At 34.2% G+C, this 72,089-nt stretch overlaps 4 protein-coding genes, 1 non-coding gene and 1 pseudogene across 5 annotated transcripts; 4 read left to right on the forward strand and 2 right to left on the reverse strand.

The window, feature by feature from the left end:
- Nucleotides 1-6,489: 6,489 nt before the first annotated feature.
- On the forward strand, nucleotides 6,490-7,808 carry LOC113704622 (stemmadenine O-acetyltransferase-like). Its single transcript, XM_027226509.1, has 2 exons — nucleotides 6,490-6,803; nucleotides 7,100-7,808. The coding sequence occupies exons 1-2, from the start codon at nucleotides 6,490-6,492 to the stop codon at nucleotides 7,806-7,808; spliced, it is 1,023 nt and encodes a 340-aa protein (XP_027082310.1).
- Nucleotides 7,809-13,322: 5,514 nt separating this feature from the next.
- Nucleotides 13,323-14,828, forward strand: LOC140009677 (cytosolic sulfotransferase 5-like; annotated as a pseudogene).
- Nucleotides 14,829-17,050: 2,222 nt separating this feature from the next.
- LOC113704624 (pectinesterase inhibitor-like) lies at nucleotides 17,051-17,533 on the forward strand. Its single transcript, XM_027226510.2, has one exon. The coding sequence runs from the start codon at nucleotides 17,051-17,053 to the stop codon at nucleotides 17,531-17,533; it is 483 nt and encodes a 160-aa protein (XP_027082311.2).
- Nucleotides 17,534-25,672: 8,139 nt separating this feature from the next.
- Nucleotides 25,673-47,653, reverse strand: LOC140009678 (major allergen Pru ar 1-like). The gene is made up of 4 exons (XM_072055871.1): nucleotides 47,386-47,653; nucleotides 46,407-46,528; nucleotides 29,233-29,248; nucleotides 25,673-25,842 (listed from the first exon to the last, which is right to left on the reverse strand). Exons 1-4 carry the CDS (start codon nucleotides 47,561-47,563, stop codon nucleotides 25,673-25,675), a joined length of 486 nt encoding a protein of 161 aa, XP_071911972.1. The 5' UTR covers nucleotides 47,564-47,653.
- LOC140009584 (uncharacterized) lies at nucleotides 37,829-43,171 on the reverse strand. Its single transcript, XM_072055627.1, has 5 exons — nucleotides 42,932-43,171; nucleotides 41,624-42,178; nucleotides 39,092-41,509; nucleotides 38,873-38,907; nucleotides 37,829-38,474 (listed from the first exon to the last, which is right to left on the reverse strand). The coding sequence occupies exons 1-5, from the start codon at nucleotides 43,169-43,171 to the stop codon at nucleotides 37,829-37,831; spliced, it is 3,894 nt and encodes a 1,297-aa protein (XP_071911728.1).
- On the forward strand, nucleotides 42,528-42,634 carry LOC140010075 (small nucleolar RNA R71). Its single transcript, XR_011817342.1, has one exon. It is a non-coding gene; the product is annotated as a small nucleolar RNA R71 (small nucleolar RNA).
- Nucleotides 47,654-72,089: the final 24,436 nt, after the last annotated feature.

Here is a 72,089-nt window from a genome sequence, read left to right on the forward strand (position 1 = left end):
ATAATTTATCACACGCACTTTTGGAGTGCATCTCAATCAATTACCTACTCTAAGTGTAAATGCTTTCTATCCATCTTTAACTTTACATAAAATTACAAAGGATTATTTAAATATTTTGAAACTTAAGGGGTCATGTGGTATTATGCAGAAGCATAAGGGGATTAGGAGTAATTTATCTAAAATTTTGTCTAATTGGCTTCCAAGAAAAAATTGAAGCTAAATTTCACTTTAGATCCTTAAATTATAGATGCACTTCCACTTCAGTCCTAAACTTCATTTTTAGACATTTTACACTTTAAAGTAAGAAATCCATCTTATTTAGTCCTCAAACTTCACCTTTGGAAACTTCACTATCTAAATATGAAATCTATCCTACTACAGTCTTTAAAGTTTGAGCATCACATGGTTACCCTTTCATTAGTTTTGACAATTTCATGAGATGAATATTATAATTTAGGGATAAAAAATCCAAAGTTCAAATTTAAGAACTAAAGTGGATGAATTTCACACTTTAGAATATAAATTATATAGAAATGAAGTTTAATGATTAAAATAGGGTTGTGTCTGTTTGGGGTGCTAAAAAAGAACTGAAAAAATGGGTGTTCGAGAAAGTTGAATTGGTTCAAACCGAAAAATAGGGTAACCAACTTATAATTTTTAAAAAAGGGTAATCGAACCTAATTGAAAATTATGTTAGGGTATGTGATACAAACCCCATCGGTGTTATGAAACTCGCGACAAATAAGCCCCAAACCTTGGTGATTGACACAATTTTGATAGCAGAATTCCTATACAGACTCCTCTAACCCCTTAGTTGTAAATGTTGATATGATTTTGACTCACAATTAAACGAACGAGTGAACCCTAGGAAGATAGTTGGTGCTGCAATCAAAAGTGATTTCTTGATTGATAAGCTGTAATGAACGCTAAAGGAAATTTTAAAGTGTTCAAGAGTGCTCGAAAAGCCAAGAGAACGTTTCTCTCAAGTTAATTTGCTGGAAAATTATGTCGTACCTTTCATTCCCAACAAACAAAGCTTTTGTATGTCTTTGACACACAGAAATCCTAACTAAACTTGGACTAACAATAACCAGCGTATTTGGACCTCAAATCCGGCCCATTAAGATACTACAAGTAGCGGATCCAAGCAAGACCAAAGCTGGTCCGTTTCTTATGTACTAATTAACCAAAATAATGACAAATTAACTAAGTTATAAGCTGGAAAATTTCGGACTTCACGCTCCTCCGACATCCGCAACTTGAATGAGATTGACCAAAGGCAAATTCCCATCGAAAGCCTTTTTGATACACGCTACGCACTCCAATTGAGTCTTGAACAGCTTGAATCACTGGTTGGAGTTTCTTGGTACGAGCACACGTTATTGGATCCACTGGGATGTGCACGGGATTGACTTGAGCACCTTGAGTAGGTTAGACAGCTTGCGCGACTCCATCAGTGTGGTTTTCAATTTTTCAAAAGTCGCAGTTATCTGATCCTACTCACATATGCAAGGTTGGTTAAGATAACCAATATCCAAATCTCAATCCATAATTATTTAATTATTTACTAATAATTTAAGTTGTGAGCTCCATGCCATCATACATTTTGTTTTCACAACTTATAAATTTGTATATTTAACCCTATCTTCCATTTACTTTGTCCGTTTCCTGTTATCGTTGCCACTAATTTCATTTATTCTACTACTTTTTCCTCTTTCGTCAAAATTCTTTTTTCTTTCTTATAAATTCTATCCACTTCACCACACTATTTATTTTGTGTTCAATTTTAGAGCTTACATTTTTTTGTTGTAAAGCAATCTGTCATCCATAATAAAAAATGAACTAATAGTTTTCAAGAAGTAGCAAAAACAAAATAAATGTTTGGAATATTTTATACTTTAATTATCTATTGTGTTTTGATTTTCTATCTTGTTGGTGGTATTTTTAGAGTTGTAGGGCTAAATATTTTATTAATTTAGACAACTCTTTTATTGTGATTTTCTTCATTAATCTAATTATGTTTTACTTTTTTTTCTACACGTATAAGAGGATTAGCTTATCCTGTATATTGGACCTTATCTTGTAGGTTAAACAGTAAGCGATTAAGCAATTGAATAGGGTTAGGATATGGAATACGATTTTGCTGAACTGCTACCTGCGATTAGGGTCAGCGAAATTGTAAATGGATTGGTTATCCGATTCATGAACACCCCTAGTATTTGAATTGTTTAAGGGTCTAAAATGTAATTTAGCTAAGGATTGAAGTATGAACTTTAGCTGATTATTATATTAGATAACGTTTAAAAGAGGTCTACCATCCCAAAACGTCAAATGCATAAACAAGTTAAGACAGCTTATTAGCAATGCCTTACTGCCTTTCGAAGGAAAATTTACCAAAGAAAAAAAAAGTTAGCTTGTTACCTCAGACGAATTTGTTGGTGGCTCTCCTAGCAAGTACTCCTTCCGCAGATTCAGGGGAAAAAAATAATATTCGTCTGACAATTTTCACTAATATAAGCATGGTCCTCAAACTCAAAAATCGCGCGACAAAATTTTTGAGGTTTTGCAAATTGAAAGGTTTGTACCATTATCTTTTACAGAACAAAATTTGTGTAACTATTCGGACTTAATGCATAATATGCAGGCATAGGCATTTTGCTTTCCTTGACCATTCCACTGTTAGACATGGAAATGCTTTGCACTCCCTTTGTTTTTTAGTATAAGTGGAAGGTTTCGAATCCAAGATTTCTCATTTATATTTTCTCCCTCCATACCACCCAACCCATTCTTCCCTGCTCCTCTGCCCCTCCCTCCCAAAAAAAATGCTTTGCACTCACTATTGAGCATGGACATTTTCTAACTTTTCAAAGGTTTTCTTGAATTATTGACTACACTTAGTGGAAACATATCTTTATGCAAGCAAATGTGAATACATGATACATATGGTCCATTTAAGATCCTGTTTGGTAAATAAGTTTTTTGAGTGTTTATTTAAAACTTTAATGTAACTTATTGTAGAAATTATAAGAAAATTTTTTGAAGTGTACATGTGTAAATATTTGGATATTTTGAAGTGTATAGTTTAAAATTTTTGAAGTTTTTTGAGGTTATTGTAGTTAAAGTTGATAAAGAACTTATAATAGACAAACTTGGCCAAAAATTTGTTTGCCAAACAAGCCCTAAATTTATAATTCTACTTTTGTGCATACAGTGTGCATCCAAATCCACTCATGTAAAAAAGACTTTGCGCTAATGATGTACGGAAGATTAATTCATAATCCTAACTTAAATATCAAGACTTGGTTGTTGAGAGAAATTATATGTCTGGTCAATATATAATTTAAAGACTTGGTTGTTGTGACAAATGATATTTGTCTTGTAAGACAACCGCGTCTTGCTTGTCAGAGTGAGTTGTATTTTACTACCATATTTTATACTAATCGGTTGATTTAAGTACTTGAAGATATTTGAACTATATCTGTAGTATGATACTAATCTTTATTGGTCTTGTTATTATTTAATTCTGGGGTTGCGCAGCAGTAAACATCAATCTTGGTTCTTAATGAACAGGACAATACTAAGAGAAAAGGTTGGTCCTGAGATGCAACGCTTAAAATACCTCCTTTCTGAACCCTAATATTCTAATTCCCTTGACACTAGTATTAATCCAACAGTATCTATAGCATAAATCAGAGCATCTTGAGTCAGATGAAATTTACTGCAATCTGAAGCCTAAAAGTCCTTTTACATGCCATGAGCCGAGCAGGAAATTGGTTATTATTATTGGTCCTTTTACGGTGTTTGTTGCGAGAGTAAATATATGAGGAAGGGAGGACATGAAAGCAATTGTTAGTAAAAAATTTGGTGAGTTAAAACAAAGAGTTAGTAATGTGTTGGCATTCCTTTCTTTAAATGAAAAAAAAAAAAGAAGGAAAACTGGTTGTGACATGGGGAAATCTTGACTAGTCAATTTGTTATAACCATATAACAAGCGCACAATAAGAAAAGATTTTGACCCAGGTGGCATTTCCTTCTGAGAGAGCAAATTTATTTTGGCAGTATAGGAATCACTCTGCCAATAATTGTAGCTATTTTGTTGAACATTGTCAACAAAAATATGGAAATAATACTGTGGCTATTTTGTAAAATGAATTTATTTTCCATGCTTTAATTCAATGAACAAATATACTTTTTCTAGTTCAATTGGATCTACTAAAATTTAGTACGATCCAAGTATATCAATGCTTAATTATTGATGGATCTAAGAATTGGAAATACATATAAATTCAGACCTGATTAAACTAATTTGGATTAATGAAATAGGTCCAAATGGAACCTTTAATAATCCTACATTTTGGGGCACTGCGCATTAAACTTATTTCAATATGAAATGGGATCTATACCTGGTATCATACATTGTGTGAAGTCAGCAAAAGGGTAACTATATTAGTCAAGCAGGTTACTAGTTGGCATGTGCAAATGTTGCCAAAATCCTGCTTAACCACAATGTTGGTATAATCATATCAACAAAGAAGGTGACATTCCACTTCCCAATTGAGTTCGATCTAATCCTGCTTAACAACATGCAATATTTCTTTAGTTCCCTCACTAATGCATGCATTCCCACTCTATATGTCTTTATCTTCTGAGGAATCTGTACATATCATTTGATTCAAAACCACAAGCAAATCATTCAAAAAGTGAACAAGACACTTATCATGCGTTAGAGATGTGACTAGTACGTACTTAGGGCATCCACAACGCGGGTGTAATGGCTCCCCATTACACCGCTCCATGACACGGTCTCCCATTGGAGCCGTGTCATGGAGATTATGATGCGTGTAATCCATGATGCTGTGGGACCCATAATCATTTTATTGTAATCCCATTGTTATTATTTGTATTTTATTTGATTTAAATTATGTAATATTATGTTATGGAGTTCAACTAATTACATTTCAAATTATTAATTAAGTATGGATTATTATGATATCTTCGCATTTGAGGTATCAAATATTTGTTTAATTTTCTGCATAATTATTTTTGAAAAAAATAACAATATATTATTTTTGAGAGATAGAAAAAGATATATTATTCAAACTTAAAAATTAATAATATCATTTTTAGAAAATAAAAAATTCAAAAGGTAAAAAATTTAATGAAAGTTAGTACTTTATTTTTTAAAAGTAACAAAAGTATTTTTAAAAATTACTTTTTTATTTATGGGATATGAGTTAGGCATTATTAAAATAAATATTTGATTTAATTGTGGACTCATGCTATTACACCTTATGGAGTGTAATCCATTGTGAGTGAAAGTGTAATAAAAGAGGAGAAAGTGTAATGCTGACGTGGCATGTGGATTACACTCCATAAGGTGTAATAGCATTGTGGATGCCCTTAGTAGTTGTACCTTTTTTCTTTGTTCTGTTTTCTTTTCACCCTCCTACACCATCCCAACTGTCATATCCAAGTTTTGAGCCCTAGACACCCCTGATTATGGTTAAATTGTACTAATTGGTCTAACTATGCTTGCACCTTCCACTATTTTCAAAGCCACACTCAGTGCATCCAAACATAAAATAAGATAATCATGATGGTTGTCCTTAATAGTAGAACATAGTTGAATAGAAATGGTTGTACATATCATGATCTTCAAGATGCAAAAATAGAAAATTAGCAATTTTAACACCACTTTTTGGGAGGGTTAGGTTGGCTGATAAGGAGGGAAGAGTTGTAAATAAGAGATCTTGGCTTCAAGTCCTCTCATTTAGAACAAAAAAAAAAAAACAAAGAAATGACTTTTTAAAGCACAAAAACGTAGTTTATATCTCTTATTGCAAATTTCTGTGCTTGATTATGTTTTGATACTTTTCCCCCTTAACTCATTTTTGGATTGGATCAAGGACCACTGCAATTGCTAACAGTAATTGCATTGCATCATCTAATATCAGTACTGGTACAATAGAGATAAATACTAATAGCATAAAAAAAAACATTTTTATGGAGATACTAATACAAGGTTTACATCTGGATGTCTTAATATCTATATTTACCATATTATTTTTCTATTTGTTGTGTTACTCCATGCGTTGTATAATGTAATTGTCACAGATAATTCCAAAAATGCCCAACCTTGTACCGAGTAAGTAGTATCCTGTGTATGATTGATATTTGGCATTTCCGAATTTGACTACCTCGGAGCTCAAGTATTTTGGCAAAATGACAACTGGAAATGACGGTCCCATATTTGAAACAGAAAAGTTCCACAAGCATTGCAGACCAGAAGAATAAATAATTGACAATTTCCAATCGAATTAATGGGACAAAAAGAGATTTAAAGTATGACCTTTTCTATTCGACATATATGAAGTTCCTTCTCCAATTCTGATAGTACATTACAAATCAGGCCTTCAAAGAATCAAAGGTATATATATTGCTGGATTTGGGGGCCTGAAGAAATACCTAAGAATTGCAACAAGCAAGATGATGGGCAACATAGAGGTGACATCAATTGAGTTGATCAAGCCATCATCTCCAACACCCCGTGCCAGTAGAGACCATAAACTGTCTTTCCTGGATCAACTTTCACCTTCTACTCTAATTCCTTCTGTTTTATTCTATCAAAACTCCTCCCCATGCTTCGATCAAGCCGAAATATCGCAGCATCTAAAACATTCTTTATCAGAGATCTTGACAAAACTCTACCCTTTAGCAGGAAAGATCAATGGAAATCTTTCTGTTGATTGTGATGACTTAGGAGCTTTATTTATAGAAGCTCGAGTCGTGCTCATCTCTCACAGGCAATCCAAACAACAGAGGATCCAAACCAATTTCTCCCCTTAGAGCCTTATGAACCTTTGGGCAAAAATGACTTGCCATTAGCTATCAAAATCAGCTTCTTTGAATGCGGAGGAATAGCTATTGGGGTATGCATGTCACATAAGATAGCTGACGTTTTGTCCTGTGCGACATTCATGAATGCTTGGGCTGCCACATGCTGTGGCAAAGGTGATGAAATTGTGCAACTGATTTTGAATTAGGATGCCGTCTTTTTCCTCCAAGAAACTCCCAATATCTAGTATCGATTTTGTATCAGGGGAAAAGAAAGAAACTCTTCTGACCAAAAGGTTTGTGTTCGACAAGAAAAGTTGGCAGCAGGCAAGAAATTTGCCTCCTCAGTCGCCTCCACAGGTTCGGTGAAGGATCCTACTCTGGTTGAAGCCATTACCGCTTTTATATTGAAGCATTTCATCCTCGTTACCCAGGCCAAGGAAAATCGTAAAACAAATTTTCTTGCATTCCAAGCCGTGAAAATGAGACCTAGAATGAACTTGCCCTCTGACCGGCTTGCATTTGGCAACTTCTCAATTGCTACTCCTGCTTTAATGACAGTTTCTGATACAGATGATAATGATAAAGAATACTGTGATGATCTAGTTGGGCACCTGAGGAATGCAACTAGAATAATCAACAATGATTATATAAAGATTCTTCAAAGTGGAGTGCCTTTTTTAGATATCTTAAAAGCTGCAGGGGAACAGCTTGGTAAGGAGCCAATGGCATATTGTTTTTTCACCAATTTGTGCAGTTTTCCGGAATATGGAGTGGACTATGGTTTTGGCAAACCTATTTCAGTGAGGATTAAAGCTCCCCCTATCAAGAATAGTGTAATCTTGATGAGTACAAATTCAGGTGATGGGATCGAAGCATGGATTACCATGGTGGAGGATGAAATGGCTATGCTCCCGGACGAGCTTCTTTCACTAGCAACTATTGATGTTGCTTCATTTCAAGCCAAACTCTAATCAATTTTCTCCATGTCATGAAAAATCTGTTTCAAGCACTGAAAATGTCTAGATCAAGACAAATCTTTTGCTTTCGAGTTTTATCTGAAAAAGTATTTGGCAAATTAACGGTTGAAGACTAACTGTCGAAGGTTTTTAATTGCTTGTTTGTCAGTTTACTGTGCTTGTTGTTATATACTACACATCTATGGAAAATTCAGGGAAAGGACCATTATTATGGGTAATAAGTGACTAATTTGAGCTATTTTTGAATGACATTTTATGTTAGTTTTAGTCACTTTGGCAATATTATAGGAAGAAAATGGATCATTTTGGCTATAATTGGTGTAAAATGCTCTTAAGTGATTAAATGAGATTTTTGTCACTTTTACTTGCATTTTGTCCATAATTTGTATAGGAGTTGGAAATATACTTCATTTGGATGAAAAGCAAGTTGACAGTTTTGACACATCTTTGTATTTCGGTTATGATCGGATTGTGATGATTCTTGAACCATTTTGAAGATAAGAAATAGATCTACAATTCATGTGAGACATCGAAATTCAGTTTGAAGGTTTTCTAGGTCAAAAAGCCAAATTATAATAGCCAATTTCTACGGTCGAAGCTGAAAGAAGGCATTGAGCAATGAAGGGTATTTCAGTAATTTCTCAGCCTACACAAATCCAAATGAAATGATTCTTAATGAATTGGAAAGTTAACTCAAAGGGATACAAGTTTTATGTTTTGGTCAAGAATTAATTCAGCTTCTATCATCAAGAAAAGTTCAGTTGAAGTTGATGCAAAATTAGAATGCCTTGAAGACTGAACAGAAATTCCAAAGAAAGACAGGGGAGCAATCCGGCCGGATTCTGGTCAGAAATGGCTGCTCTCCACTTGCACAACTTGTTTCCTTCTCCAAAAATTCACAGCTATTGATGGGCATGTGACAACCACTTAGCAACTATAAAAGGGATGTTTGAAGCCTCATTTCTTAACTACATTTATCTATAAATAGCCATGGACTTGCAAGGATCAAGAGAGCTTGGAGAATGCAAGAAATACCACAAAAATGTAGTTCTTACATTTTCTTAGTATTAGGTTAGTATAATATAGGATAGTTTAACTAGTAGTTCATCCTTCTTGTTTATTAGTTAGGCAAAGATGAAGAAGAAGATGAAGATGGAGGAGATGAATACATGTGACAAGGGTTACATTTCTTTCCAAACTCTTTATCTTTTGTGCTTGATTCTAAGTTTAGTTAATATACAAGTTATGGATTTATATGTTATTATGTGTTTCTAAAGTTTATGCCTTGGGTTTAGTTGAACTTTCTATGATTGTTAGTGTTTATTATTTAGCTATTTGAAGCTATTATTTTGAACAAGTTATTTAGCACTTTAGCTCTCTAAATCATGATTAATTGGTACCATTAATTGTGATTATTTAAAGGTGTTGTGTCTTCAATGAAAATTGAGATCTAACACTAGTTCAAGAAGTGTTAAACCTAGGGAGTACACTCACGAGAGTAGTGGTGCACTTTTGTGGTTTTAGTGATTCATTTCATGTAATTTCATAGAGGTAATTAACTTGTAGCTTTCATATCCACGAGAGTAGGTATAGATTAGTTATAAGTATAGTTGATTTACTACGAGAGTAGGTTTCACATGCATAAGAAAATTATGCCATAGCTAGCCAAGATAGTAGTAATCAATAATCCAAAAATAGCATTTGCATGAGTAGTTAGGAATACCATAACCTAAGGAGTTTTCATTTGTTATTATCTTGCATAAGTTTAGCATAGTTTTATTTCTTTTAATTCATTGATCGTCTAAATAATAGAGAAACTTTAGTAGTGCAGGTAATTGTTCAATTTTCCTCGTGGGATCGACCTGATATTTGCCCTAAACTATTAATTTGACCTGTATATTTGCAGTCAAAATGGGTATATTTCGAATTAAACTTGTACTTATATAAAAAACCTGTCAATGGGCTTGTTCTTATTTGCTCTAGATTTTGCAAAAGCTAATTATGGAAAATAATTATAGAAAATAATTAGAATCAAGAAAAACTACAGTTTAGTAAATTCTGGATTTTAGCTTTTTTGTGGCCACTAAAAAAATTTATAATCTAAAACCAAAAGCAAACATGAACATAAAAAATTTGATTTTCAAAATTAGGATCTATAATTAATTAAAATAATCAACTGAGGGCAATCTTAGTTGTAGTTCAATTTGCCGTGCATATTATGAATTTTTCCCAGTGAAAATGACATACTTCTAACATAGTTTCATTGGCTTGTCTCTGCTGCAATTAAGTAAAGCAGAAACAATATTCTTTGCTAATTTTAGAGTCTGACAATCTAAAAGTCGATAGTATATATAGACCTAGGGCTGTCAATAAATTGGGTCGGACCACGGATCCAGCTGAAATTCACAAAACTGCTTAGACCCGTTTATCCAATCGGACCCGGATTTGATATATCTACATTCTAAACAAGTCGGACATGGCAATATATGTTCCAACCCAATTCAGACTCGTTGTACCATGAATTTTATGAAAAAAAAAATTTGTGCCAGACGAAATTATCAAGTTATCTAAATTTTATCATTGAATTGCTTTTATGGACCACTGTATCCGGTTCGAATCCATATCCAACCAGACTTGGAATTACATATTGGGTCCTATTGGGTGAACGAATCTGGATCCAAAATTAATCCAATCCAAGGTTCAGAGTTACCAATTCCGATTAGGACCGACTCGTTTACAACCCAATATCAACCACATATTTTTCTAGAGCACACTGTTTTTAAGAATGTATGGCTAATTTATATGTCCAAACACAAGAATTGGATTATGGAGGAGGCCCAAATCTAAAATAAAAACGAGGTTGTGGTGATAAATTAAATCATTAAAACAAAAAAGCGTTGTAGACCATAGGCGAGAGGGAAAAAATCATGAGATTATAGGATTCAACCACTTTGAAAAATGCAAGTCAACAAGAAATGCAAATGAGACATTTTACTTGTTATTAATATTAAATTACAAAATTTTAAGATTTTCTCTAATGCCATAGAAAAACGGGAAATTTGTCAAATTGGTCCCTAACATTTTCACAAAACACTTTTTTAATCCCTAACATTTAAAATCAGTCAGAATAATTCCTAACATATAAATTATGAGCTAGTTTGATCCTAATGCTCGTATTTACTCTTTTTTCCGACTAAAAATAGTACACCGGCATAATTTCAAGAGCAAAATCGAAAAAATTCGTTAATCCATAATGTTGCAGCCCTCAAACTCTTGCACCACTTCTTCAATTGATTCTCTCCCTTTTGCTGAAGCTTTCCAAAGGCTTTGTGGGTTTAAGAAGGTGCAGAGAATTATTTGCCAAATAAGAAGATAAAAATGAGTTCTTTGTTGAAATTGATATCGAATTCAGAGATTTCCAAACTGAAAAGGGTCTTCTTCTCAATAACCATAGCTGCCTGAGAGAACCCATGTTGCTGATTCCTTGGTTAAGAGGAGCAAGGACGGATGATTTTACGAAGTCAGAAGCAGAAGAAGAGATTGGGTCAATGGCTGAATAGAGACGGAGGAATATGGGCTCCGTTCAAGCAAAGATAGCCTGTGGACTTGCCAAAATGATCCAACAGCTTTCTTACCAAATTTGAGCAATCAATATGAGGGAACTGCAGATATTGGTACAGAGTATTGTGGAAGAAGATGATTATGCATTGGAAGCCGCTGATTGTGACAGATGCAGGCTCTGTCTTGTTTGAAAGAATTGAAGCTGAAGCTTTCCAACCCACAAAGCCTTTTGCTTAATTTTCCACCTCCGGAATTTAGATGTCCTCTTTCTGGACAACTCATGATTGACCCTGTTGTCATAGCCTCTAGCCAGGTTAGTAGATTTCCCATTAATCTTCTGTTCGAGATTGAAACTTTTTCTTGATGGTTTTGATATTTCTTGAAACTTCTTTTTGGTGTCTTTGATATTTCTGTCTTTTCATTCAATTTTTCTTGTTAATTCTCCATCCTAGTAGCAGTAGGTTGAGAATCAATTGAAGAGTTTGAGGGCTGCAAAATTATGGATTAACGAATTTTTCCGATTTTGCCCTTGAAATTACGCCGGTGTACTATTTTTAGCCGGAAAAAAGAGCAAATACGAGCATTATGACCAAACTGGCTCATAATTTATATGTTAGGAACTATTCTGACTGATTTTAAATGTTAGGGACTAAAAAAGTGTTTTGTGAAAATGTTAGGGACTAATTTGGTAAATTTCCCTAGAAAAAATTTGAATATTCAATATGATAAAGGTCAAAGTATTTTTTTTCTCTAAGGTGCAAAGTAAAGAATAACAGGAAAATGTAACGGAAGCAATACAAAAGGTAAAGAATCTAAAAAATTCAGGGGCTGCAAGTGTGAGGTAATATAATAATGTTAAGAATTTTTTACTAGCCAAAATGTCTACTTTTCCAAAGTTAATGGAGGGCAATTGCCCAACTACGGAGCACTGGAAAATGTTTTACAAGGTTAGCAAACAAAAAAAATTGAAAAAGAAAATGAAATTCAAAACATTTTTGTTGGAAATGATTTTTGAAGAATTCTAAACAAATAGACACTCTATTAAAAAAAATTAATTTTACTATAGCACTTTAATGCTTTTTGTGATTTGATATATGTAAAATAAAAAGAAAAAGAAAAAATGTTTATCTTGCAAACAAAATAGCATAGTATTTACAGATAATGGACCATCCAAACACGCCAACTATTAGATGTGCACGTCCATTTTCTCAGCCAATCGAAAGACTAATGTTGAAAACATGGCCTCATTCTGGACGTCCACTTTATTAATCGGTGAATCCCTTTCACCTTTCGTGAAAGTCATGGTTTTCTTTCTAATTTGCTAGTTTAAAATCTTGGCTACTCGATTCTTGTGAGTTCAGAGTTTGATTAAAATATTGTGGAATAGTTTACGTGTCTTACAATACGAATTGACAATTTTCAGTTATTAAAGCATGGTGATAGCCGATAGGTCATGGCTACATAATTGGGGATGATGTGTAATTGGATGCCTGAAGTGAGAAAAGGCTCGGAAGAATATGAGAGGTCACCTAATGCTACATTTTTAATATGAGATGTGTCATGGCTCTATATAGTTTATAAGCTTTAGGGCACAACACACTTTACCTGCCTATAGTTTAGTAATTTTTTACATAATCCTCTATAGTTTAAAAAATTATATGTAATTCTTTCATAATTTGAATTAAAGTGTCAAAATGATGGAAATGATAATTTGTAACGAAACCCATAAAAATGCTGAAATTACTCTTATTTAAAAACTAAAATGACTGAAATAACCAAAATATATAAACATAATACACATAACACTCTAAATCTGTATGATTTTATATTTTACTATATAACTCCCTCATGGTTTTTAAAATTTATATATAGCCCCTCTGTGGTTAATAAATAATTTTTAATTTTATATAGGGATACTTTTGACATTTTAGTTGGTTTCGTTATGCAAAATTTCGTCATTTTGACACTTTAATCCAAATTATGAGGTGGTTCTGTATAATTTTTTAAATCATAGAAAAATTGTGTGAAAAAGCACAAAATCACAAGGGGTTAAAGTGTATTTTGCCCTAAGTTTTAATGAAATAATTTTGTTGGATGATATAGATTGAAAGAAGGAAATGCTATGATGATTATATAGTTTAATACACACATTTAAATCTAGTTTAGTTGGTTCACTAGTCCGTGAAGCTATATAATAGTCTACAAAAGCACCGACGGACATGAGACTTGGAGCAAGTAGATTCATTAAAATTCTAAGAGCGCCAATATGTCCACAACTGCATCCTTAGTTCCTTGCTCAACAGATCAAAAACAAGAGGAACTAATGCAAGAATACTGCAAGAACCTGTTGTCAACCCTCCCTAGAGAGAGATGGTTTGGTTCTTCTTATCTGTACAAGTACAATGGCTTTTGGCTCGGTCCTAAAGGGTTGCCGGGGCTCATTGCATGCCAAAACCATTTCCAAGCTCGGGACACTGATGTCTTACTAATTACCACTCCCAAATCAGGCACCACATGGTTGAAGGCCCTGATGTTCACCTTAGCCAACCGAAAGATTTATCCAATCAACCAAAACCATCCTTTGCTCAAGCAAAATCCTCACTCTCTGGTGCCATTCATGGAATTTTTTTTTTCTCGCCAGAAAAAATGAACGCTGACTTTTCTTGTCCATTGGGAAGACTATATTCGACTCACTATCCACTTGCCCTACTGCCCGAGTCGGTGCTGAATTCAGGTTGCAAGATTGTCTACCTATGCAGAAATATTAAGGATACTTTCGTCTCATATTGGCACTTCTCCAAGAAGTTAGGGGCTGAAGCTTCACTAGAAGAGTTTTTCGACATGTTTTGTGAGGGAGTGAGCCTTTCTGGACCAGTTTGGGATCATGTTTTAGGCTACTGGAGAGAAAGCTTGGAGGAGCCTGAAAAGGTCCTGTTTTTGAAGTATGAAGCGCTGCAGGAAAAGCCAAGTTTTCATCTGAAACTTTTAGCTGAGTTCATGGGGTGTCCGATTTCACCCGAGGAAGAGACATGTGGTTTTGTTGATGAGGTTTTGGAGCTTTGTAGCTTTGATAACTTGAGCAATTTGGAGGTGAACAAGAGCGGGACCCGGCCTACTGCTAGGAATGAAATGTTTTTTCGGAAAGGAAAGGTTGGAGATTGGAAAAATTATCTGATAGGTGAGATGGGAGAACGCATTGATCATATCACTGCCCAAAAGTTCTTCGGATCTGGATTGAGCCTATAGGGTTGTGTAAAAGATTCAAAAACCTATTCGTTTGGATCTGGATTGAGTCTCTAGGTGTTGGTATTCCTTAACCCATGCATGTGGTTGTGTTGTTCCAAACTTACATGTGTATGTTGTTGTTATCACGTCTTGTATTGTAAATTACAAATATTATAAAAAATTAATACTTGTTATTGATTTAAAAAAAAAAAATCTAGTTTAGTTCAACCTAGTAAAATTCATTGTGGATCTATTTTCTTTTGTTTTTTTGAATGGTTAAACAGATCTAAGAAATAAAGGGTTAATTCCACTTTGTCCCCCCAAACTTTGGACGATTACCCACTTCAGTCCCTAAACTTCAAAATGGGACACTTAAATCCCTAAACTTATAAATACCTCCCACTTAATTCCCTAAACTTATAAAATGAGACACTTAAATCCCTAAACCCTTATAAAATGGGACACTTCGATCACCAACGGCATTCAGGATTTGTTAACAATTTTCCTTAAATGGGAGGTATTTATAAATTTAGGGACTTAAGTGTCCCATTTTGAAGTTTAGGGACTGAAGTGGGTAATCGTCCAAAGTTTGGGGGGATAATGTGGTATTAACCCATATATAACTGCGTATTTCAAACCAACTAAGTCTAATTCGAATTGAAACAGATTTTGGAACCTTGAGTATGAATTTTACTTTTAATCTTATGATTTGAGTATTAACATAATTAACTCATTGAGAAAATAACACCCATTCTGATTCCAAAACAAACGAGTAAATGTGAATGACGAAAATTCATATGCATAATCGGCATTATAACACCGATTTTGATTTCGATTCTGCCTCTGGAATGTGAATCAACCACCACTGTAAATACTGTCTGTGGATTAATTTGTTGAATAAATATACTTCTTATGCATTAATGCACGAGTTAAAATCTAATTTAATAGAATCTTGTCAAATTCATCACCAATCTATTGATCTCAATGCTTAAATGAATCTAAGAATTGAAGCAAAGTATAAAGTCAGACCCTTCAAAACTAAATCGACTTTACATTGATTCTAAACTAGGCTTTTAACAACCCTACCATCTTGGGATCCTGACTATTGAAAATAGTTTCAATATTACAGACTTGCAGTGTGTGAGTTCACCATAAGGAAGTCAGTGTAACAGCATTTCTTAAGTGGCATAATGTTGCCAAAATGTTGCTTAACCATCGTATGAATAGCAAAGGATCCTTTGTTACAATTTTTCTTGTTACAGTTTTGTTACACTATTTATATGAATGATACATGTTCCATGTAACAATAAATAACAATCCAAATTTTAAAATCTCTCTCTTCATAGGATATTTGTGACTTTTAAAAGTTTATAACAAATTGTAATGTAGAAAAGTGTAATATAAACAGAGAACCTCAAGCTTGAATATGAATCGAGGAGGTAACTAATCTGCGTGCGAATTGAGTTGGCCCTCAATCATGCGTAATAACAATAATAGGTTAAAAATTGTGTTTACCGCGTGAAATATTTCTTTAGCTTCGTCACTGATGCATGCGTTCCTACTCTATGCGTCTTTATTTCATCTTTTGATAAACTGTGTGCCCCATTTTATTCAAAACCTTACGTAAATCATTTAGAAAACAGAGTAAGGTAATCATCATGCATTACGGATGTAATTAATATTTAGTAATTGTACTTTTCATGATCTTCAAACCCTCACGAAAATCATTACAAAATAAAAAAAAAGACAATCATAATGCATGTATACAATAGTTGTACTTTGTTAACACGGAATGGTTGCACCTACCATGATCTTCAAGATGCAAAAGCAAGACATTAGCAGTTTTATCACCCTCAGCTCCCAAAAGCACATTTTTAAGTACAAAAATAGGAGATGAAAATCTAAGCTAATTTGCATAATGCCTACTATATAGGGATTTAAACTTTTCATGTCAAAGATTGAAATCCATGATAACAGTTTTTCATTCACACAATATGCAAGAATCAGTACAATTGTCCAACAACTTGTATATCATTAGGATTATGACTAGGACATCATTTCTAGTTTGACCTACGACTTCACAAGTTACAATTTGCATTTTGGTATTGGTTTGTCATTATAAGAATTACGTGACTACTCTAAATAATCATGGACAATCAAAATGGGTTGTAGCTCCGATTAGAAGTCACCACGCATAAGAATTAGTAAGAAGAAATGATTAACCAGAGATGACTTCACAGCTTCCTAGTGGGGGCTAAATGCGAGGTTGAGTACTCATCACCAATGATGGCATGATCTCCTTTACAAAAAAAATGTTTGATGAGTACAAGTTGCAAGTTTGTTAACAACTTAACATGTGATAATTTTAAAGATCACTTAGTATATATTATCGTGTGAACATTACAGAAGAACAACAACACTTCAAGGAAGAGAAATTAGAGGAGAAAATAATGGAGTTCTCTAGGAGCCATAGCTCATCCTTGTTAGCCTTGTTTTTCATTTGTCTATCAATTTTAAGCAATCTTTTTACCTCTGCAGAAGCTGATTTGATCAGTGATGTTTGCACTGCATCAAAAAACCCTCAATTTTGCGCCAATTCTTTGAGATCAGACCCTCGTTCTCGCAGGGCAGATCTTAAAGGTCTCGGTCAAATTGCTATAGATTTGGCAACAAAAAGCGCCAAGTCAACCAAAACCCTTGTCGATTCCCTCAAGCAAAATGCAACTGACACCAGATTGAAGGGAATATATGATTCTTGTTCGGAAAACTATGGTGATTCCATTGATGATCTCGGCGAGGCCACAAGTCTATTGAAATCTGGTGATTATCTAGGCGTAAATCTTAGAGCATCAGCTGCACTGGACGACGCTGATACTTGTGATGACAATTTCAAGGATGCAAAACTAGGAACCACGAAATCTTGCAGATGCTAGTCAGAACGTGCAAAATCTCTGTGACATTATTTTGGTTATAGCAAATCGCTTGAGAGGGAACATATGAAGTGTGAGCTTTATTAATGCAATCTTCTTATGCAAATCAATATATGGATTCATATATGAATGCTGATTAATTCTATTAAAAAAAAAAAAATATCGTGTGAACATTTATTGTTATTCAAGCTTTCCAAGTGATGACTGCTTTCAAAGGTCATGTAAACATTTGCAACGAACTTGCATGATTTGACAAAGGTGACTTAGCCAAATAGATGCAAATTAGGGGAAAGAAAAATAAGAAAAATAAAAAGAAAAATAAGAAAATCCGGGCTTTGTTTCGAATGCTCAACTATTGGGGCGTCTGTTAAAGTTCAGACAAAATTGATGATTGCAACTCATGCAAAATATTTGTAGGTGCAACCATTCCTAATCCATACGTTATGTTTATTTTATTTCGTTTTTTAGGGCTTTGCGTGAGGTCTTAAAATCACGGAATGTGCAACTATGAATTAGACCAATAAATAGAACTACTAAGTACTAATTCCTTTTGAAATGTGAAGTGCGCGGGGTATACATACACAATTAGCTCATCCGCAATCAAGTTTTACATTTATAACTCCTAAATGCCCCACACGCGATTTATCGCAGGTATACGAATCGTGAGCGAGTATAGGGTATTAAGGGTCGATCCCACAGGGAAGATTGCAATTACCGGTGTTTTTCGAACTCCTTTATTATCTAGACTACCATAAATATGAAAGTAATGAAAATAACACTAGAAAGCTCCTAGAAATATGGAATTCCTCACTACTCTTGCAAATGAGATTACCGGTTAAGTAAATGCTATTATCTTGACTAGTTATGGCGTAATTTCCTAATGCATGTGAAACCTACTCTCGTAGTGAATCAACTATACTTGTAATTAAGCCATACCTACTCTCGTGGTTATGAAATTAACTACAAGTTCATTTCTTCTATGAAATTACATGAAACAAGTCACTTAAACCACATAGGTGCACCTCTACTTTCGTGAGTGAACTCCTTATGTTTATCACTTCCTTGAACTAGTGTTAAATTCCAATTCTCATTGCAAATTTAACACCTTAGATAATCACAACTAATGGCCGGTTAATTATGATTAGAATATCAAAAGTGATAAATAACTTGCTCAAAATAATATCACCAAATAACCAAGTAAAGATCATAAACAAGATGTAGAAAGTTCATCCATACTTAGGCATAAACTTTAACTAAACATGATAAAAACAAACACCAAACTAGTATTATAGTTAAACATGAATTCAAATACAAAAGAGAAAGTGATAGGAAAGAAGTCACCCTTGTCACATGAGTTTCAAACTCTCCATCTTTGCTCCTCCAATCTTCCTCCAATTCTAACTACAAATACAAGAAGGATAAACTACTCTACCTATACTATATTAATGAACTAAGAAAAACTAGTGAAGACTACATTTTTGGTGAGTTTTCCTAGCCTTGCCAAGTTATTTTGAATCTTGCAAGTCCATGGCTATATATAGGTGAATGCAATCAGGAAATGAGGCTTGAAACATCCTTTTTACAGATGCTAATTGGTTGTCATATGTTCATCCATAGTTGTAAATTATTGAAGGAGAAAACAGGTTGTACCAGTGGAGATCAGCTATTTCTGACCAGAATCTGGCTACTTCAACTACTATTTTCTCTATGATTGCAGCTGAATTAGCTCTTGTGAAAAACATAGAAGTTGTAGTCCATTGAAATAGCTGTCCAATTCCTCAAGAATCATTCAATTTGGAGCTGTCTAGACCGAGATATGACCAAAATACCAAAGACCGGTCAATTCCGCATTTTCAGCTCTCAGCAGCAGACTTTTACTTCTATATTTTGACATTTTGACCAGGAAAACAGCCGAATTGGACTTTGATGTCTTCATACCAAATGTAGCTCTGTCTCTTAGCTTCAAAACTGGTTCAAAAATCATCTCAATCCAATGTATGTAACTCAAGATATATCCAAAATACCAACAGATGCCAAAGCTGACTTTTGTTTGATTCTTTTGTTCTCAAATTGCATTTCTCAGCTGAGTTGAATTTCGGTATTTCAACTTTTGGACTATGAAAACGGCTGAATTGGACTTTGATGTCTTCATACCAAATGTAGATACGTCTCTTAGCTTCAAAATGGTATAAAGATCACCTCAATCTAATCTGTGTAGCTCCAGATATAGTTAAAATACCAAAACATGTCAGAGTTGTCAAAGCTGACTTTTCTTGATCCAAATTGCATTTCTCCTTTTACACTTCATATTTTATTTTCACCACTTTAATCCATTTTCAATCATCCAAATGTCTTCTCAATACACTTCATTTGATGATTGAATCATTAAACCTACAAAATATGAAGTTTTTACCATAAAAATCAATAGAAATGCAATTTTCACACTTTAACCACAAAATGCATATTTTCACTAGAATCTTAGTTAATTATTTATAAAATAAATAAAACACACTAAAACTAATTAATAAAGCACACTAAAAATACGTAAAATATACTCTTATCAAAATGACTTGAGTGTGGATATGAATGAAATGATGTATATTCTTTGCCAGAGACAAAGACGTGTATAGTGGAATTCCCTGCCTCAGAGAATAGGGCTAGAGCTGAAGATATAATACTATTTTTAGTTTTCCCTCTGTCTTGTGCACTAGTTACCTCGTGATTCATATGGCATTTTTTCTTCTTAATTTCTTTTGTTTTCCGATCATGAGGGAAATTTCCAAAGGGACTAGCTACTAGACTTTGGATTAGTCATTTGTCGCTATACCCTAGTTAGATAAAATTCATATGATTTCACTAACGGATCACGGGCCTCACATGCTCTATTTCAAACTAATTAAGGGTAGTACAGTTATTTTTAATATTTTTTACACTATAATCCTACCCATTTACACCCTACCTAGATTTATTTACACCGGACTTTTTTTTTCTTAACCGGACCTTGTTTATACTCAAGAGACGCGAGAGCAAACTGATTAAAAATTGAACTTGTTTATGGATGACACTGTTCACGTGTGAACTAATCAACTGCTTGGCCAATATTTTAATGCTAGTTTTACCCTTAAGCTGATTTCATTCTATAGCAAGTGAAGGTTCCATATAAGATTATTGACAGATTTTCAATACAATTGCAAGGTTAAATCCAAAATATATTCGTTGACTGTAAGTATACAGATCAAAATAGTACTTTAGAACATATGTCGGATTGATCCCATAAGGAGCGAGGAGCAAATATTGCAAGTATTAGATCCTTACTCTATTATTTAGATTAATTATCAATAAAAGCAAAAGAAATCACAATTACTTACTAACTAACTAACTTACTCAACTAGATAACTTGCAAGAAAACAATGGAAAAAATTTACTAAATACTTGAGTTTAAGGTGTAGAATTCACTTATGGCACAAAAGATACAAGCAAATAGATTTACCTCTTATTTAACTAGGGATTCATTTTCATAATTATCAAACTCTCTCTCATAATGTAGTGGCATTGACTAAACTAGTTTTCCCTATTCTCATGCATGGTAAATAACTAGAACTACCCTTTTTGTTTTTCATGAAATGCAAAGACAATCCACTTAAATGCATCTCTATTCTCATTAGTCTACTCCTTAAGCTCCATTTATGTTTTGCCATCATTATTACCAATTATCATTATGTAACAACAACTAAGAACTTGTTATTGGTGATCAAGCAACAATAAATGATAAGCATGCATAAATGGACAAATTAATACAAGAGGTAACAAGTGTAAATCATGTTCAACCCATATCAAGTAATCACAAGTTTCATCTACTTACTAAATCTAGAAATTTAGCTACGTATGTGATATAAGATAAGAAAGTACATTGCTTCATTGCATGAACACATATTGAATCACAAGTAAAGAGATAGATAAAGAAAGTTTAGCCAAGATGATGAACAAGCTCCCAAAATCTTCTATTCCTTCAACAAATGAGTTGTACAATAAAATCTCCAAGTGTTCCTTACAAGTTTCTAGTTAGAAAGAATAAGAACAAGCTATAACTAAGCTCTTGAGCTGACAACTAAGAAAACTCTCTCCTCTCTTTTTTCAATGATTCTTACATTATATATTTGTTAAGAGAATCAAAAAGTGCTTAATGAAATAACATAAAGCTTCCTATGCACTTCCCTAGAGTTTCTTGAGTAGTTATAGCCGAAACTATTTGTTGGAATGACCTGGAAAGTGATGTGAAGCCATGGCAAGTTACAGGGCAAATTGTAGAAAACAAGGGAGAATATGTGAGCTGGAGCTCACATTTTCAGAGATCACATATTCACTTCAGTGAATTTTTCTTGATTCTTTTCTGCTCCAATTCAACACTAAGATCAAGAGCAAGGTGTCCATATTTTTGTTCATGCATTGTACCAATAATACTTGCATTTGATGCCCTATTACTTCTCCAAATCATCGTCAAATCATGCACTGGAGTTAAATAAATTCTTCTCGATCCCATGTTTATAACACCCCTTAAATCCTGCAAATGTAATCAAATGAAACTTGCAAAATTTAGAAATTTAGAGAGCAAGTTATACCACTAAAACCCTAATTTATACCAAAAGTAAACACCTAATGCTACTTAGAAACATATAATAAACACTTACCAATTACAGTGAACTAGTGCTTCGCTATGCATTAGTGCGGAATATTTTTATTGTGATTCATCATGAACTGATGCAAAGCATAATTAATTCATCATCATTTTACATATTATTCATAATTACATCAGATATTATTTTATTCCAAACATTTAACTACCATATTAGTCTTTAAAAACTTTTATATGTAAATTTCTTACAATGTGACAATATTCATTACATATTATACATAAAGGCAAATTACACTTTACCCCCTTGTGGTTAAGTGTTTTTTTAACATAATCTCCCTATGATTTCAAAAGCTATAGATAACCCTCTCATGGTTTGAATTAAAACGTCAATGTGACGGAATTTGCATTTTACAACGGAGTCAACTAAGATGTCAAAAATACCCCTATATAAAGTTGAAAATTATTTATTAACTACAGGGGGATTATGTATATATTTTGAAAATCATAAGAGAGTTATATGGTTAAACATTAAATTATAAGAGGGTTATATGGTAAAATGTAAAACCATACAAGGTTAAAGTATCATGGATATTATGTTTATATATTTTAGTTACTTCAGCCATTTTAATTTTTAAATAAGGGTAATTTCAATATTTTTATAGATTCTGTTACGAATGATCATTTTCATTACTTTGACATTTTAATTCAAACTATGAGGGAGTTATATATAGCTTTTAAAACTATAAGGGTGTTATTTAAAAAAATAGCTATACCATAAGGGGGTAAAGTGTATTTGGCGGTATACATAATGCTTGAAAAGGTAATAGGTAATCTAAGAGATAGTAATTCAATTTTCTTATGAATATGATTATACACCTACTCATATTCATTTTCAGTTCAACAGAAAAAAATGTAGCCAACTGTTTTTACATGAATGATTTATTTTATCAAGTTAACAAATTTACCAATGTAACAACTAAATTCAGACAAAGCAAAGTTATAACATATGGATAAAAAGAATAATTTAAATTTATTAAAAGAGATAGAAGTTGTTGAAAGGCAGAGAAATTATAAATAAAATTAATTGAATGAGAATTAGAAGCAAAAATGGATAAAACCCAAATGTCCATTGAGTCATTAACTCTCTTCAATTAGATATACTATATAGAAGGAAAAAAATGGTTAATTGAGAGAGACATTCCATGCCCAAGATCCAAGAAGTGTACGGTTGTTAACTCACTTCAATTAGATATACTATCTAGGAGGAAAAAAATGGTTAATTGACAGACAGATTCCACACCCAAGATCCAAGAAGTGTAGGATTTTTAAATGCCCATGTTAGAAGCAATTTTTTGATCCGTTAAAGCATTGAAACAAATAGTTGCAATATTTGGTTAAACTATAGTTTCTCACCCCCGCAATAATGCACAGAAAGCGCATACAAGGAAAATATACTTATTTAAGTAATTAGTAATAGCAATTTTTGCATGCTTTTGGTTATCGATATTGTGAAAATTTTATACAGGGGCTTACCTTTTTAGTTATACAGGGGCTTACCTTTTTAGTTGTCCATTCAGAATGGTTTTTATTTGCTACCTTGCTTTGAACAGTAGGTGACTCAAACAGGGTGTGGTCGAACCTTTATGCTTAACCTGCTATGAAAAACAAGGCTCTTCTTAGATCACTTGGCAAGCTGGAGGGAGGGGATTGATCAGTAGTGGCGGTCATTCCCTAACTTTTGAGAAATTTACAGTTTTATCTGTAATATTTTATAAAATTTTCTTTCAACTCTTCATTTCGCTACCCGTTCCTTCCTTCTGCGCTCACCCAAAGTTTTCGTTTAACTCTCTTACCCTCCCTTCTCCACCTGACTTTTTCCTAAAAATGATACTCTTCTTCCTTTCAAATTTATCTTTGATTCATTTTTTTCATAGTTTTTCTTATGCTTAATTTTTTAATGAAAGATTAATTTCTTGTTTTAGTAATATGCAACACCATCCATGCAATTTTTATACTTCCATATGTTGCATTGTACCCTTACTATAATTTTTGTAGCTTGTCTCTTTATGCCTAGAAATTATTTTATTTAATTCAATTTTGTTTGGATGCATGAATCTAATTTGTTGCATCTAGGCTGCATTTACGTACACATATAGTCTGTTGATTAATTTTGATGCTCTTGACTAATCAGTGTGGGATAGCTATCGCTCACACCACCTTTCACAAGTTCCTCGTGATAAATAAACAAGGGAAAATGCCAGTTCTCATTCCAAACTTTGATCCATGGACACATTTCATTTTCAAACTTTTTAGTGTAACATACTTATTATCTGAACTATCAATTTTTGACCAATTTCATTCTCAAATGAGATACTAATAAATTCGAACGGAAATTGGACTCCTAATGAGCATGAGACTGTTCAGTAAAAGGTCTTGTGTGATTTAAAATCAGCAAAATAGAATGGCTATCTTCACTCTTCCAACCCCAATAGCTTTCTTCCCAAATCCAATTTCCATTCAAATTGATTAGTTTTCCACTTAAGGATGAAATTTGTCAAAAATTGATAGTTTAGATGCTAAATGTGTTATGTCAGAAAGTTTGAGGAAGAAATGTATGCATGCCCAAAGTTTAGGAATGAAAGTTGGCAATTTCCCAATAAACAAAGTTGATAGGAATTGACAAGATATAGTCAATAAGCCAACAAGAAGTCTAGCGAACTAGAGTATTATCATGGCAGAAAGCAAAAAAATCTGAACCCAACGTGCAAAACAGACTAATAAGTTTAATGCGTAAGAGTTCAAATCATGTGCGAAGAAGGGAAGAGTCAAGGCTAACTCTCATGTCATTTTAAAGAATTTAAACTTCCATTTGAAAAATCATAAACCCTAAATATTTGTCCTATGTGCATTTTTTCTCATGTAATGCAACAACTGCATACATTAAATATCTAGATTGACACATGTAACAAATATTTTACGCACTGATAATGTATAAGAATAACCAATTTTTGAAAGCAAGTAGGTGGGAAATATATATATATCTATATGAGTCCTAGTTTGGGGTTCAAGTCCCACCACAGGATTCCCTATCTAATCCAAATTGGTCAAAATCCTTATATGGTCCTAAGACATATCCATGTCAAACAAAAAGATGATGGAATAAACCAGATTCACTTAATTTATTAGGGTTAATTGAAGAATTTCCATGTCAAAATAAATAGATAAATAAATAAAGAAGATAGTTTACAGAAGATTCACTTAATTTAATATGAAATGCACACATTCTATTACATATCCATGTTCTATGCCATAAATCAGACCATACAACGTACCCAACAAGAATATCATTTCAACTAAGTAGTAGCATTAATTACTATGAAGCCGAAGACATAACAAAGAAAGAAAATCAAGAAAAAAGAAAGCAGTAAAAGCAAAGCCACGCATTGCATTATAGAAGGCACACACAATACTGGATTATTCTTGTTTGGACAGAAACTAATGAAGAAGACTTAGTAGGCATTTGGGTAGGCAGAGAGGTAAGCATCAAGAGCCTCGAACAAGATTCCAGCAGCAATTTCTTTCCCAGACTTGATAATTTCTTGGACATCTTCAGTTATCTCGGCATCACCCTTGGTGTAGTATGTGCTGTTTATGCTGATAATGGATCCACCATCAGCAGTGACGGGTATTTTACATACATGCAAGCTAAAAAATACCGAATTACACCCGTTCACTGCAAGTATACAGATCAACTAGTAGTTTAGGGTATATATCGGGTCGATCCCACAAGGAAGAGTGAACAATTACCGGTATTACTAAAGCTTCTCTATTATTTAGACTATCAATGAATGATAAGAAATTTAACCTACTGCACTTATACAAGAAATTAACAAATAAAAGCTCCTTAGGTTGTGGTATCCCTAACTACTCATGCAAGTGTTATATTTGGATCATTGAATACTACATCTAGGCTAATTATGGTGTAATTTCCTTATGCATTTGAATCCTACTTTCGTAGTGAATCAATTATACTTATAACTAATCCATACCTATTCTCATGGTTATGAAATTAGTTACAAGTTTATTTCTTCAGTGAAATTACATGAAATGAATCACTAAAAACCACATAGGTGCACCTCTACTTTCGTGAGTGTACTCCCTATGTTTAGCACTTCTTGAACTAATGTTAAATCTCAATTTTCATTGCAGAAATAACACCTTAGATAATCAGAATTAATGGTACCAGATTAATCATGATTTCAAGAGCCAAAGTGCTAAATAACTTGCTCAAATACTAGCAATCAAATAGCCAAATAATAAACACTAACAATCATAGGAAGTTCAACCAAACCCAAGGTATAAACTTTAAAAACACATATTAAATATAAAATCCAGAACTTGTATATTAGCTAAACTTGGAATCAAATACAAAAGATAAAGAGTTGGAAAGGAATGTAACCCATGTCACTTGAGCTCATCACCTTGCCTTCTTCATCTCCATTTTCATCCTAATCTAGATAATGTACAAGAGTGGATGAACTAACTAGCTAAACTATACTACACTAATCTAATACTAAGAGAATGGAAAAACTACATTTCTGCACTTCCAAGCTTCTCCCGTATGATAATCTTCCCAAATGTCTCTGCATATAAGCTGATGAAAAATCCTTCCCTTACCAGTCAAAACTTTCTGCTATGATTCTCCAAATCTCCTTTTGTTAAGATAGTCAAAAACCATTGTTTTTGACTTGAAAATAAGCCACCTTGTCTGCCCTTTTGTCTTCTGAAGCATGTGCACCGAATTCTCTTGCAGGTTGTAGCTGGAAAGTAGTCAGAGCACAAGAGAATTGACTGAGCAAAATTGCAGAATTGCGGCCGGAAAACGCGCCTACACAAAACGCGGTTACAAGTCACGTTTTGTGTACTCGCGTATTCACTTTGTCCTTACTTCAGCTGCGATTTTCTCTATCATAAAGGCTGAACTGGATTTTTTGTAAAACACCAAAGTTGTAGCCCTTTGAGTTAGCTTTCCAATGCTTCAAGAATCATCCAAATCTGAGCTTTGTAGCCTGAGATATGATCGAAATACTAAACACTGGTCAGAGCTCTGTTTTCCACTTTGGACAGCTGAGTTGAATTTCGGTATTTCAACTTTTGGACTATGAAAACGGCTGAACTGGACTTTGATGTCTTCATACCAAATGTAGATATATCTCTTAGCTTCAAAATGGTACCAAGATCACCTTGATCCGATCTGTGTAGCTCCAGATATAGTCAAAATACCAAAACGTGTCAGAGTTGTCAAAACCTGACTTTTCTTGATTCAAATTGCATTTTTCCTTTTTACACTTCATATTTTATTTTCACCACTTTAATCCATCTTCAATCATCCAAATATCTTCTCAATGCACTTCATTTGATGATTGAATCATTAAACCTACAAAATATGAAGTTTTTACCATAAAAATCCATAAAATGCAATGTTTAGCCATTTTAACATAAAATGTAGTTTTTTACCAAAACATTAGTTATTTTAGTTATAATACTAAATAATCAAACCAAAATTAACTAATAAAACACACTAAAAATACGTAAAATAAACTCTTATCAAATACCCCCACACTTGAACCATTGCTTGTCCTCAAGCAATAAAAATACAAACCAACAATGATCCAAAATTTGAAAATAAATATATGTAGCATTTCAACTTCATTTCCTCAAAACAGAGTAAATAACCATTATGCAATTATTCAATTAAGTTCAAGTACTCATAATATCAAGTAAAGGAGAGCCAATTATACCGCAATTATAACAAGTTTAATTCAATTTCTCATTCTTACTTAATTTCATACGCAAGTAACTCATATGGTCAATCATTTGCTTCCTAAACCCATGATCATCTTCTTATTTAACTTAAAGAGGGATTTATTTATATAATATAGCTAAATATTACTTAAGTTGTGAAAGTATCTTTTTACGCGAGGATCGACATTTTTAGATGAAGATCACCGGTTACTCAACACTTCACATACTCAAGTTGCTTTGCATACTCTTAATTCAAGTACCGTTTTACGCGAAAGTCGACATTTTTAGATGAAGACACCCGGTTACTAAGTACGAGAATCATTGGAGTAGAATAAATCTTATTTTCTCTTTTTTTCACTTTTTTTTTCTTTTTACAGCAAAGATAATAATAAATTCCTCAAAAGAATAATCATGAAAAGAGTATTGCACTTATTGAACATATTTATCACTTAACGTATAAAATCCAATAAAGAGAAGAAATTTCATCAAATATGCAAAAAAAATATGGGCATAATTTTCTCCACTTTAAAAGATATACTTTCCTACAAATGCAAAAATTATAATCACATAATAGTCATTTTCAAGTTAAATGAGAAAAGAAGTGCTTAAACCACATATATTTATCTCAAATGTAGAAGGAATTTGAACTACTAATGGTATGGAACTTTGTTACCCATTTGGATGAAATTTAAAATTTAAAATTTTTGGGGCAAATTTGCAATTTTGGACAAGATGTTAGAAAAATTTTGAATTTTAACACAAGTCCAATATTTGCAACTAATAAGTCAATCACATACAATATATATAATCTCAATTCTCCCCCCACACTTAACATGCACATTGTCCTCAATGTGTAAAAAGGAAAATCAAGATAAAGAAGGTAATACTCCCCTATGATGTGATTGAATATGAAGCTTCAAAATCCATTGTCCGTGTAACTCCAACGCTTCATAAGTTCCATTGAATAACCATTAGTAATAATAATCGAAACATAGAAAATAAGAAACAAAAGTGATAACAAAGGCTTAATAAAACAAAACGGCGATCCGTAATTTCAAACCTTTGTTTTGGTGATGTACCTATATAAAATACACAATAAGCAACTCAAGGTACAAGAAAATTTATGAGGAAAAGAAGAAAAAAGAGAATCAAGGAAGCTGCATTTTTTTTTTTTTAAAAAAAAAAAAGGTGCTCAAAAAACGCGGCTCAAGAAAACGCGCCTCAAGGTGCGTTTTGTGAAGTCGCGTTTCTTCACAAAACTTGCAGCATTGAAAACGCGACTACGTGAGAAAACGCGACTTTAAGTCGCGTATTTGAAGGCGCGTTTTTGGTTTCTGAACAGGATGGAAAACGCGACTTTGTAGAAAACGCGACTTCCTGTCGCGTTTTGAAGGCGCGTTTTCTTCATTATAGGCACAGAATTGAAAACGCGATTCTATGAAAACGCGATTCAGTGGCGCGTTTCATTGAAAAACCCGTTTTCTGCTGCGAAATTTAGCAGAAATTTAACTTTTGAATAATTACAAATGATACCCCAATTTCCCAAAATGCATCATAGATCATTTGTTTGCTAATATACTCAATGCATGCACATGTAAAATGATCAAAACATGCATTTTAACCCCTTGTAACGAATCAAAAACAACAATTACTCAAATCGAGGGGTTGAGTTCCTTGATCAAATTTCGCCTTTTTTACCTCATTTGGTCACTTTTGCTTCCATTTCCAATACCTACAAATGAAAAATAACAAAATAACTCAAACACATACTTTAAACATAAAATCACCCCAAAATAACATAAACTTAAACAAACATTGGGTTGCCTCCCAATAAGCGCTTCTTTATAGTCAATAGCTTGACTAGTTCACCTTATTTTTCAAGGAGGTTTAGTTAACGAATAATCCACCATTTTAGGTCGTGGTGGATCATTAAAAGGTGGCTTTATCGCAAAAGTCACATGATCTAATGATGTGAGAAATGGAATTGACTTACCTATCCCAAGTGTTTCATAAATATTACCTTGAATATGCACCACTTGAGAATTCACCAAAGAAAATGTCATGAGAGTATCTTGGACAGCAATACCTTTAAAACATATACTTTCACTGCACTCCTCAAGAGGGGTGAAAAATGAGTCATTAAAACTCATCTCTTGAGGCTCAAAGTTAGTTCCAAAGATATTATCTTGTGAAATGGATATTTGCTCATTAAAACACACTTGAAATTCATCATTTTCATCAAACTGCAACCCATTTTCACATACAACATTCCCACCATTCATGCTAGGATCATTTTGCAAATTATTAGAGGAAATAACTTCACACAATACATGTAATTGATCTTGTATTCTACCAAAGTGAGAAGCCAATTCATCTATCCTTTCCTCAATCCTATCAAAACGGTCGGAAGTCACATTAGCTAATTTTTCTATAGCTAACTCCCAAGATGGCTTAGAATCATTAGCTACCATTTCAATTGCCAACTCCCAAGATGGTTTTGATTCATATTGGACACATTCAGGTTGGTAATTATAAAAATATGAAGAATCACTATAAGTACCATGATTATCCCAACCATAAGCATTAGCACTATATCGATCAAAACAAGGATTGTAATGCTCTAATTCATCATAATAATCCACATTTTGTGCTTGCATACATGTATTAGTATCATGATAACCTCCACACAAGTCACAAATCACATGATAAGAATTAAAAACATTAACATTCCTCCCTTGCTCAATTTCATGTATCATGGTGTCCATTTGAACTTGTAACTTAATTACATCAAATTTTGCCTTTAAGCACCTTAAACCATCTTCAAAAGATATACATTCAGTAAATTCTTGGTTACCTCTATTGAAGGAGCTTTGCACTTGGTAACCATCCGTTGCCAATCTTCCACTTCTCAAGCATTGTCCTCCAAATTGACCTACTCTTCTCATCACCTAAAATTGCTTTTAAACAACTTAAGAGCAAAATTAGTAAGAAGAATAGGTTATAAAACACATACACATAAAAACACTAAAATAACAGAAAATAACATTCACACTATAACTAATATTATGTCTAAACTAATAAAGTTGCTCTTCACACCGATATTGCCAAATCTTCCCCGGCAACGGCGCCAAAAACTTGACGGGTATTTTACATACATGCAAGCTAAAAAATACCGAATTACACCCGTTCACTGCAAGTATACAGATCAACTAGTAGTTTAGGGTATATATCGGGTCGATCCCACAAGGAAGAGTGAACAATTACCGGTATTACTAAAGCTTCTCTATTATTTAGACTATCAATGAATGATAAGAAATTTAACCTACTGCACTTATACAAGAAATTAACAAATAAAAGCTCCTTAGGTTGTGGTATCCCTAACTACTCATGCAAGTGTTATATTTGGATCATTGAATACTACATCTAGGCTAATTATGGTATAATTTCCTTATGCATTTGAATCCTACTTTCGTAGTGAATCAATTATACTTATAACTAATCCATACCTATTCTCATGGTTATGAAATTAGCTACAAGTTTATTTCTTCAGTGAAATTACATGAAATGAATCACTAAAAACCACATAGGTGCACCTCTACTTTCGTGAGTGTACTCCCTATGTTTAGCACTTCTTGAACTAATGTTAAATATCAATTTTCATTGCAGAAATAACACCTTAGATAATCACAATTAATGGTGACGGGTTCTTTTTGTATCAATGCAAGTTTAATTCCGATTTTACACCCGTTGGACTGCAAGTATACAGGTCGAAATTTTAGTACAAGATGTGTATCGGGTCGATCCCACGAGGAGCAATTTAAACAATTACTAAGCCCCTGTTCTCTCTATTATTTAGACTTACCATTAATTTTGAGCAGAGAAAATCTAATGCTGTAATCTACAAATCTGATATACAAATCTAGTTTAACAAATGCTGAATGCAAATAGAGAAATTTCACTTAATGAAGATTCTAGGGATGTAGATTCCACTTATGGCATAAACTACACAAATAAATGGATTTACTTCTTGCTATTATTCTTGCTTAACCAGAGATTTATTTCCAAGATTACCAAGTCTCATTTCCATGATGAAATGGCTTAGAGCAATATAGATTTCCCTATTTCCATGGTGAAATACTACTACAACTCTGTTTTAATTCATGAAATACTAAGTAATCCACTTAAGTGTATTTCTATTTTCATGAACATACAACTCAAGCTCTACTCATGTGTTTCCATTGTTATTACCAATTCTCATTGAACAATAACAACTGTAAACAAGTTATTGGTGATCAAACAATAACAAGAAATCACAGCTACACAAGTAGACAAGTTAACTCAAGATATAACAAGTGTAAATCACATTCAATTAGTATTATTTAGCCATAAGTTTCATCTACTCCCTAGATGAAGGAGTTTAGCTACTCATGAATGATTTAACAATCAAATTCACAAGTTTATTAATGCAAAACATCATAAAATACAAGTATAAGAAAGATAAAAGAAAGCTTAGCCAATTGAAGGTGAAGCTCTCCAATTCCTGCTATGTTCTTGCACAATATGATTACAAGTGAAAACTCTCCAAAAAAAATGTTTCTCCAAGTACTCCTATCTAGAGAGAAAACTTGTTGCAAGAAGGAAAACTAGCTACGTATGGTTCCCTTTGCTTCTCCCTTGTGTTTCTGCATAAAAGGTGGTAGAAATTCCATTCCTCTCACTTCATAATTTCCTCCACTTAGATTTTGTAAAAAGAAGTCAAAGATATGATGTTCCTTTTGTCCACACTCATTTGGTCTTCTCTTTTATTGCAGAAGCATGTGCCACCGATTTCTGTCCCTCAAAATAGCTGTAAAAGTTGTGAGAAAGGTAAAGAAAAACGGCTGTGCCACTTGCTGAGGAGAGAGACAGATCCGAGCCTCGGATCCGAGGAGTGATAATGGATCCGAGCTCGGATTATAGGATCCGAGGCCTTCCCATGATGGATCCGAGGTCGGATCGTCCTGACCTCGGATATACTCCGCCAGAAGTACAGACGAGGGGTCGGATCCCTCTTGTACACACGGATCCGAGCTCGGATCCGTGTTTGAACATTTTTCCAGTTTTTCACTTCTTCCCTTTTTCTACATTTTTGCTCCCACTTTCTTGTGTACTTTGTCCTCTGGATGACCCTGACATTTCTTTCAACTTGTGCATGAATTTCATACATCAATTACCTTCACAATTTCACAAAATTACGCATTAATCACTCATTTATCAATTTCTTAACTCTTAAACAATATTTAAGCAATTATCACCAAAAGAGTTTAAATATGGCTTTAATCTTCTCAAAACATACCAAAAATTCATGCCAAATTCATACAAAATGTACGTTAAATATTCACTTATCAAATTCCCCCACACTTGAATCATTGCTTGTCCTCAAGCAATTTTACACAAAACTTACTTCAAATATTCAATAGAGAAAACAGTATGCGTACTCTTGTCAAATTTAATTCCTCAAAAACCTAGAAACCAATTATTATGCCATTTCTCAGATTACACTAAATACTCATAATATTCAATTAAATAAAAATAATTATGCCTAAATTTTGACAAATTCAAATCAATTCTCTCATTCTATCCTAATTCCACAAATAAGTAAATCACATAGTCAATTTTATGGCCTTCCTCATCCCAAAACTTAACAATTTAGAGGGATTTATTCACAATTCATTTTATTTAAATAGTGAAAACGTCTTTTTACGCGAAAATCAACACTTTTAGGTGAAAATTCCCGGTTACTCAACATTTCACTCATTTAAATTGCCAATCATACTCTTAATTCCAATACTTTTTTACGCGAATGTCGACATTTGTAAATGCCAACCCCCGGTTACTCAGTATGTGAATCATTGGAGTAGAAAATTACTAATAATATTTTTCTCTTTTTTTTCTTTTTTTTTTTTTTTTTAACAATCAAATTCAATTTCTTTTTTCCTCTAAGTATAATTAAAGGAAGAATTTGGCCTTTCTTTGACTATATCAATCACTTACTTATAAAATTAAGTAAAAATGATAAATATCATTAATCTTGCAAAACTCTAAGCATAACCTTTCTTATTTAAGCAAATATATACTTTCTAAAATGTAAAAATATTACTTGCATAATAATTCATTTCAAGCCAAATAAGAATTAAACTTTTCCAAAATACACATAGCTTGTTATCCAAATGGAAGATATTTTAGAAAAATTTTGACAGAATTTCCCCATAAAAATGGATGAAACTCCCTGCCAACAACCTCATTTTCACAAAAAATTATCCTCATGACAATATCTCCAAATATAATTCCAACATTTTTAAGCTCTAAACAACTAAAGTCATGCATTTCAAGACACAATCACCCATACGATAAAGTGATCCCTCCCCCACACTTAAAATCTACGATGTCCTCATTGTAGAGGAAGGTAAAAGAACTGAAACTTCCCTCAAATAGGTGGTGATGCAATTTGAAACCCTTAATCATCACGATCATCCAAATTCTGCCCAAATTGAGACAACAAGGGTACCAAACACCATAAGTAGCACAAGATGATTCAAATAAAAGAAAACTGAAATCACAAAGTTTGTTTTAACAAAAGAAAAGAAAAATAAAGAAATAAAAGATCTAATCCGCTAAAAAGTATCATGGTTGCTCGGAACGAGGGTCTACTGCCTCCTCGGCTCCATGATAACCCTGTGAAGTACCAATATGGCCCTCCTCCTGATGAGGTGTCGGAGTAGGAGACCGTCGGATATGAAAATGATCCTCGATCGCACGAAGGCGGCGATCATGTCGGTCGAGGCGCTCAGTCATCATCCGCTCCGTCTGGTCAATGCGCTCGACGACTCGCGTCTCCATACAACAAATAGCATTGAGAAGCTCTTGCCACTTGGAGCGCGGTTGAGGAGGTGGTCGCGGAATCGGAGGAGGAAGAGTCTGCTGTGCCTCCGTCTCTTGGGTTGCCGCTTGTGGTTCAGTGTGAGGCGGAGGCTGAGTGGAAGTCGATGCTTCTCCTGTGTCCCGGACCAAAGCAGCTCCAAAATCAGTAGAAATACCCAAAGCGTTGAGTATAGAAGCATTTACCTCCTCGACAGACCTAGTTACCACCGCTCTCTCGGTTCCACGAGGAACCTTGAGCTTCTCAAACACGAGGGATAGCAGTCGAGGGAATCCGAAGCAAGTCTCGCCGGCCCTCATGCGAGCTGTGGTCCGCATATAGCTGATGATAATGCTGGGTAGAGGAATGCCAGTCAACTGCCTACCCAATCCATGTATCATCTTATCCAGAAAATAGAGATCGCTATTTCGGATCTCCCGTTTACCACTCTTTTTCGGCACCACATTAAATGCAAAAAGATAGAAGATCAGGTGGTATCGATGCTCAAAGGAGTCGGCATATACCGTGAGTTTTTTCGAAGTTCCTCGCTCACGGTACTGACCCTTTAGACGCTCCACGGCTTCTCCCACTTGCCAAGGGTCTCGAGCCTTGAATTCCTTAGTCAGTTTGACATCTTCGCCTTCGTCTATGAGTTGAACGAAACGTCGCAGTGCCTCTCGATTGAGAACCACTTTCCTGCCTCGAACCCACGAGACGATGAGGTTGCCACTGTGGCTCTGCTTGTTCTCCACATTGGCGTAGAACTCCCGGACCAAGTTGGGGTAGTAGTACTTGGGCAATTGAAGGATGTTCTCCCATCCAAGTCGCTTGAATGCTGTCGAAATATGGTAGTGCGCATCCACCTCTGGAGCCAAGTGTTTCTCAATGATGATCTCCTTGGCTAGGCCGGCTTCATACCACTCTTGGTTTTCGAGCGATGTGAATCGTGTGGTATCGTAATCTGGCGGTGGCTCATCACGGCTAGTGGATGCAGTCTTCCGGCGAGATCGAGGTGGTGACTCAGGCGAAGGAGATTCTTCCTCAGGCGACTCCTCATGCACAGAAGGTGTATGTTCTTCACTTGACGATGGTGTAGGAGTACGAATACGAGCCCTCCTTGTACGAGCCATAGCACCTATAAACAAGATGAGTATGTATTAGAAAAGATAGAAACTCGCTCATTCATATTAAAATAGGAATTTAAGAAAATTTCGGCAGAGTTTCCCTTTGAAAAAGGGCTAAACTCCCTGCCAAAATGTCCCCAAATTTAAACAAATAAGCTTCCTAACACTTCTCAAATCCAATTCCTACACTTAGAAAGGATATTAGCAGTAAAGAAATTATTTCATGCATATTAAGTGCAAACAATTTTAAATTATATCTATTTGCAAAAATAAACATTCAAACACTTGAGAATATCATCAATCCAATTCATAACACTCGTTAACACTCAAGTTAACTACACATGACTCCCAAGTTATCCTAATATTAATTATTTCAAGTAAAAGTGGTTCAATGTGCTTAACTTGATCGGGAACACACACTTTTACCCAATGGGCTATTGCTCTAATGATAGCATATCATTTTCAATTATAACATTGATTTATACTTCTCGGAACAGTTCATATATTCACTGAAAGCAAAATTCACAAATTTAAACCACTAAAATGCTCAAGCCCAAAAATTGAGAAGGAAATCTCAAAACTATCACCAAATTCATAATTTTTACACAAATAAGCATGAAAATAATTATTACAGCTGATTTGAGCACAATGTAGCACAATTATATCACGAATTTGCAACAATTAAGCAAAATGTATTGAAAAACTAAAAATATACAAAAATGAGAGATATAAAATGTCACAGAAATTCGAAATTTGTTACCTCAAATAGATGGAGTGATGATGGAGGATGATAATGATGCAAAAATGGAATAGAAACAAGCCCAAATTCGACCTCAAATTGCTAGATTTCAGTTTGGCCCTATTTCGCGTCTTGAAGATCAAAACCCCTCAATTTGATGTTTTTGATTCTAAATTGTTGAGGGTTAATGCTCTCAAGAGGTTAGGGAAGGTTTTATTGTGAAAAATTGGGAATTTTATGGATGAAATGGAAGATTGGAGGAAAGGGGATAGGGTTTCGAAGAGAGAGAGAAGAGAAATCTGGAAAAAATGAGGAACCGAGGCCTCGTTTCCTTTCTTATCGCGAAGAGATCCGAGGTCGGATCCTTTCTGGAAGGCCTCGGATCCTACATGGCTCGGATCAACCTCAACAGAAACACAGACGAGCCCTCGGATCTATCTGGGTTGGAAAAGATCCGAGCTCGGATCTATGGATCCGCGGTCGGATCTGTCTGGGATTTTAGGATCCGAGCTCGGATCCTGACTTCTCTGCACTAATTGCAGAAACTGCAATTTTTCAAACTTTTTCTCCCTTTTCCGGCCAATTCCAAAACACACATTGGACAAACTTTTATCAATTCTAACCTCCCACGCACATGCAATATACCTTAAACACAATATCCATCCTCTCAAAACACAACAAACACATTTACATTGAAAATCGAGGGGTGAGGTTCTTTGATCATTTTTGCATTTTTACATCAAAATGGCATTTCTGAGCATTAAATACACATCAAATGAATCCATGAACCTTTATAACCATGATATCACCAAAACTCACTTGAAATGCACAATGTATGTATAGGCATAGAAATTTTAAACACTTAAAACACAATTTGGTAAGAAAACTCCCTGCCAACATGATCTTCAAGTGCACCTCCAAGATGGATGATAAAACTCCCGTATCTCCTATAAACAAGTGAAATACATCTAATTAGTCAATTAACTTACACCAAAATGTAAGAAACACATAAAAACACACAAATACACTATTATTATTAGGTTGCCTCCCAACAAGCGCTTTTGTTTATAGTCGTTGGCTCGACTTTCCTATAACTTCTTTAATTCTCCATTGCATTTCCTAAGGAGTAATTTACTCCTTTAGGAACCTTTTCTCCGGCCAAATAGGGCTTCAATCTTTGCCCATTTACTTTAAATGGAGAATCATTTTCTCCTTTTATTTCCACTGCTCCATAAGGAAATACTTGAGTTACTTCAAATGGTCCCGACCACCTTGACTTCAATTTTCCTGGAAATAACCTCAGGCGTGAATTGAACAAGAGTACCTTTTGCCCTACCAGAAATTTTTTAGGAATAATATGCTTGTCATGCCAATATTTGATCTTTTCTTTATAAATTTTGGCATTTTCATATGCATGTAGTCGGTGTTCCTCCAATTCACTTAGCTCAAGTAATCGCTTTTCTCCTGCAAAATTACAATCCATGTTAATAGATTTAATTGCCCAATAAGCTTTGTGCTCAATCTCCACAGGTAGGTGACAAGCTTTCCCATAGACTAAACGATACGGTGACATCCCTAGGGGTGTCTTAAATGCCGTTCGGTAAGCCCATAGTGTATCATCTAGCTTTGTAGCCCAATTCTTGCGTGATTTATTCACAGTTTTCTCCAAAATGAGCTTTATCTCTCTATTAGCTAGCTCTGCTTGTCCATTGGCTTGAGGATGATATGGAAGTGATGTCTTGTGCCTACAACCATATTTTAACAATAAGGAATCCAATTGTCTGTTACAAAAATGTTTCCCTTCATCACTTACTATGGCCTTGGGTATACCAAATCTACTGAAAATATTCTTTTTAAGGAATCTAAGTACAATTTTAGAGTCATTAGTAGGTGAAGCGATTGCTTCAACCCATTTAGAAACATAATCCACTGCTACTAAGATGTACTTATTATTAAAAGAACTAGGAAATGGTCCCATAAAATCAATACCCCATACATCGAATAACTCAACTTCCAAGAACGTAGTCAGGGGCATTTCATTCTTTCGAGATATATTTCCAGTTCTTTGGCATGCATCACAATTTTTAACATATTCCCTAGTATCTTGGTACATAGTTGGCCAATAAAATCCTGATTGCCATACCTTTGCCACAGTCTTTGAAGTACTGAAATGACCACCTGTTTCAAGGTTATGACAATGATATAAAACATTATGTACCTCATCTTCAGGAATACATCTACGTATCATACCATCGGCACAATGTCTGTATAGCAATGGTTCCTCCCAAAAGTAACTTTTTACGTCATGTAAGAATTTCTTCTTTTGATGATAATTAAATCCCTTTTGAATCTCTCCACTGACCAAGTAGTTAGCAAAATCTGCATACCATGGAGAATTTCTAAGTGCTAGGACAAACTCATCCGGAAAATTCTCTTGAATTGGAACCTGATCTTTGATTGGGATATATTCCAAACGTGATAAATGATCTGCAACTAGATTCTCCGATCCCTTTTTGTCTTTTATCTCCACATCAAATTCCTGCAATAAAAGAATCCACCGAATTAGTCTAGGTTTTGCATCCTTCTTATGCAGCAAATATTTAAGAGCTGAATGGTCCGTATATATAATGACTTTAGATCCTACTAAATAGGATCTAAATTTGTCCAAAGCAAATATCACTGCCAATAGCTCTTTTTCTGTCGTTGCATAATTGAGTTGAGCCTCATTTAGCAACTTGCTAGCATAGTAAATGACGTGCAATCGTCCTTCTTTCTTTTGTCCCAAAACTGCTCCAACTGCATAATCACTTGCATCACACATCAATTCAAATGGTATTGACCAATCGGGTGAAGTTATAATTGGGGCCAAAATCAATTCCTTCTTCAACCTTTCAAATGCAACCAAACAATTGTCATCAAATTGAAAAGGAGAATCTTTACATAATAAATCACATAATGGCTTTACTATTTTAGAAAAATCTTTAATAAAACGTCTATAAAAGCCAGCATGTCCTAAAAAACTCCTTATCCCCTTGACCTTGCTTGGGGGTGGCAATTTTTCGATGACTTCTATTTTGGCTTGATCCACCTCAATTCCCTTGGAGGAAATCTTGTGTCCTAAGACAATTCCTTCTTTTACCATAAAATGACATTTCTCCCAATTCAGTACAAGATTTGTTTCCTCGCATCTCTGCAAAATTAATTCCAAATTATGAAGACACTGATCAAAAGATGAACCATACACAGAAAAATCATCCATAAATATCTCCATAATTTTCTCAATATAATCAGAAAAAATAGCCATCATGCATCGTTGAAAAGTTGCAGGAGCATTGCATAAACCAAATGGCATTCTTCTAAAGGCAAAAGTGCCATAAGGACATGTAAATGTGGTCTTTTCTTGATCCTCTGGAGCTATAGCTATTTGATTATATCCTGAAAAACCATCAAGAAAACAGTAAAATTCATATCCAGCTATTCGCTCCAATAATTGATCAAGAAATGGTAGGGGAAAATGATCTTTTCTTGTTACCGTATTTAACTTACGATAATCAATACACACTCTCCACCCTACCACAAGTCTAGATAGAATTAATTCATCATTTTTACCCACGATTGTAGTCATTCCACCCTTCTTTGGTACCACATGAATTGGACTAATCCAAACACTATCGGAGATAGGAAAAATTATACCTGCGTCAAGCCATTTAAGAATTTCATTTCTTACCACCTCTTTCATGTTTGGATTGAGTCTTCTTTGTGTTTCCACCACTGGTTTGCAATTGTCCTCCAATAAAATTCGATGCATGCATATAGAAGGACTTATACCTTTAATGTCTGAAATTGTCCATCCAATTGCCTTCTTACACCTTCTTAGAACTCTTAGCAACTTTGCACACTGTTCATCATCAAGGTCAGCACTAACAATTACAGGTAAAGTTTTATTTTCTCCAAGAAATTCATACCTTAGATGAGTCGGAAGTGGCTTGAGCTCTAACCTCGGAGGTTCAATTTCTGAAGGTTGTGAAAACCCTTTTCCTTGGCCAAGACTTTCATACAAATTACCCCTTTTATAAGGTGCTTGAAAATCCAAGTACTTGGCCAATTCTTCAATTTCTTTACAAACATCTTCTTGCTTACCTAAACTCATTAAACAATACTCAAGAGGATCTAAGTCAAGGTTGACTTGACTCATCTCTTGGGTTAGTTTATCAATTGTGCCAATAGAATAAGCATGATCGGTAAAAGAAGGGTATTTTTCCATTTCATTCAAATTAAATTCTACTTCTTCTTCACCTACTTGAAACTTAAGCTTGCCATTTTTTACATCAATAATAGTACCTGCAGTAGTTAGAAATGGTCTACCTAGAATAATTGGCATAGATATATCTTCTTCCATATCTAATACCACAAAATCCACTGGAATGATAAATTTTTGAACTTTTATCAATACATTCTCCAACACTCCCACTGGATATCTAATAGACCGATCCGCTAGTTGCAAAGTAATATTTGTGCGTTTAAGCTCATGCAAACCCAATTGTCTAGCCACCGTTAAAGGTATTAATGATACACTAGCACCAAGATCACACAATGCTTTAGAAAAATCAACGTTACCTATGGTGCAAGGTATAGAAAAACTCCCTGGATCCTTCAACTTCGGTGGTAGCTTATTTTGAATAATTGCACTACATTCCTCCGTTAATGCTATTGTTTCGCAGTCTTCCAACTTTCTTTTTCTAGTCATGATTTCCTTGAGAAATTTCGCATAAGACGGAATCTGCAAAATAGCATCGGCAAAAGGAATGTTAATGTGCAATTGTTTGAAAAGTTTAACAAATTTTTCAAAATCTTTATCAAACTTATTTTGCTTTAATCTTTGTGGAAATGGAACCGCAGGGGGTATTGGAATGGTAGTGGAAGATGATGGTTGCTTTTCTCTTGGATTCTCCCGACTATTTTCCTCCACAATCGCCTCTTGGTTCCTCTGCTTTTCTTCTTGTTTTTCATTCTCATCCTTCTCAACTTCCTTCACTGGAGGATCTTCTAATTGTCTACCACTACGAAGAGTAATGGCTTTCACATGCTCCTTAGGATTGACCTCTGTTTTGCTAGGTAATTCTCCTTGATTTCGATTATTCAAAGAACTAGCAATTTGACCAATTTGGACCTCTACATTCCTGTACATTGTAGTGAGTTGGTCCAACCTTCCTTCTACTCGCTCAAATCTGTCCGAGGTAACTTTTGCAAGCTTTTCCACTGCCATCTCCCAACCAGATTTAGTTTCAGCTTGTTGTTGCCTTGATTGAAATCCCGGTGGATTGGTTGGCCTTGGTTGATTTCCTTGATCCTTCCATCCAAAGTTTGGATGATTTCTCCACCCCGGATTGTAAGTATTCGAGTAGGGGTTATTTTGAGCATTACGATTGTAATTATTGACGAATTGTACCTGTTCAGAATCAACACACTCATTAGTATCATGTTTACCTCCACATACAGAACAGCATGCTACATGTGCATTAGATGAGCTTGGACCTTGTCTACTTAGCAATTTCATCACATTATTCATTTGAGCACTCAGCATATTAAGAGTGTCCATTTCTATCATACCTGCGTGACGTCTTGCATTACCTCTCTCATTGGCCCATTGGTAGTTATTTGCTGCCATTTCTTCTATCAAATTATGAGCTTCTTGGGGTGTTTTACCCATTAAAGCTCCACCTGCAGCTGCATCGATCATAGTTTTAGTAGAAAAAACTAAACCATTATAGAAGGTTTGTATGATTAACCACTCCGGCAATCCATGATGTGGACATTTCCGAAGCAGATCTCTAAACCTTTCCCATGCCTCATATAATGATTCACCTTCTAATTGGCTAAAACTAGTGATATCCATTCTAAGCTTAGCAGTCTTACCTGGTGGAAAATACTTATTTAAGAATGCTCTTGATAATTCATCCCATCCAGTGAAAGTATTGGGAGCATGAGAGTGTAGCCAAAGTTTGGCCTTATCTCTCAATGAAAATGGGAACAATCTTAGCCTTATAGCATCATCACTAACTCCATTCATTTTAATTGTATCACAAATTTCCAAGAATGTAGCTAAGTGTGTATTAGGATCTTCTACTGCATTACCTCCAAATTGAGATTGTTGAACCATTTGGATAAGTGATGGTTTAATCTCAAAGTTGTTAGCATTTACCGCAGGCCTTGCTATGCTCGTTTGTGAACCTTGTGTTCCCGGTATAGTAAAATCTCGCAGAACTCGCCTATTTAGGTCATTTTCCGCCATTTCTTCTTCAAATGGTAATTCTATCAAGATATCTTCTATTGGCTGCCAAACCTCTTGTTCCTCTTGATGCAGTGTATTCCTCCTTTGTCTCCGCAATGTTCTTTCAATTTCAGGATCAAAATGTCCAACTTCTCTATTTGATCGGTGCATGCACTACAAATAAAAATAAGAGAAATTTTTGTAGTTTTAATTCAACAACTTGGATAAAAACAATGAAAATGTCTAAATTAATAGAGATGACTAGGCCCTAATATTGCCGCTCCCCGGCAACGGCGCCAAAAACTTGACGGGTTCTTTTTGTATCAATGCAAGTTTAATTCCGATTTTACACCCGTTGGACTGCAAGTATACAGGTCGAAATTTTAGTACAAGATGTGTATCGGGTCGATCCCACGAGGAGCAATTTAAACAATTACTAAGCCCCTGTTCTCTCTATTATTTAGACTTACCATTAATTTTGAGCAGAGAAAATCTAATGCTGTAATCTACAAATCTGATATACAAATCTAGTTTAACAAATGCTGAATGCAAATAGAGAAATTTCACTTAATGAAGATTCTAGGGATGTAGATTCCACTTATGGCATAAACTACACAAATAAATGGATTTACTTCTTGCTATTATTCTTGCTTAACCAGAGATTTATTTCCAAGATTACCAAGTCTCATTTCCATGATGAAATGGCTTAGAGCAATATAGATTTCCCTATTTCCATGGTGAAATACTACTACAACTCTGTTTTAATTCATGAAATACTAAGTAATCCACTTAAGTGTATTTCTATTTTCATGAACATACAACTCAAGCTCTACTCATGTGTTTCCATTGTTATTACCAATTCTCATTGAACAATAACAACTGTAAACAAGTTATTGGTGATCAAACAATAACAAGAAATCACAGCTACACAAGTAGACAAGTTAACTCAAGATATAACAAGTGTAAATCACATTCAATTAGTATTATTTAGCCATAAGTTTCATCTACTCCCTAGATGAAGGAGTTTAGCTACTCATGAATAATTTAACAATCAAATTCACAAGTTTATTAATGCAAAACATCATAAAGTACAAGTATAAGAAAGATAAAAGAAAGCTTAGCCAATTGAAGGTGAAGCTCTCCAATTCCTGCTATGTTCTTGCACAATATGATTACAAGTGAAAACTCTCCAAAAAAAATGCTTCTCCAAGTACTCCTATCTAGAGAGAAAACTTGTTGCAAGAAGGAAAACTAGCTACGTATGGTTCCCTTTGCTTCTCCCTTGTGTTTCTGCATAAAAGGTGGTAGAAATTCCATTCCTCTCACTTCATAATTTCCTCCACTTAGATTTTGTAAAAAGAAGTCAAAGATATGATGTTCCTTTTGTCCACACTCATTTGGTCTTCTCTTTTATTGCAGAAGCATGTGCCACCGATTTCTGTCCCTCAAAATAGCTGTAAAAGTTGTGAGAAAGGTAAAGAAAAACGGCTATGCCACTTGCTGAGGAGAGAGACAGATCCGAGCCTCGAATCCGAGGAGTGATAATGGATCCGAGCTCGGATTATAGGATCCGAGGCCTTCCCATGATGGATCCGAGGTCGGATCGTCCTGACCTCGGATATACTCCGCCAGAAGTACAGACGAGGGGTCGGATCCCTCTTGTACACACGGATCCGAGCTCGGATCCGTGTTTGAACATTTTTCCAGTTTTTCACTTCTTCCCTTTTTCTACATTTTTGCTCCCACTTTCTTGTGTACTTTGTCCTCTGGATGACCCTGACATTTCTTTCAACTTGTGCATGAATTTCATACATCAATTACCTTCACAATTTCACAAAATTACGCATTAATCACTCATTTATCAATTTCTTAACTCTTAAACAATATTTAAGCAATTATCACCAAAAGAGTTTAAATATGGCTTTAATCTTCTCAAAACATACCAAAAATTCATGCCAAATTCATACAAAATGTACGTTAAATATTCACTTATCAAATGGTACCAGATTAATCATGATTTAAAAAGCCAAAGTGCTAAATAACTTGCTCAAATCATAGCAATCAAATAGCCAAATAATAAACACTAACAATCATAGGAAGTTCAACCAAACCCAAGGTATAAACTTTAAAAACACATATTAAATATAAAATCCAGAACTTGTATATTAGCTAAACTTGGAATCAAATACAAAAGATAAAGAGTTGGAAAGGAATGTAACCCATGTCACTTGAGCTCATCACCTTGCCTTCTTCATCTCCATTTTCATCCTAATCTAGATAATGTACAAGAGTGGATGAACTAACTAGCTAAACTATACTACACTAATCTAATACTAAGAGAATGGAAAAACTACATTTCTGCACTTCCAAGCTTCTCCCGTATGATAATCTTCCCAAATGTCTCTGCATATAAGCTGATGAAAAATCCTTCCCTTACCAGTCAAAACTTTCTGCTATGATTCTCCAAATCTCCTTTTGTTAAGATAGTCAAAAACCATTGTTTTTGACTTGAAAATAAGCCACCTTGTCTGCCCTTTTGTCTTCTGAAGCATGTGCACCGAATTCTCTTGCAGGTTGTAGCTGGAAAGTAGTCAGAGCACAAGAGAATTGACTGAGCAAAATTGCAGAATTGCGGCCGGAAAACGCGCCTACACAAAACGCGGTTACAAGTCACGTTTTGTGTACTCGCGTATTCACTTTGTCCTTACTTCAGCTGCGATTTTCTCTATCATAAAGGCTGAACTGGATTTTTTGTAAAACACCAAAGTTGTAGCCCTTTGAGTTAGCTTTCCAATGCTTCAAGAATCATCCAAATCTGAGCTTTGTAGCCTGAGATATGATCGAAATACTAAACACTGGTCAGAGCTCTGTTTTCCACTTTGGACAGCTGAGTTGAATTTCGGTATTTCAACTTTTGGACTATGAAAACGGCTGAACTGGACTTTGATGTCTTCATACCAAATGTAGATATATCTCTTAGCTTCAAAATGGTACCAAGATCACCTTGATCCGATCTGTGTAGCTCCAGATATAGTCAAAATACCAAAACGTGTCAGAGTTGTCAAAACCTGACTTTTCTTGATTCAAATTGCATTTTTCCTTTTTACACTTCATATTTTATTTTCACCACTTTAATCCATCTTCAATCATCCAAATATCTTCTCAATGCACTTCATTTGATGATTGAATCATTAAACCTACAAAATATGAAGTTTTTACCATAAAAATCCATAAAATGCAATGTTTAGCCATTTTAACATAAAATGTAGTTTTTTACCAAAACATTAGTTATTTTAGTTATAATACTAAATAATCAAACCAAAATTAACTAATAAAACACACTAAAAATACGTAAAATAAACTCTTATCAAGCAGATCCATCATCAGTAGTGGGTAGGATTTGAACCTCGAAAGCGATTTTTTCAATCACATCCTGCAGAGCATCTCCCTCAATCACGGTGCATTTGTAGATGAAGTTCTCCTCGTCTACCTCATCAACATGGATCTTCACACTATTGTGTGGGCTTCCTGTATTATTTAGTTGTTGGTCACAACTTGCCACTTTTTAACTTACACCAAAAACACATAAAAGTAAATTATTATTTATCCCTCTGTAGTTTCACATTTTGCCGGACCATCCACCTATTCTTCAATATTATCCACTTAAAAACTCCTATCATTTACAATAAAATGAAAAATAGACTGAAAACATCTCCAAGTTCCATTCTTAGTTGAAATACTAGTTGACCTTTCACTTAAGTTATAAAATGAATAAGGCCCTAATCTTTTTTTTTTTTCCAAAAAAAAGGCCCTAATCACTTTACATAAAATCATAGGTGTTTATATGGTCATGGTAACCACCTATTGTTCTATGTTATCCACTTAATCCTTATGTGACTATCTATAAAATGGAAAATAGATTGTAAGTACCTAAAATTACACTATCAGCTAAAATGCTAGTTACGTTCTCACTTAAGTTACAAAATTAAATAAGGTCCTAATCACTTTACAAAAAATTATAAGGAGATTATATGGTCAAATACAAGACCATAGCAGGATTGAGTAATTTTCATATTCCAAATTTCATATTTATCACGTATTTTAAGGACACATCTCGATCAACCTCCATAACCGGAAGCGCTTACTATCTAATTTCCACTTTACATGCAACCATAAGAAATTTAAGTGGATAATATCAAACAATACAGGATGGTGTCGTGAAATATAAAACCACACTGGGTAAAAAGTAATTTACCCAAGAAATAAGCACCAGAGGCTCCATAGCCATGCTAGGTGCTGATATAAGCTCGATCTTGAAACAAATGGTTATGCGTTGACAAGTTTGTATCAATATTTGTACGGATATTAGTGATAAGGGTGTGTACCTTGACCAAACTGCGCTGCATAGATGGTTCCAGTCTGATGACCATCGCCTTGGAGGATATCGACACTCTTTACGGCCTGAGGCAAGATTCTGGGAATGAGTTTATCAGCATCAAGGATGATGTTGAAGAGCTTTGCTGGTGGGATCGGGGAGGTGTGATCGTAAGTGATGGCTTCCATGATATCTTTGAGAAATTGAAGAACAAAAGGACTCGAGAAGAAGAGATCAAATTTAGCTTTAATATGTGGAAAGATGTATTGGTGCAAGATGGTTTGGGGAGCTTAGGCTAGTATTTATAGAGTGAAAAACCTAAACGTTTCCGGACTAAAATAGTGCCCAAGTCTTCCTTAATTATTAATTCATATGCAAAAAGCTTGAGATGAACTAGTGATTCATTAGTTGAAATTTGCAAAGTAATCAACTGGTTTATTAATCATTGCACAACTTGCTACAACGACATCACACTATTTTGGCGTACTAAGGGCTTATCAGAAGTAGACAAGGCTCTTAGTGAAATTTATCTACTTTAGCCTTCCTAATAAAAGTTTTCCAGCATTTCTGATGTCCAAGAAAATTCTCTGAGTCCTTACAAATTAGTTTTATGAATGGATCATAAAAAAAAAAACAACTGGACTATTGGCTTTTTTTTATATAGATTTTGTGGATGCAAACAAAGGTAGATAGGTAAATTAGACGTAACCTTCATCATTTTGAAAAGGACTCCAAAAACCATTTTCAAATATGGGAGAATTAATTTTTAGTTTTCTTTTAAGGAATATGTCAAGTAGACGTTTTAAAAAGGTCTTTCGTGTATATCTGAGTTAATTTGACTGTTTACTATCAAATGACTCGAAGTGATATTAAAATGCGATTAGTACTCATGAAAACTTAATGGACAGCATAAATATTTGGGCATTCATCATCTAAGGTTACAAGTTTTATGAATATTCAACAGGCATAAATAGGTTTTTCCCTGCTATTCATCATTCTTCGCTGTTGTCAAATTTATAAAATTACTTTTTCTATTTATTTGTACTTCTATATTTACAAAATAATAATGGACCACAAAAGTCTGAGTTACCTGTGTCTCAGAGAGGAACTGTGCATATGTTTAATTTAAGGTATTATTCTTTTGGACAAGCTAGTTTAGGTGTTTTTGAATTTGAGGGGAGAATAAATTTGTTCATCAATCTCACAATTACTAGTGAATAAATGAAGTATATACTTTTAGTAGTGTTTCAAGCAGGCAAGAATTTCCATGTTTTATTCCAAGAATATACAAGTTTTGGTTAATTGTACGTCCAATCATTTCTTATTGTATATTTTTTTTGGGAACAATGGAGGGCCACAGGTCCATTACATCCTAAGAGAATAAAAGTGCGAATGGGCTTAGGAACAGTACAATTGGTCCCCTATTGATACCATTAGTAGGTTTCCTTTTTAATCATTTCATACTTTTTGGCGGGACTGCTGGGCTTTGCTGGAGCTGAACTATGCTCACCATGCCAGCAAATTATGTGGTGCTTCTCATATGCTTTTGCCACATGGATTTTCCGATCCCACACTCTGAAATGTTACAGTCTGAATTGTCTTCTCCATATAACAACAGAAGGAAACAAAAAAATAAAAAAATTTGTGGGTGCAACCCAAACATCTGACAGTAAGTGATGACTGACTGCCGTCTACAATCTTGTTACCAATGTCACTTCCCAAATAGAACCTCCTCCGCTATCACAGACTTTTATGATTTATTTTTTAAATTTTCTTTATTTTCCCATCTATTGTTGAACTGAATATTCAAAAGAAGATGAATTATGATTTCATGATTTTTGTCTTTTTTCCTTATAAAAAGTTCGATTTGTATGGATTTTTTTCCCTTATAAAAAATTCCTCACTCTCTTTGTGTAATTTTTCATGTATTAGCTCAACGATAATAACAAATATCATGAAGAACTATGATGATTAATGCTGTTGAATCATAAAGTATTAATGTGGAAGCATCTATGGAAAGACTCTTATGTACGTAAATATAACAGTTTACTATTAGTTTGGATAATCACTATTTCTTTTTAAATTTAATGTGCTTGCTGCAGCAATACTGTGTTTTTAATTTATCATGACCCTTTTGAGCACTTACCAATTGTCATATTTGGGCAACCTCGTGCCTCGCGCGAGACCCAAATTAACTAGTATTACCTAAATGAGGAATTGACACTCCGCATACTTTTTTTTTCCTGAAACGATAGAATTTTATTATAATAAGGAAGTAAAATTACATAGGTTGAGCAAGGGCTCAAATTGGTCTTTACAAAAGTGGACTAGGCCACTGATGAACTGAAATTTCATCCTCAAAGTATAATCATAGCTAATCTACTCAGTTTAGTACTGAGTCTATCCATAGCAACAGGCAAACTATCAAATGAGCATTTCCTAAACATTGAGCAAAAGTCTTTTATGTCGTCCAAGTGAGTTGCCAGCCATAAGTTACCAAAACCTTGATAGCGTATCATATTAAGAACCTGACTGCATGGAGTTCGAATATTGACATGCTGCCAACCTTTGTCCTTGAGCTTTTGGGACACTCCGCATACATCTTGGCCCAAAAGCTCTTTTAGAATGTTTGGAGGATATTGTACACTGCCAAACCATAGCTAAAATTTTTCCAAATTTCACTTGATTTTTTTGGGATGATTTCAGAAACCTCCCCAAAGGTTTCTAATAATTTTACTAGCCTCTCATGAGATTTGTAAAATTACACTAAACTCTCCTAAGATTAAGGTTTTGGTAATAAAATTAGTATAAGTCATAAAAAGTAATACTAAAAAAGTACTTTAAGGAAAGAAATGAAACTTTTATTCTATAAATATCCCTTATACATGTGTATAAGTTATATTAATAAAGGAATGACAACAATTAAAAGTTATAAATAATTAACATACAAATTTCACTACTTAAAAATTCACATTTAATACATTAGATAACACAATAAGTAACAAAACTACATTAGTAATCACAAGATTTAATAAAACAGACAAGTCGTCTATCATAATGTGAGATTTGTTATGATTTTGAACAAATTTTTTTTTTTTTGAATTTTGCCTTTTTTCCCCTCCTTTCTCCTTTAGTTCCACGAAATTACTTTACAAGAGTTTCAAAGAAAATTTTCTCACAAACACTGTTCTTTTGTCTTGTCTCTTTTTTTCTACCAGAGCCCTTCTTCTTATGTTATTGTGTATAATTGATTTCTAGTCATTGTCATGTTCGATCAATTACAAAATGGTGCCATTTGATATATCAATTGGCGTTATTTTGTATTTCAAGTTACCGTTCATCATTATAGAAATTTTCAATGGTTATTTTCATTAATTAGTCACTAATAGTTAATTAGCACTTTAACTACTCAATCGTTAAATATTATTTTCTAATAAGACATAATGTCATAGGGTATATGAGTAATTTCTCTCCATGTGATGTAAATAACTGGGCCCACAATTTTGCCAAGTGAGGTAAATCTAATTTCGCAAATTTTAGGGGAGACTAGTGAAATTGTTAGAAATCTCAGGGGAGGTTTCTGAAATTATTCCTTTTTTCACCCTCTCCCCTCCTCATGCTCTTTCTATCCCTAACTGGTAAATTCAAGATTAGAACCTTGATAGTAGAAAAAATTATAAGAACTCTTCTTTGACCACTTGATTGTGTCAACTCCAGTGGTTTTTGCTAGATGAGCTGCACATACATTTCCTTCATGCCAAGCATGTTCCAATCAGTGTTGTTAGACCTAGATCGGACCGGCTAGTTCAACCGATTCGACCGTGAACCGGCCTTCTTTCCGAACTAGTTTGTAATAGAAAATCGCTTTGGTAAAAAATCAGTCAAAACCATCAAAAACCGGCTAAACCAATGATCTGATTTGACTGGTTGACCCAGTTCTCAAACTTTTCCTTTTTTTTTTCCAAAACATAATTTGAGTTACCTAAATTGCAATATTTTTATTTATTAATAGGAATAATAAAACGTCACCCATTTAGTGTAAATATCAAAATCACTCGTTTTCCTAAATGATCTCTAAATCAAGATATTTTCATCTCTATGATCTCATTAATTTAGCATTAGTGATTCAAACTAGCATTAATTTGTTTTAATTTAGTTTTTCAAGTAATTTGGGAGAATAGACATATTTTAACCATGAATTTACATTTTTATATATAATTATTAGGTGTATATTTGATTGCAAGTCTAATATTTTTGAAACATTTTTTATGATTGGTCAAATATAACCAAGAACTTAATTTCAATATTTCTAAAATTTATAAAAATATAAATAATGATAACATATGCTGACGTCAACGAATTTTTGAAAACGGTCTGACCGATCTGACCAGTTAACCCCTGACCCAGTAGTTTAGCCAAGTCGCTATTCCGGTCCGAGTTTAACAACATTGGTTCCAATCTGTACTTCCAGTCAAACTTCGGCATGTCCTTTGTCTCTGCAATCAAATTCCGATACTGGCTGTCTTCTGAGGCTACTCTGATCAGGGAGATGGCAAACTGCAAATCAGTCTCAATAACCAATTCCTTGTGACCTGAACTCTTGGTAATCTTGAGCCCAAGTAAGGTTGCAACATTGGTTGCCTTACCTAAGTTCGCATTGAATCCATCTAGCCGGCATCCTTGATCATTTCCAATTAATCCTTCAGCACTGGCACCTCCAAGGTTGTTCCTTGATGCTCCATCAACATTCATTTTAATCCAGCCCTGCGGTGGTTTCTCACAGTTGAGGTATCTCATTTCCTTCTCTCTCACCAGGCCCTTGTTGGTATTTAACTCCTGTCCTACAAGTCCTTTTGTCAAATACTCATTTTGGTGTCAAATACTCATTTTGTTGTCAAATACTCCTACAAGTCCCCTGTCCCACCCTGGATATTCATTTTGGTGTCTTGTTGTATTTCACATCCATAATGTTATCATCAATCAGAGATTCATCGGATCTCACCATCGTCAAATTTATAAAATTACTTCGGTGGATTTTTATAATTTTATGTTACAGAAATACTATTACTTAAACCACCAAAGGGTAAGTGGCATATGTCTTCTTGAGGGATAATGCATGGTTTTCATTTAGGTGTTATTTTTTGTTGGGTAAACTAGTTTAGAAGTTAATAAAAGTAAGGCACAATAAATTTGATTATCAATCTCGTAGTTACTAGCGAATAAACCGACTTTAGTCACTATTAATAGTTTAACATATATGCCACTGTAGTAGTGTTTCGATTAGTGTACGATGTCTATATTCTAATCCTAGTAATATACAATTTGGTAAATAATTTCACTTTCATTCATTGTCATTGTAGGCTTAATCATATTGTCATATGTATTTGCATATATATACACACGCACAAGCAAAAGTATACGCACAAAAAAAGCATAACACACACACACACACACAGAGCCATCTAATACATAATTTTGTAAGTTTGATGGCGTTGATTGGGCCGAATACTAGATGAAAATCTGCCTCAGAGGCTATTGCACATTTCAAGAATCTGTAACAACTCATTGAGACAAAATTAATACGTGAAATGTGGTCAAATTCTTCATATTGGGGGCGCAAAGTGGAAAGAATCTCTCCAAAGTATTCTCATCAATTTAGTTTGATGGACCCCTGTTAATCAAGTGCAAAAATTTCATTAATTTTCTTAAACATTTTTGGTAATTGGACAAAAATAAATGTGCCTAAAATTACAATTTGAGGTGCAAAGTGGGAAAGAGTCACAATTAAGTTTCAGGTGTAAACTGGCTTGGTCCCTTAAAAAAGTGCGTTTCAAACAGAGACTTTATATATGTGGAATGAGTTTTTTTTTTTTTTTTTTTTTCGTTTTTGGTGTGGAATAAGTTTATCCATTTCAAACAATTTTATAGAATGGGCTTACAAATTGGCTCTTAGTCAGCTTTAGTATCTATAGAAAGATGGTAGTGTTTTGGATAATCTTGTTTTGCACCAGAAAGGTTCATTTTGGACCTTTGTTCTGAAAATAAGCCAAAGGAGTTCCAAAAAACACCAAGTTAACAGCGATTTTAGATGTTTCTAAAATGATAATTTGCATCTTAAAGATCACGTTAGGTACAACAATTCCTAGTCAACTAAGTACTACTAGTAAAGTATCCATTATGATTATCCCTTTTTTTTTTAGTACTTCGTGTGAGGTTTTGCATATCAATGAAGATGCAACCATGAAATAAATCAATAATTACAAGTAGTAAGTACTGATCACGTCTGTAATGCTTGACATTGTCTTTTTTATTTTTTCAATAATTTGCGTGTGGTTTTGAATCAAATGATGTAGACAGTTCACCAGAAAAGAAATTTCAAGTTGTAATGCAAGCATTAGTGATAGACCTAAAGAAATATTGCAGGTGGTAACCCTATTTTCGTCCTTCCATGATTGTTAAGCAGGATTAGGGCCATCTCAATTTGCATGTGGACTGTCCACCTCCTTGATTCATGAATTCACTAAAGAAATACCCAAAAAGAAAAAATTTTACTGACATTATTTGAAGATAGCTGAAACTTGCTCCATTTTTGTGCATCTAGTCCAGGAAAAATTAAAATTTTGGAAAGCCTAAAATAATTATTGAAACTCCTAAATTCTATCGTATTACCTTAGAATGAATAAAATTACTGTTAGTGCCTTGAAAGCACCTCAAATTCAGTTTAAAAAGAAAGTTTTTTTTAATAGTTAAAATCTTAAGCAAAACAATTATGAAATACGCTTAAAATATAAGGTTTGAGATGTCTAAACTCGTTTTATGAGTTCTAAGTACTAGTGAGGAGATTGGGGATTTTCTAAGTGGTTTTGTGTTTTTGCATGATATTTTAACTAGTCAAAGCATATATATATATATATATATATATATATATATATATATATATATATATGTTTTTTAATTTAATTTCTTTTTTTGTTCAAAATTTGTTTTAAGCAAGCTTCTAAGCAGGTTTAGTCTCCATATTCGTAGGTCTTGATTGAAAATCTTGTGGATTTTGGGCCTTTGTTAGTTTGCTTGGTCCTTCCATCCGAAATTAGATTATTTTTCCGCTCCAAATTGTATGTGTTTGGGTCAAGATTGTTTTGTGGAAATCAATTATAGTTGCTAACAAATTGCACCTGTTTATTTGCACAAATTGTTGAATTGTTGAACATTTCATTGTAGAGCACAAATTGGAGACTGTGTTTCGAATTGGGGACAAATTGAAAATTGCAAAAAATGCTCCAATAAGTGCAGATTCAATGGATCCGAACTTGAATTTATATAGATCCAAAACCTCAGATCTACTTTTGCAATCAGAGAACAATTCGAGTTTTTTTATCCAAGTTCAGTCATCACGATCCGACCTCGGATCCTTTCAGAAATAATTCAAAAACGAAGGCTCGGTTCACTTTTCCTCATTCTTCCCTCTCTTCCTCCTTCAACTCCACACACACTCTCACACCCAAAACACAGACTACTCACTAAATTACTCTTTTCACTATCTAATCTTCAAACAAACTTCACCACATTACTCCCTACACCATCTAGAGTGGTTTCATGGTTTAATTCTTTTAAAAACATCTCCAAATTTGAATTTAAGATTCAAGTAGGCTAGGGTTTCATCTTCTCATATTTTGCAATTGTGGCCAAATTGGAATGAGTTTCTTGGGGGTTTTCACATCATTTTCATCTCTAATCATCACCAAACCATTTTGAGGTAACAAATCTTCACCTAACTTTATCATTTGAATTTTGCCATGGTTGAATATTTTCTAATTTTAGGCACTGTTGAATTTCATTGATAAGTGAAGTTTGGTGTATTTATTTGAGCTTATTGATGCTATTGGTGATTGTTAGTGATAAATAAATCTTAATGGTTGTGTTTATTGTATTCATTTGGTGAATTTTAGCTAATTTTATGCTTAATTTGGCTTGGTAATAAAGTTGCATATTAAGTGGCCAATGTAACATTTTAATTAGTTTTGTGGGAGTTTATGATATTCATGTGAGTAGTCTAGATTGCCTGATGACTGAAGATGTGCTTGGTTGAATGATTTCTAGAAAGTGTGGTGAATTGAAAAATGACCTTTAATGGATGAAATCATGAATGGACTTATGATATTTATGGATTCAATGGATTTTAGCATTTCATGAATATTCAAAAAGGTCATTTATTATTTTGATTTGGTGTGTTGCCTTCATTTTGACATTACTTTTGGAAGAATTCTACACTTGTTGAAACTTTGGGGACCTTGATCATTGTTGAAAATGTATAAATGGAACTTACTTTGTTCATGATTATAGGCTTATTTTGTAAAATGAGCTTACCTTTGCTATGGAAACTAATGTGTGTACCTGTTTAGTGAAGATTAGCTCATTTCATGTTTTTATCCTTTGAACGTTGATTATGGTTCCACATGCTTGATCCTTTTCCCTTTTCCCTTGATTTGCATGTTTTCTTCTTGTTGGTTGCAAGCTTTTATTCTTAAGAAGTTGTTTTATTTTGATTTTATCTTTTTCGGGGTGCATTAATTGAACTTTCCATTCTTTCTCAAATAAGGTTGGAGATTCATCAGATGGTCATGGATTTGGATCACGCAAGTCATAAAGGGAGTATTTTTTCTTACTCTTTATTTATTGTTCATTTCTCACATTGAGGACAATGTGAAGTTTAAGTGTGGGGGAGGGGGAATAATTGACTTGCTATTTTATGCCATGTGATGATAATTTGTGGCTTTAAATGTCTTAGAAATGTTGGAATTGAGTTTGGAAAAATTTCCATGTGGAAAATTTTCTTCAAATTGGGTTTATTGGCAGGAGTTTCATTCAGTTATAAGGGGAAACTCATGTGAAAAATTTTCTTCAAATTGGGTTTATTGGCAGGAGTTTCATTCAGTTATAAGGGGAAATTCTGTCAAAATTTTTTCAAAATCTTTTCCAATATTTCACTATGGCCCAAAAAATTTTGCAAATTTTGTCTTTTTTTTTTTTTAAAAAAGGGCCAATTTGTTCCAACCTTAAGCATTGTGATTCTTCCATTTGTTGAAACGTTATATGTATTTTGGAAAATTTAGTTCTCATTTGACTTGGAAATGGTTATTATGCAATTAGGGTTTTTCGCATTTTAGAAAGTATGTCCTGTAAAGTAAGGAGAATTATGCCAATAATTTTGCATGGTTGATGAGATTTCTCCTCTTTATTTAATTTTACAAGTAAGTGATTGATATAGTCAATAAAAGTTATAATCTTCTTTTGATTATTCTTGTGTATTTGCTAAGAGGGAATGTCTACTTATTGTCTTTTACTTTTGAAAAAGAAAAAAAAAAGAAGAAAAGAAGAGAAAAAAAGAAAAGAAAAAAAAAAGAGAGAATAAGAGTTTTTCTTCTACTCCAATGATTCTTGTACTGAATAACCGGGGGTTGACATCTACAAATGTTGACACTCGCGTAAAAAGGTACCTGAATTAAGAGTATGTATAACAATTTGAATAAATGAAATGTTGAGTAACCAGGGATCTTCACTGAAAAATGTTGATTTTCGTGTCAAAAGACATTTTCACTATTTGAGTAATATTTTTTTTATAAATAAAGTCCCTCTCAGTTAAAAAATTTTGAGAAAAAGATGATTATAGGAGGAGGAAAGCTATGAAGTGACTGTGTGATTTGCTTGCTTGTGAAATTAGCTTAGAGTGAGAGATTAAATTTAATTTGTTGAATTTAGGGCATAATTATCTTTCCTTTACTTGATATTATGAGTATTTAGTGTAAATTGAACAATTATATAATGATTGTTTGCCAAGTTATGAGGAATTAAATTAGAAAAAGTGCATATATTATTTCACCTCTTGAATCATTGTAGTTGATTATGTGTGAATTGCTTGAAGATAAACAATGGTTCAAGTGTGGGAGAGTTTGATAAGTGCATATTTTGAGTGTTTTAAGTGTATTTTATTAGTTAGTTTTAGTGTGTTTTATTTAGTTTTATAGCTAATTAGTTAAGTTTCTAGTGAAAATATACATTTTGTGATTTAAATGGTAAAAATTGCATTTCTATGAATTTTAATGGTGAAAACTTCATGTTTTTGTAGATTTAATGATTCAATCATCAAATGGAGTGCATTGAGTAGATATTTAGATGATTGACGATGGTTTCGAAGTGATAAAAAGAGAATATGAAGTGCAAGAGATGAAATGCAACTTAGTATACAAGAAAGGAGTTAGACAACTTTGACACCTTATAATATTCCGGCTCTATCTTGAGCTACAAGCATTGGATTGAAATGATTCTTAAACCATTTTAAATTTAAGAGTTAGGTCTACATTTGGTGTGAGAAATTGGAGCCCAGTTTAGTCGTTTTCCTAGTCAAAAAGTTGAAATACAGAAGTGAATTTTCATGATCGAAAGTTGAGATAGAGTTCTGACCAGTCAAGGGTATTTTGGTCATATCTCGGTCCACAGAGATTCAAATTGGATGATTCTTGATGCATTGGAAAGCTAACTCAAAGATCTACAACTTTCATGCTTAGCACAAGAACTAGTTCAGCTTCCATTATCAAGAAAAGATCAGTGGAAATTGGCAAAAATAGAACAAGTAAATCCGAGTTCGAATCTATACTAAACCTGACCTCGGATGAACTTCTGTAATCAGAGGCTACATCCGAGAGGAGGATTCGAGCTCGGATCCCCATATTACAGGCCTCGGATCCTAATGAGCAGTGAAGATAAAAATGAAGAAAAATGAGATCCGAGAAGTATTTTGAGCGATCCGACCTCGGATCCCCAATTGCGGCTCTACAACTTGCTCTGCAACTTATGCTCAGTTCACACAAGCTTTTTGACCAATTTATTTGCAAGAAATCTGGTTGGAATTGAGCAAGCAAGTATAGAGAATTCAAAAAGCATCTTTTGATGATTCCAAGGAGCAATTTACATCAACTTTAACAACTCATCTTGAGCTTGAATTCCTCTATAAATAGAGGCCTTGGAGAACATTTTCACAACTTTGGAAGGTTAGAGAAACTTACCAAAAATGTAGTCTTTACTAGAGTTTTCTTAGTTCATTTGTTAGAGTAGATTAGTATAGTTAGTATTGTTTTTCCTTCTTGTATTTATAGTTAGATTTGGATAAAGATTAAGGAGCAAGATGGAAAGGTTGATGTCATGTAACATGGGTGATATTTCTTCTACTACTTTCTCTTTTTTGTTTGATTTCATGTTAGCTATAATACAAGTTTAGATCTTATTCTTTATGTTTAGTTAAAGTTTATGCCTAGAGTATGGATGAATTTTCTATATCTTGTTAGTGATATTTACTTGGTTATTTGATGATATTATTTTGAGCAAGTTATTTGTCACTTTTGCTTTTCTAATCATGATTAGCTGACCATTAATTGTGATAATCTTAAGGTGTTAAGTTTGCAATGAGAATTAGTATTTAACACTAGTTCAAGGAAGTGATAAACCTAGGAAATACACTCACGAAAGTAGAGGTGCACCTTTGTGGCTTTAGTGACTTGTTTCATGTAATTTCATGGAAGAATAAACTTGTAGGTAGTTTCATAACCACGAAAGTAGGTATGAATTAACTATAAGTATAGTTGGTACACCGGCGAAAGCGGGTATCACGTATATTAGGAAATTACGTCATAACTAGTCAAGATAATAGCATTCACTTAACTGGTAATGTCATTTGCAAGAGTAGTAAGGAATTCCACATCTTTAGGACATTTCTATTGTTATTTTTATATTTTTATCTCATGTTTATAGTTTCGATTTAATATCTAGTACTTGCGATAGTCTAAATAATAAAAGAGTTCAAAAAATATCGGCAATTGACAATCTTCCATGTGGGATCGACAATTAATACTCCTATACTCAATAAACGACTCGTATACTTGCGAAAAATCGCGTGTGGGGTATTTAAGATTTATAAATGTAAAACTTGACTGTGGAATAAATTTATCGTTATATGTATACCCCGCGCTCGTCAAGCAATCTGCCTTTGTCCCTGGTCGAGAATATCTGAGAATGTTCTTCTCGTGCAAGAGATGGTAGCATTAATTAACAGGAGAGCACGGGGACACAATTGCATCTTTAAATTAGACATTATGAAGGCATTCGATAGAGTGTCATGGCTATTCTTGCGGCTATTGCTCTAGGAGTTTGGTTTTGATTATAGATTTATTATGCTTATCTTGAATAACCTCTCACAAAGTTGGTTCTCTGTATTGGTGAATGGTAGGTCAACGGGCTTTTTCTATGCATCACGGGGTATTAAGCAAGGAGATCCTTTGTCGCCTATTCTTTTCATCCTTGCATCCAAAGCTATAAGCAGGGGGTATTTAAGATTTATAAATGTAAAACTTGACTGTGGAATAAGTTTATTGTTATATGTATACCCTGCGCTCCGTGTGCCCCGTCTTCTTTGGAATGACATTGTGAGCCATCATATAAATGATAAGACGATGATGAGGTTCGAAGACATTCGCCACTATGGTCTCCTTCCTTGTAGAGCGAAATGGTTGGTACTTGAAACCAAACCGAGCCATGGCCAGCGAGGGATCCCACCTCCTATTCGGGGGAACAAACTCCTTCTTCAAATCTATTGGACGTCCGTCATCTATACACCCCAAAATAGCGGCCAAATCTTGACGTGACAAAACGATTCGTCTTCTACGCACCCAGGACTCAACCATTTCTCCACTATGGCACGCCTTACTCTCAATGTTGGCGTAGAATTCTCGCACCAAGTCAGGGTAGTAATGGTTTGGAAGGGTGAGAATCGGAGCCCATCCAAACTGAACAAAAGCATCTGAGATGTTGTACATCATATCAATTGGTGGACTGACGTGCATCTCAAACAAAAACTCCAAATTAGCATGGTTCTCATGCCACTCCTGATTCCTGCGAGTGTTGAACTTAGCACTGTCAAATACCAATTTTCCCGCTCCACGAGAGGTGCCCTCACCAGGTTGTCGGCTAACTGGTGGAGGAGAAGGTGACGTTTTGTCCTCAGTCACCTCCATTTCCTCATTCACCTCCCTCTCATCACTATTAGAGGATGAAAGTATCGCTCTTTTTCCCCTTGGCATAGTACCTAAAAAAAATATTTCAATTATCCACATGTACTACAATTCATTATTTGGCAACAAAAATTCAGAATTAATCCAAATAACCTCAAATACATTTTCTCAAGTTCTAATCATTCAATGATCGTACAAAAAGAGACATATTTTCTGCCTAAAGTTGCCCCAAAATCACCAAATTAAACAAGATATGTATCAATTATAATTCAATCAGTGAAAATAGCATCAATCATGGTTATAGCCATCTATAATTAACAATAATAATGCGCAATTAGCTATAACCAAGGTTAGGCAAAAATAAAACTAATTAACTCACAAAATCAACCAAATTGTTCACTATACACAATGCACATACTCAAACATCATCAACTAACCATTCTTAACCATAATTAATAATCACCAATGGCTCAAAAAATCCTAAATTCATTTTTCAATTTCCTCCAAATATAGCAATTGTGAATTTTCAAAACAATAATGACCAACAAATTGCTACATTTAAACATATAAACATGTTTAAACAATCTTAATAAGTATGAATAAATTAAAAAATAGTCATATACATCATCAAATTTTTGAAATTAAAAGATGTCAGAAAGCTCAGGATAAAAAATATGAACTTCTAAAATCAAAAGATTTGATGAAGAAACTTACCTCAATCACGTAGAAGGATGTTTGGTGATGCTAAAAATGCAAAAAATCCTATGAAACAACCTCCAATTGACCTCTAATTGAAGAAATTAGAGTTGAAGAACCCTAATCTTCAATCCTTCAAAAACCGAATTTGAGGTGTTTTTCTTGGATTTTAATCGGTTAAAAAGGTTGTATGAAATTCAAAAGGTGTTGGGTTGATGTTTTCTAGCAAGATTATGGAACAAAATTGAAGATTTGTGAGTTGGGTAGAAGAGAAAAGAGAAAACGTGCCTGAAAGTTCAAGAGAGGAAGGAAAAAAAATGAACTGAAATCGCATTTTTGGAAGCTATATTCGGCCACATAAAACGCGACTCAAAATGTGCCTTCAACTAGCGTTTTTGAAGTCGCGTTTCCTTCACAAATGTTGCAACAATTAAAACGCGACTATGTTGAAAAACGCGACTTTGAGTCGCGTTTCTTAAGTCGCGTTTTTTAATTTTGATCAGGCTTGAAAACGCGATTTCCATCAAAACGCGACATTGAGTCACGTTTTTAAGGCGCGTTTTCTGTTCTGTAGGTGCAGAATTGAAAACGCGATTCTGTACAAACGCGACTCCGAAGCGTGTTTTTGTGAAAAACGCGTTTTCTACTGCGAATTTTAGCAGAAATTCAACTTTTACAAAATTACAAATGGTACCCCAATCACTCAAAATGCATCATAGATCATTCGTTTGCCAAGATACTCAATACATGCACATGTAAAATGATCAAAATATGCATTTTAACCCCTTCTAACGAATCAAAAACAACAATTACTCAAATCGAGGGGTTGAGTTCCTTTATCAAACTTCGTCTTTTTCACCTCATTGGTCACTTTTGCTTTCACTTTCAATACCTATAAATGAAAAATAATGAAATAACTCAAATATATAATTTAAACATAAAATCACACCAAAATAACGTAAAGTATTAAAACATTGGGTTGCCTCCCAACAAGAGCTTTTGTTTATAGTCGTTGACTTGACTATTGAACCTCATTTTTCAAGGAGGCTTTGTTAATGAATAATCCACCATTTTATACCTTGGTGGATCATTAAATGGTGACTTTATAGCAAAAGTCACATGATCTAATAATGTAAGAAATGAAAGTGACTTACCTATCCCAAGTGTTTCATAGATATTATCTTGAATATGCACCACTCGAGAATTCACCAAAGGAAATGCCATGAGAGTATCTTGGGCAGGAATACCTTTAAAACCTGTACTTTTTATACACTCCTCAAGAAGGGTGAAAAATGAGTCATTAAAGCTCATCTCTTGAGATTCAAAGTTAGCTCCAAAGATATTATTATATGAAATGGACATTTTCTCATTAAAACACATTTGAAATTCATCATTTTCATCAAAATGCAACCCATTTTCACATACAACATTCCCACTATTCATGCTAGGATCATTTTGCAAATTATTAGAGAAAGTAACTTCACACAATGCATTCAATTGCTCATGTATTCTACCAAAGTGAGAAGCTAATTCATCTATTCTTTCCTCAATCTTATCAAAACGGTTGGAAGTTGCATTTGCTAGCTTTTCTATTACTGAATCAAATTGATTAGAAAAATTTTCTACAGCTAGCTCCCAAGATGCATTAGAATTATTAGCTAATGGTTCACTTTCTAACTCCCAAGGTAGAGGTGCATTAGCTAACTTCTCTATTGTCAACTCTCAAGATGGTTTTAATTCATATTGGACACTTTCAGGTTGGTAATCATAAAAATATGGATAATCACTATAAGTGCATTAATTATCCTAACCATATGCAGGAGAATTGCTCCAATTAGCACTATATCGATCAAAACAGGGATTGTAATACTCTAATTCATCATAATAATTCACATTTTGTACTTGCGTACATGTATTAGTAGCATGATAACCTCCACACAAGTCACAAATCACATGATAAGAATTAAAAGAATTAACATTCCTCCCTTGCTCAATTTCATGCATAATTGTGTCCATTTGAACTTGTAACATCATAACATCAAATTTAGTCTTTAAGCACCTTAAACCTTCTTCAAAAGACATACATTCAGTAAATTCTTGGTTACCTCTGTTGAAGGAGCTTTGCACTTGGTAACCATCCATTTCTCAAGCATTGTTCTCCAAATTGACCTACCCTCCTCATTACCTAAAATTACTTTTAAAAAATTTAAGAGCAAAATTAGTAAGAAAAATAGGTGATAAAACACATACACTCATAAAACACTAAAATAACAGAAAATATCATTCACATTATAACTAATAAAATGTCTAAACTAATAAAGTTACTCTTGACACCGATATTGCCAAATCTTCCCCGATAACGGCGCCAAAAACTTGACGGGTATTTTACATACGTACAAGTTAAAAAAAAAATCGAATTACACCCATTCACTGCAAGTATACAGATCAACTAGTAGTTTAGGGTATATATCGGGTCGATCCCACAGGGAAGAGTGAACAATTACCGATATTACTAAAGCTTCTCTATTATTTAGACTATCAATGAATTATAACAAATTTAACCTATTGAAATTATACAAAATAACAAATAAAAGCTCTTTAAGTTGTAGTATCCCTAACTACTTATGCAAGTGCCATATTTGGATCATTGAGTACTACATCTAGGCTAGTTATGGTGTAATTTCCTTAAACATGTGAAACCTACTTTCGTAGTGAATCAACTATATTTATAACTAATCCATACCTATTCTCATGGTTATGAAATTAGTTACAAGTTCATTTCTTCAATGAAATTACATGAAATGAATCACTAAAAACCACATAGGTGCACCTCTACTTTCGTGAGTGTACTCCCTATGTTTAGCACTTCTTGAACTAGTGTTAAATCTCAATTTTTATTGCAGAAACAACACCTTAGATAATCACAATCAATGGTACCAGATTAGTCATGATTTAAAGAGCCAAAGTGCTAAATAACTTGCTCAAATCATAGCAATCAAATAGCCAAATAATAAACACTAACAGTCATAGAAAGTTCAACCAAACCCAAGGCATAAACTTTAAAGACACATATTGAACACAAAATCCAGAACATGCATATCAACTAAACTTAAGAATTTGATACAAAAGATAAAGAGTTAGAGAAGAGATAACCTATGTCACTTGAGCTTGAACTCCTCCTTCTTCATCTCCATCTTCATCCTAATCTAGCTAACATACATGAATGGATGAACTATATTAGTCTACACTAATGCTAACCTAACACTCAGAAGATGAAAGAGCTACATTTCTGCACTCTCCAAGTTCTCCCGTATGTCTCTATTCTTTATATTTGCTAGCTAAAGAGAATTTGCTATCAGAAAATCTGGCTACGTATGGATGTCCAGACCTCTCCCAATGTCTCTGCATAAAAACTGCTCAAGAGCTCCATTTTTCCAAGTCAAATTCCACATTTTGATTCCCAAATCTGAACTTTGTTAGGATAGTCAATAACCAATGTTTTTGACCTGAAAATAAGCCACCTTGTCTGCCCTTTTGTCTTCTGAAGCATGTGCACCGAATTCCCTTGCAACTTATGGTTGGAAAGTGGTATGAACACAAGAGAAATGGCTGAGCAAATTGCAGAATTTCGGCTACAAAACGCTCCTACACAAAACGCGGCTTCAACTCGCGTTTTCAACTTGGCCTTGCTTCAACTGTGATTTTCTTTATGATGAAGGCCGAACTAGCTTTTGTACAAAACACAAAAGTTGCAATGCTTCAAGAATCATCTAAATCGGAGCTTTGTAGACTGAGATATGATCAAAATACTATCACCTGGTCAAACCCGTGTTTCAATTTTTGACCACAAAATGCAGCTTTTGTATTCTGACTTTTTGTCCATGAAAACAGCAGAATTGGATTTCAATGTCTTCATAACAATTGTAGATATCTTTCTTAGCTTTAACATGGTATAAAGATCACCTCAATCCGATAAGTGTAGGTCCAGATATAGTCGAAATACCGAAGAGTGTCAAAACTGTCTTGAATTGCATTTCCTCACTTTGAATGTTTTTCACTTCATTTCTCTTTCAACCACTTGAATTCATCACCAATTATCTATTTTTCACCTCACTTGACATCCTTTGGTGATTGATTCATTAAACCTGCATAAAAATGAAGTTTTTATCACTAAAATAAATAGAAATGCTCTAATAGCCACTTTTACCAAACAATGTATATTTTTACCAAAACCTATTTATTTTAGTTATAAAACTAAATAATCAAACAAAATTAACTAATAAAATGTACTTAAAAATACGTAAAATAAACTCTTATCAATAATAGCATTCACTTAACTGATAATGTCATTTGCAAGAGTAGTAAGGAATTTCACATCTCTAGGACATTTCTATTGTTATTTTTATATTTTTATCTCATGTTTATAGTTTCGCTTTAATATCTAGTACTTGCGATAGTCTAAATAATAAAGGAGTTCAAAAAATATCGACAATTGACAATCTTCCATGTGGGATCGACAATTAATACTCCTATACTCAATAAACGACTCGTATACTTGCGAAAAATCGCGTGTGGGGTATTTAAGATTTATAAATGTAAAACTTGACTGTGGAATGAATTTATTGTTATATGTATACCCCGCGCTCGTCAAGCAATCTGCCTTTGTCCCAGGTCGAGAATATCTGAGAATGTTCTTCTTGTGCAAGAGATGGTAGCATTAATTAACAAGAGAGCACGGGGACACAATTGCATCTTTAAATTAGACATTATAAAGGCATTCGATAGAGTGTCATGGCTATTCTTGCGGCTATTGCTCCAGGAGTTTGGTTTTGATTATAAATTTATTATGCTTATCTTGTATAACCTCTCACAAAGTTGGTTCTCTGTATTGGTGAATGGTAGGTCAAGGGGCTTTTTCTATGCATCATGGGGTATTAAGCAAGGAGATGCTTTGTCGTCTATTCTTTTCATCCTTGCATCCAAAGCTATAAGCAGGGGGTATTTAAGATTTATAAATATAAAACTTGATTGTGGAATGAGTTTATTGTTATATATATATCCCGCGCTCATCAAGTAATTTGCCTTTGTCCCAGGTCGAGAATATCTGAGAATGTTCTTCTTGTGCAAGAGATGGTAGCATTAATTAACAGGAGAACACGGGGACACAATTGCATCTTTAAATTAGACATTATGAAGGCATTCGATAGAGTGTCATGGCTATTCTTGCGGCTATTGCTCCAGGAGTTTGGTTTTGATTATAGATTTATTATGCTTATCTTGAATAACCTCTCACAAAGTTGGTTCTCTGTATTGGTGAATGGTAGGTCAAGGGGCTTTTTCTATGTAGCACGGGGTATTAAGCAAGGAGATCCTTTGTCGCCTATTCTTTTCATCCTTGCATCCAAAGCTATAAGCAGGAGGCTGAATAAGAAGGTATCAGATGGCAGTGTGACTCATTATGCAATGCCAAGAGATTGTTTACGTGTCACACACTTATTGTTTGTTGACGACATTGTGATCTTTGCGAGAGGAGATAGGAGGTCTGTGGGCAATTTGATGAGTTTCTTAGAACTCTACTAGAATGGATTAGGTTAGAGCTCCACTAGAATGGATTAGGGCCAAAGGTCAACAAACAAAAGAGTTTTTTTATAGCATTGAAGAGGTGTGGAACTGGCCAGTTACATTTCATACAACACTTGACATGTTTTAGACATGGATCTTTCCCTTTCTTTTATTTGGGATGCAATCTATATAATGGAAGTCAAAGGAAGGATTTCTTTCAATTTTGGGTTAAGAAGTTTGTTGTTAGGATGGCGGGATGGAAGAAGCAATTCCTCTCACAAGGTGGTCGACTACTTTTAATTAAACATGTTCTGTCTTCCATCCCTCTGCATGTGATGGCAGCCATGGATCCTCCTGAGGTTGTGTTAAAGTGGTTAGAACGAATCATGGCAGAATTCTTTTGGGAGCAGTCTGATTTGGGTCCCAAACATCACTAGTGCATCTGGAGAGATTTGTGTTACCCCACGGTTGAGGATGGACTAGTGTTGAGGGGATTTGAAGACATGCAGCGAGCTTTGAGCTGTAAGTTTTGGTGGCAATATTGCACTTCATCATCACTATGGGCCAGTTTTATGCAATTCATGTATGGTTTCAATAATGGTGCTCTGAACAAGACTTCCAGAGTATGGCGACACATGCTTCCCACCTGAGATATGGTGGACCAATTCACAGAAATCTTAGATGTGGTAGGAAAACGACAGCCGGCCTAGACTCTTACATCATTACGAGTTTTTACTATTTCCTCAGCTTGGGACGAGCTGCGTGCTAAACGAACGCGTATGGGATCAAGGAGATGTATATTGAATCGTAGAATCCCTTGCAAAGTATTGGTTTTTATGTGGAAATTGCTCAACCATTACCTGTTTTTTCCTAAAGTTTTGAATGCTTTCGAATTTCATCTTCTTTCTAAATGCCAATTCTATCTAAATAGGGAATCTCAAGATCACGTTTTGTCAAATTGCTCTTTTACAGCCGCAGTGTGGGATTTCTGTTCCAGGCAATGACGGAGCTAAGGGGGGGCTGATGGGGGCTATGGCCCTCCTAAATTTTGAAATTTTAATTTATAGTGTGTAAATATATATGTAAAACAAAGTTGGCCCCCCATAATTTTTTACAATTTTAGTTTTTATTATGAGAGTTTATATATATATTTATAATTAAAGTTAATATTTGATTTTTTAGATGTCATATATTTAAATGAATGGAAATCATTTTGAACATAGCATATTAAGAAAATTTTGGCCCCTCTAGTTCCTCAAATGGTATTCTCAGCAGATTATAGCATTGGTGGTATCATAGCCCGACTAGTTCAGCAAGAGGAGAATTGTGTATGGTATTGCCGTCAATTATTTGTTAGGAGTAGTGGAAGGTTAGGAATATATCAATGTGTGAGGGTGATAATGTAATGCCTATGCAGGTTTGCCGAAACATACAATCCATGATGTTAGTATTTCTCAGGCCATCCCTTTTGTTCAAGTGACCAAAGAAGACAAAATTTTGTTGCAATCGGGACTACTGACTAAACTACGCAAGAGGAAGCCTAAAGTTCTATGCTCAATCTTTGGACCATGCCGGCAACTGGTTATGTAAAGCTAAATGTGGATAGATCATTCTTAGGGAATCCTAGTTACTCAGGCGCGGGAGAGGTGTTTCGAGATTTGTATGGCAACATCTTATGTGGATTTGCTAGATTTCTGGGAATGATGACCAATATGGAAGCCGAGTCTTTGGCATTGTTTGAGGGCATGCAGCTATCCTTGGAGAATGGCTTTCACCATGTGAAAATTGAAATGGATTCTCAAGCATTGTTGAATATGTTAATTGGCAAAGGGCAGGTACCTTGGAAGTTATGGAAAGCCATATCACGCATCAAATCCCTAGCACTTGGTAAACGCTTCATCTTTACTTATATATTTAGAGAGGCAAATGCTATCGCAAATGCTCTTGCAAATCTTGCCAGTTTCTCGCATTGTCATAACAGATTTTTTGCATCTCAGCTTTCGGAGAATATCCAACGTTTAGCTCGCCTGGACAGGATGCAAATGCCTTATGTAAGATTGTGTTAGTTTTTTCTCTGTAAGGGAGTAGTACTCCTCATTTATAGTTTTTAGTTTCTATTCTCCAACTTAATAAAAGAGGGCTAGCGCTTGTTTTTGAAAAAAAAAGTGTGTTTTATTATTTAGTTTTGGTGTGTTTTAATTGTTTTTATAGCTAATGAACTAAGTTTCTAGTGAAGATACACATTTTATGGTTAAGTGTGAACAATTGCATTTCTATGGATTAAAGTGGTGAAAACTTCATGGTTTTGTGGGTTTAATGATTCAATCATCCAATGGAGTTAAGTAAGAATATATTTGCATGACTGTTGATAATTTGAAGTGATTTAAAGAAGACATGAAGTGCAAATATTCAAAGAATGAAATGCAAGTTAAGACAGCTTTGATACCTGTTAGTATTTCGGCTATATCTTGAGTTACACTCATTGAATTGAGGTGATTTTTGAGCCATTTTGAAGCTAACACATAGCTATACATTTATCATGAAGATCTTGAAGTCCATTTTAGTCATTTTCATTGTCAAAATGTTAAAATATAGAAGTGAAATTTTGTTGTCAAAAGCAGAAACATGGGATTGACTAGTCAAGGGTATTTTGGTCATTTCTTAGTATATAGAGCTCCAAATTGTATGATTCTTGATGTATTGGAAAGCTAACTCAAAGAATATAGATTTCATGTTTTGTATAAGAGGTAGTTCAGTCTCCAACATCAAGAAAATATCAGTTGAAGTTGGTGCAAACATAGAGCAAGGAAAAAGATTGACCAGAATTGAGCAAACCCACAAAAAGACAAAACGTGGGGTCAATACGTGATCTCAGGTCATGTTTTCGAGGTCACATATTCTCTATTCACACAAGCGGCTACAACTTGTTCTCTATTCACCAAGCTTTTTGACGAATTTTTCTGCAAGAAATCTGGTTAGATATAAGCAAGCGAGGAAACTTGTAGAAACAACTTTTGGGAGTTTCAAGAGCCAAAATTGACAACTGGAAACAACTCAATTGTGGCTTGAATCTCTCTATAAATAGAGGCCTTGGAGAACACTTTGACAGCTTTGGAAGGCTACAGAAACTCCACAAAAATGTAGTCTTCACTAGAATTCCTCAGTTCATTGTTTAGGGTAGATTAGTATAGTTAATCCTTCTTGTATTTGTAGTTGGATTTGGATGAAGAATTGAGGAGTAAAGATGGAAAGATGGATCTCGTGTGACAAGGGTGACTTCTCTCCTATCACTTTCTCATTTGTATTTAAGTTCATGTTTAGCTATAATACAAGGTTGGATCTTGTTCTTCATGTTTAGTTACAGTTTATGTTTAGAGTTATGGATGAACTTTCTATGTCTTGTTAGTGATATTTACTTGGTAATTTGGTGATATTATTTTGAACAAGTTATTTATCACTTTGGCTTATCTAATCATGATTAACCGGCCATTAATTGTGATGATTTTAAGGTGTTAAGTTTGCAATGAGAATCAGGCTTTAATACTGGTTCAAGGAAGCGATAAATTTAGGGAGTATACTCACGAGAGTAGAGGTGCACCTATGTAGTTTTAGTGACTTATTTCATGTAATTTCATAAAAGAAATGAACTTGTAATTAATTTCATAACCACGAGAATAAGTATGACTTAGTTACAAGTATAGTTGATTCATTACGAGAGTAGGTTTCACATATATTAAGCAATTACGCCATAGCTACTTAAGATAACAATATACAAGTAACCAGAAATTTCATTTGCAAGAGTAGTAAGAAATTTCTATACCTCTAGGAGTTTTTTATTGTTATTTGTATTACTTTTATCTTATGTTTATAGTGTACATTTAATATCTAGCACTTGTGATAGTCTAAATAATAAAAGAGTTTGAAAATCATCGGTAATTGACAATCTTCCTTGTGGATTCGACCTTTAATACCCTACACTCAATCACGACTCGTATACTTCCAGAAAATCGCATGTGGGGTATTTAGAAATTTAGAAATATAAAATTTAACTATAGATAAACTAATTGTTATGTGTATCCCGTGCTCGTCAATTGCTATGCAAACTACATCAATGGTGAAGGGCTTAATTTTGAACTTAAGCCTTAATTTTACCATCCATCAAATTTGTAATAAAGCCATGGAGAGCTATGGAATTTTGGGATCCTTTCAATGGTTTCTAGAAATTTCTTGAGTTACAAAAAGATATATATGTCTCAACAAAATCCTCCATGTGTCTTTTACTTTTTGCCTTTCATTCTCCAACTAATCGATTATACTCATTAATTAATGCTGATCAAATTCGTACTTATTCTTTGCTAATAGAGTTATTGTAGTTAGAAGCATATATATTGGCACATAAGAGGTGAAAATAGCGAAATGCTTCGATCGGAAATTATCTAAATCCTACAGTAATTAACTATAACTATTTTCCTTTTTTTATCCAGATACACACATGAAGACCAATGATTTTCGCATACATTAAATGTTATGAATACCCTCGACTCCCTTATATTCACCAAATGACTAAATACCTTAGTTTACAACTTTTCTTAGTATAAGATCCTCATCGATTCTAAACATGGAGCATGTTATTGGTTCTTCTTGAATTTGATACAGAAAATTAACAAATGTTTTGGATAGAAAAGCTTGATTATGCTGTTTATATAAGTAGGAATTGTGTCAAAGAAAGGATAAAAATTGCATTTGCTGGATCACGGGATCACAAGATTAAATTCATTGGGTCATAGTTCAACCGTTACGCTCATATAGTCGAGGTATTGAAGTTTCAGGTAGAAGATATTGCAACTTAATTAAATTCTTACTTGTTAAAATACAATGGACCATATAATTTGCTAACTCTAGTAATGGTACTACGCCTAACTTAAAATTCTTAAATGCCCCTACCAAGAATATATGCCCAACATATTGCAATAATGTGTTGGTTCTGAAAATAATTGTTTATACTCCACCCGAGTCTGCATATACTGGATTGCCTCAAAGTCTTCAAATTATATTTGTATTAAGAATAGCAACATTAGTATGGGTTATTATGGAATCACACTCAAGAGCGGTAGGGATAAATATAGAGTTTCATGGAAAGCCTACCACAAATGTCTATCTGTATTGATAAGATCAACTACAAGATTGGGTGCTGTTTTTGGAGGTGAGATGCTTGGACATACTAGTGAAACATCTTGATATACAAGACTTGTTTTTTGGGTTTGAGATGAAAACTAGGCATATATCAAAAAGATTCAAATACCACCAATGTAGTAAAAAGAAATGTCCAAATAGAATTGAAGCAATAGGACAATGTGATTCACATCTCAATATAAATTTGATTACCATGCCTTAC

The sequence above is a fragment of the Coffea arabica genome, chromosome 6e (assembly GCF_036785885.1).
Source record: "Coffea arabica cultivar ET-39 chromosome 6e, Coffea Arabica ET-39 HiFi, whole genome shotgun sequence".
Classification (NCBI taxonomy): Eukaryota; Viridiplantae; Streptophyta; class Magnoliopsida; order Gentianales; family Rubiaceae; genus Coffea; species Coffea arabica.

Excerpts from the sequence above, each read along its gene's own strand:
- LOC113704622 (XM_027226509.1), top strand. The coding sequence starts at position 6,490 with ATGGGCAACATAGAGGTGACATCAATTGAGTTGATCAAGCCATCATCT. Across the intron at positions 6,804-7,099 it reads GTCGTGCTCATCTCTCACAG|GGGAAAAGAAAGAAACTCTT; the intron begins GCAATCCAAACA and ends ATTTTGTATCAG.
- LOC113704624 (XM_027226510.2), top strand. The coding sequence starts at position 17,051 with ATGGAGTTCTCTAGGAGCCATAGCTCATCCTTGTTAGCCTTGTTTTTC.
- LOC140009584 (XM_072055627.1), bottom strand. The coding sequence starts at position 43,171 with ATGCACCGATCAAATAGAGAAGTTGGACATTTTGATCCTGAAATTGAA. Across the intron at positions 41,510-41,623 it reads CCATTCCAATACCCCCTGCG|ATTCCGTCTTATGCGAAATT; the intron begins GTTCCATTTCCA and ends GCTATTTTGCAG. Across the intron at positions 38,908-39,091 it reads CAGATTTTGCTAACTACTTG|GTGGTCATTTCAGTACTTCA; the intron begins GTCAGTGGAGAG and ends ACCTTGAAACAG.
- LOC140009678 (XM_072055871.1), bottom strand. The coding sequence starts at position 47,563 with ATGGAAGCCATCACTTACGATCACACCTCCCCGATCCCACCAGCAAAG. Across the intron at positions 46,529-47,385 it reads TGCAGCGCAGTTTGGTCAAG|GAAGCCCACACAATAGTGTG; the intron begins GTACACACCCTT and ends TAAATAATACAG.